This window comes from Capsicum annuum, chromosome 6 (genome assembly GCF_002878395.1).
Source record: "Capsicum annuum cultivar UCD-10X-F1 chromosome 6, UCD10Xv1.1, whole genome shotgun sequence".
Taxonomy (NCBI): domain Eukaryota; kingdom Viridiplantae; phylum Streptophyta; class Magnoliopsida; order Solanales; family Solanaceae; genus Capsicum; species Capsicum annuum.
In genome coordinates, this window is record NC_061116.1 from 145405182 (window position 1) to 145471300 (window position 66119).

A 66119-nucleotide genomic window follows, 5' to 3' on the forward strand; every position below is an offset into this window, starting at 1 on the left:
CACATATAACCATGGCTAATGCACGTAATTAAGTACGGGGTGTTACAGATAAGTTATCTTAAGTTGTACAACCAAACAAACAATTATGTTGCATTAAAATTTTATCCCGGGATTATCTATTCTTATCCCTCACACCAAACGATCCCTAAAGGTACTAAATTTTTGATGAAAATAGCCATTTTTCATTAATGTATAGTTGCTCTTACTTTTTAACAACAGTACAAATTTTCTTTGACAGGACTGTGAAACTTCATTAAAACATAAGAAAAACAAATTGTAAAACATTGGTAAAGAAGCATCATTCCTGTCGACCCCACCTTGACTGGCTATTTCATCTTGAGATGCCCCTGAGCCCATATAATCATGATCCAAATCCTGTCATTGAACACAGAAATAGTCCAGCAATCAAGATATATGCAAGTTTGAGAGTTTGGGACCAATGCAGTGAATGGTGGTGGGTCTGGTTGTTCCGGGGACAGCTTTCTGTGAACAAATTACCGCGGTGATGAGATTATGGACCTAAATATTCTTGCATTTATTGCTACTGCTTAATTGGAGGTTTCAGCATCCTGTGTGCAAAAGCACTGCCCTATATAATTCAGATTCAGTGCTTTAACGACTGTACAAGAGACCATATGGTGGCTTATTTGTCGTAACATAACCCCCTATCAAGGAAAGAACATAAAGGGGACATTCTTTCACCTCTCTCTAGTCCAGCTGAGGCCCATTTCAAGTGGAATTGAATGTTGAGGCTTGCATGCTTCTGCTACGGAGCTCCAGCATATGCTGGAGGAACTCCGATGCTTCAATTGGTCTTGATCGTCTTCATTACTTCGAGAACTTTCCTTGTTCGCCCTGACTAGAAAAATATGCTTTCTCCTCATCTCATTTTCCATCCAATTTTCTCTCTCTCGTTCTGTTTGTAGAGCTCACCATAATTGTAAGGTGCTGGGCAAGTGAGCATTTTTTACCATTAATTAGTCCTAATTTTATCAGCTAATAATGGCCGAGGACTTTCTGGCAAGTCAAGCAATTGTTAGAATACACACACACACACACACACACACACATATGTTGCATGCTTGGACAACTCCTCGAGTCTTATATATCTCTATTTTAGTCTACTGGACATATTGTAGTCTATTGTTTTGGTTTAAAAATGTTTTGAGTTGTTGATGCGGTGTTTGCTTGTATGAGAGTAATTGATTTCGTGGTGTTTTCTGTTACGAGTTGTCATTTTAACTTGGGCGGCAAACACTTCTCTAATGTGAGTTTTGAAAACTACGATTTGTAGATGTTGTCAGGTCAGCAATTGGTTTCATGGTGTTTGCTGTTATCCTCTCAACTTGGGCTCTTACCTTTTCCATTGGAGGAGAGCGTCTATTTGGTCATGCTTGGGACAAGCTAGTAATGTACAACATTGCTGAGAAATATGGGTTGACAGGGTGGATCTAGGTACTAATTGCTTTCGTTTGTGGCTGAACCTGCTAGATTACAAGATTTGTATATGTTCTTCCCCTCTTAAGAAATTCTGAAACTGGAATATCTCAGTTAAAGACAGTATGACACTATTAAGCAGTGATGAAACCAGAAAAGAGGTGCACTTTTTGAACTCAGTTGTATGCAAAACCCAAAGTGTGCACTTTGCAGCTTGGAAGTGATAGCAAAAGCACACGCACAGATTAAGATGGAATCATAATATTGTTGATTTAGAGGGAGCATGTGTTGCGTCCTAGCGCGCACACAAGTGTACGTGGTTACCCAAGTAGTAAAGTGGCCTCTAAAAGTCAAGTATCGATCCCACAGTGTCTTGTGTTTAACAACGATCTAATTCTAGTAATACTACGAAGATTAAACCAGTGCAAGAGTTACTAATAACGTTTGAGATTCGAAAATGTAAAGTAATCGTAAATAATGCAATTATATAAAGTATTGGAGACAATAATGGGGAGAAATTCAGGGTCAAGGTACTACGACAATCCTATTTAACTATACAGTTGGTTCAATCAATTATTTTGGTTGTTTATTCACGAGGTTGATAACATAATTAGGGAATGGCCATCCTCTATCCGTCTAACTTAGACCCACAACTACATCGTTGAGCGAGGATGTGAGAACTGAGTTAAATGCATTTATATTTTATCATGTATATGAACAAAATGGGGCTAATTAGTTATGTTCCTATCCTAAAAGCAAATTCTAACTTTAATTCGTGAACGTTTAAGATCTCAGTGCAGACATCCCATGTTTTAATCTATTGTTCCTCCTAATAGGGCTCACAGTAGAAATACAAATTTATCTTAAAGATCATGAATCTGTAGAATAGTAAGCATAAGGATATATGAACAATCAAACAATAATAATAAACATAAACCGATTCAAAAATAAGCTTAAATATTCATGTTCTTGGCCTCAACCTTAAAAGAGGGTTTTTAGCCACTCATGGATTTACAACGAAACACAAGATTGAAATTCATGTATAAAAATCAAAAGTAAACTAAAGAAAATATTAAGAACCCTAAAAAAGCCTCCTCAAGTGTATTTTCAGCCCCAAAGGCCGTCTAAGGTTTTTATAACAAGTCCAAAGTATCCTATTTATAGATGGATAGAAGTTGGCCGTTTTGTGACCATGGAACGTGTCACGCTCTTGAATTGGCACGCCCTTATCGCGGATGCTCACTGAAATTTGACATTTTGGTTTGTGTCTTGGGGCGTGGCACACCCGTATCTCGGAGACTATAGGGCGTGGCATGCCCTTGTGCTCTAAATTTTCAGATTTCATCCATGTTGGATCCATTCACTTGGCTTTGAGTTCCTCACTTCGTGGTTGTCTTTCCAACTTAAATTCAGTTTGTCTAGCATCCTATAATTGAGTATAACATCTCGCAATACTTCATATATCATCAAACACCACAAATTAGTGGTTAGACACAATAGAATCCAACAAGATTAACTACAACAACACCTAACTCAAGCTAGTAACACTAGTTTTCTCGTCTAAATTTTAAGTGATTATTTTCATTCCAAACTCATTTTGAACACACCTTAAACATTATAGACAAGTACTTTAACACTTATATGCTCAATTGTATGAATATAAACTCATTACGCTCACGAGAAGTCTTCAAAACTAGGCTAAATACGTAGAGATTATGATACTAAGGTGCATAAATCCACCTAAGAGCATCACCCTACACTTAAAGCCTTGTTCATCCTCGTACAACTCTTTACATTAAGCACCACATATAAGGAAGAATCCAATATTACTACTACAAATAAGACACTGCAGCTAGCACTACAATGACTACATAAAGAACAAGTTCCATATTAAGCATGTCATGTACAATTAAAAGCTCATAACACTACTTCAAACATCTTATCCTTATGAATTGACTCAACCAAGTTGAAAAACTGATACGACCCAAACTAAGGCTTAGTCATGTCGGGTGCCTCAAGTTCAACTGGGGTCGGAGATCACCCCGAATACCCAATTATGTCGGATGAATTTCGACCACATGACAAGATAAAACAATTATTCTCCAAGACAATAATAGATACCATAACCATAACCAACCAAAAATACAATCAAATATCCAACTGGTGTCAGCCCCAATACCAATATCAATGCCAGGGCTGACACTAATACCGATACCGCCCATGTCTATATTAGTCACACAAAGCCTCTAACCGAAAATAAAGAACATCCGGTCGGGACATGCCCCCGATCATAGCCAAAACCAAAGTTCAATAAATAACCAAAAATATGTAGAAAAGTCCATAACATGAAATGAAGTCTTCTGGAGTTTGGAAGCTCACCACTTTAATCCGACACAAGGTTATTCTCGAATCCAAGATCACTGGGCAGGAGGAGTAGTACGGCTGGTTCCTGCATTGCGTAGGGATACAACGTTCAAAGATGGGTTAGCGGGTGAACGCTAATATGTACTCAGGAATAAGGATAAAATAATGTAATTATTTAAAACCTAAGTAAATAACCATATGCAATCACATACATGTATACATATATGTCATGCATGAAAAGGGAACCGGGTTTAGCATGCATTTAAATCTTTAACCTGGGTTGTGTAGCTTGACTATCCTAAAACCACCCACGGGCTATATGGTTCCAGTGTTACCCCCTGAACGGGCCCCAGTGCGTATAGTCACACGAACTGGAGATATCATAGGGGTAGGGGATTCCCGTGTACCCTTGGCCTTCCATGATACATATATAAGATTATAAATTTAGGGGATTCCCTTGTACCCCACAAGTATATGGTCACCATGACCAACCCTCATATCGGTAAACATGAGTTTCTAATGTCCGTCCCTTGGACTCACACTTTTACGGTTAGCTATCACAACCCTCCATTGTTGTCCATTAAAAACCTTTAGCACATAACCAAACCACCAATTTCAAAGTTAATTACCAAGGCATTATGAAGGGGTGTCTCATACCGACTATAGCTTGCAGGTAATGTCATTAGCCAACAGTTAGGGGATTCCTATGTACCCCATAGGATTTCCAATCAATCGAAACCATGGCCACCAAGGCCTTTTCAAATCAATTAAGTCAATTAATTCATTTAGGGTTCCATTACCATATTATGCAATGCTAGGTTTTCAATAAAAATCAAGCTATGTGACAAAAACATTCTCATAAGCATTTTAACAAACATGTTGAGGACATATAGTTTCCAAAACCAAGAACTAATTAACCATTCCCATGAAACCACATATGTTCAAACCATCACTATAACATGAAAAACCATAAATAGAACATAGAAAAACATCATCCAACCATTAGTAACCAAAAACCCAACGTACATTTCAATACCAACACAAACCCACAACAATACCATGAAAATCATTAAGTAAAACATGCTTTTAGTTTGAACTAACAATGAAGGAGGAGTAACATGCCTTCGATACGAAGACAGAGAGATTTGCTCTTGAAAGCCCCTAATTGAATCACCTTGAGAAAACCCGAGCCTTTTTCTTGAACCAAAAGCTTGAGAGAGATTTGAGAGTGTTTAAAGTGTTTCTGATTTAGAATAATAAGGTAAATGAAGTCCCAATAGTGTTTTTAATCGTGGGGTCAAAAGAAGTTAGAGGAAAAATATCCAAAATACCCTCAACTTAAAAGCTGAAAAATGAACGCAGGTGGGTACAGTTTGGGTACCTCACACATACCCCATCATATGAATAGTACCCTTAGCTCTTACCCTTGAAAGTATCTCAAGGGCTTGACACTGTTAATCATACAACTTGCCGTACTCTTCTCGTACCATCTCCATACGACTTGTATAGAGCCTAGTCGTACCCTGGACAGTGAATGACATACCACACACTGATTATCATATGATTTGGGCTACTAAGTCATACCCATATCACACGACTAGTAAACTTGAGTCGTATGACGACCAGAGAGTTCAAAACCCAGGAAATTTCTAAGGGTCAAACTTAGGGTGTTTCACAAACCCATGCATATTACTCAATCAAGAGATCATATAAGTCACCTAACTATCGTCAAATATGCACCTCAACACAAAGAGAGTTACCCATATTCACTCACACAGATGTAATTTATCACAAGAATGGATATATGATCACGCTCACCTATACCATTGTTTTGGTGTAGGATAACCGTTGTCAGTATAGTAACCCAACTTGAGTTGGGGTTGAATCCACGAGAAGTATAGCTAGTATTTGAATCCTATGTATGTTGAAAGCTACTAAGTATTTACCTGCAATGTAAACATAAAGTTAGACATAAATTAAAATTGGGAGGGGGGGGGGGGGGGTTATGGTTTAGAAGGTTGTTTAAACAAAATTTACTTGAACTATCAATTTAGAGCAACAATTGTAGATAAAATTCCAATAAGAGAATAGTCTTGGGATTATGCTTTCCTAGGGACAAGTAGTGTATGGGTACATGAAAGTCACATTTAAATTCTAGTCAATGAATATATGGGTAGGCTAGGTTAGGGGTTTTGGTGTTAGTCTTTCAACTAAACACCAAAAATATCACTCATGAATTTTTTCAAATACCTCAAAGGTGTGGCCAACAAATCAACCCAAAATCTCAATTGGGTATCTCTATTTTTAGGAAAATGCCCAAGACATAACAAATTCACCATCCATCCTTATTTCTAAAAGAACATAAAGGAATAATCTAACATCTAATTTATTGTTCACAAATACTTGTCAACCACATCCCTCTTTCACGGATGATGTGGGATTTAGGAAAATTGGGGCTTTCACCCACAAATTTCAATTTAACAATCAAGTATTAGTGAAAACCAACATCATCAACCAAGAATTGAATCTAACAATCAAAACCCACACACATTTGCACCCTATTCAAACATAATCCCAAGATAAATATTTAACTACTCGTAAAAGTAGGGAAAAGAGAATTACCCAAATTGACATTCATTTCCTCCATTGAAAATAAAGCAAGAGTAATCCCAAAATTCCAATCTCAAATTACAACTAAAAATATCTTTTTGGAGATTTAATAACAATTGTTTCTTCTCACTAATTGGAAATTTTCTCTATGAGAGCTTCAAAGTTGGTTGGAAGATACTCAAAATTAAAAGGGTTTTGCCCTTTTTAATCTTGGGATCCTATGTGAAATTATGAATCTATCCCTAAACTATTTTCCACTCCATCATGATCGCGTTCTTTGGATCGCAGTCGCATTACAGTGATTGTGATTATTGGATTGTGATCGCGATAACTGAGGGGCATTCGATCCTTTGATTTTTTGACTGCGATCACAAATCTAAGGCTCACGATCGCGATACCTGAGGGCCACCTGATCTTCAGCTTTTGCTTCTTTTTGCCTCTTTTCTTTCCCTTTCATCTTGGTTTCCAATCATCTTTATCGTAGGACCTACAAGATCACAAAAACCAAAATTAACACATTTCATTGGGAAAATAGGCTCATATACACAATTTTAGCCAAAGTAGTGCATGAATTTGGATGTCTATGAGTGGTAAATTCGCCACTCATGAACACCCCCAACTTAAACCTTTTTTTTTCCTCAAGCAACACTACTTCTCACTCAATGAGATCATGCAATTATACGCCTATTCATACAACCAAATGATCACAATGATTCTGAACTCAATTATCACCAACAATTAGCCTTCAAGCATGGGAAAGGATATTCTCATAACTCCCCTAAAACTAAATCACACTTTCAAGGATGCAAAAGACTTTAAAGAACCACTAAGTAACAATCACTAACTCTCTAAAAGTGACTCTCCATTGATAGAGACTCAACTATATTTCTTTGCCTTATTTTTAGAAGATGACAATTTCACTCGCCTTTATTAGTCTACATGCCTCCTCACGAAAGTAAATCCCAAACACCAAATTTTCTATTATGCAACAAGGGATTAAAATGCAAGCACTCACTCTCATAAAGAATCTCTCAATGCAAACAAGTATCATACCATATGCTTGTCCTTATTTTCAATCGCCACTACATTGGTTACACTTGATTGGAGATCTCAAAGGACTTTTTCAAGCTTGTAATGTAGGCTCGGGGAAAGGTATGATATCATTTGGGAACAAAGTGATTACACCCTCCTTGAACATCTACATCACACTATTCAATCAAATTTTGGACCATGGGCCACTTCATTTGTTTGCAACTTCACATATGTGCCTACCTTTACTACCTTGATCTACCCATTTCTTTGGAAGTATTTTCTTCTCATTTATTTCTTTTTGTGGAATCTATGATTTTTCTTCTTTGGATGATTCCTTTCTTTTTCACCTTTTCCTTTGCTTTTTTTGCTTAGCTTATAGGCATCCACTTACAATACCATGGCCTAAGGTTACCTCTTCCATGACTTACCATTCCCAACTTAGGCTTTTGGCCTCAAGTTGCATTTTCAAGTTTAAGGAGGATAGGGTTCAAAAGAGGGGTAAAATTTAAATAGTGCAAGGCTTGTAATGTGGTTGCCAAAGAAAGGTTAGAAGGCTCAAAATGGGTGACTAGGGATACTATTCTATGTACGGGTAGTCTCTTTAGGCTAAAGTGAGTTCCTATATTTACAAAGAAGTCCTAAGATCCTTTCACCAACCAAGTATAATCACAATTAACCTTGAGAGACTAATGAGGCAAGGTCTAGATAATACAAGTAAGCATAAGAGTTAAACAAATTTGCTCACCGCACATGACATGCAAACTTTTCAAGGAGGGCCAATTGCATTTCCTACTAGAGACTAAAGGAGGTATTTACCTTATACTATAAACTAAGGACTTCAGAGTCACAACAAGAGGTAAATCATTATTACAAAATTGCTTACGTCCATGCCCTTGGTTTTCAAAAAAAATTTTGGACGGAGGGGTGTGTGTGTGTGTGCTTGCTTCGCATTAACACCACACAAAACTTGCTATTGATGGCACCAGACCAAGCTATTATCTCACATTTCAGCTCTCATGAGGGAAACCATATGGTTTCTAAGACTTCACCATAGGTATAAGGATGATCCCAAAACTCCAATGCTATGGGTACTTAGATTTTCCCTGCATTTATGACTCAAAAATAATCATGAAGATTTTCCCTTAAGAATGTCATCACTCAGTCTATCATAGGGAAAGGGTCGTTCGAAATCAATCAAAAGAAACATAAAAATTTCTATGCTTGGGGTGAGACTTTAACAGAGCCCCAACTTAAAGGATTGAAGTGTCCTCACTGCAGCATATAAAAAAATAAGAAGGGTTATATTAAGCTGCAATTCTCAAATTTTTTTGTATTATCGCGATTGCGATAGGATTTGCCACGATCGCAATCGCAGTAACTGAGATCGATTTTCCCCTGTTTTGCTTTGTTTTTCTACACAACTGCCAATTTTCGTACTCTATTTTCCCTTGCTTTTTGGACTTCCAACTTGTGTCAAAACACCTACTAAAACATCAAAAATGCAAAAAGTATGTAATCGATGGGTTGCCTCCCATCAAGTGCCTGAATTAACGTCACGACACCACATTTTTTATCAATATTGAGGATCTTTGAATCACACCATCTCCACCTTGGTTACCTTAGTGCCTCCTATATTGTAGTGTTTTAACCTTTGCCCGTTTACTATAAATCTCTTTTTCTTGTGGTCCTCTAATTCGATAGCACCACTAGGGTAAACACTCAATCACAAAGGGGACCGACCACTTATATGAAGCTTTCTCACAAAAAGCTTCAAACGAGTGTTGTAGAGAAGTACACTACTGCCTATATGAAATTCTCACCTTAGGATCTTAGCATCATGACATTTCTTTATTTTCTCCTTATATAAAATGGAACTTTCATAGGCCTTAAGTCGGAAATCCTCTAACTCGTGAAATATAGTGACTCTTGACTCAGAAGCTTCTTCCCAATTCATATTTAACTTCTTCAATGCCCACAAAGATTTATGCTCAAGCTCAATGGGAAAGTGACATGCCTTATCAAATACCAATTGGTAGGGGGAATACCAATTGGGTTTTTGTAGGCCATCCTATACACCCAAAGTGCCTCATCAAGTTGAGTTGCCCAATTAGTTCGCCATACATTTATGATTTTATCAAGTATAACTTTGATTTCCCGATTAGACACTTTGATTTGGCCACTTGTTTGGGGGTGATATGGGGTAGCAACCTTATACTTCACCCTATATTTGTCAAGAAGAGCCCCAAAAACCCGATTGCAAAAGTGTGAGCCTACATCGCTAATACTGTCACGTGACGTTCCGAACCTTGTAAAAATATATTTCTTCAAGAAGAAAGTGTCGCTTTTTCTCTCGTTGTTCGGAAGTGCCATGGCCTCTTCCTATTTGTAAGCATAATCAACTACCACTATATTATATCTGTTACCAAAGGAGCTCATAAAAAGGCCCATAAAATCAATTCCCCACACATCAAAAAGTTTAACTGCAAGATTGGGTATAAGGGGCATTTCTTGCCTTCTCGAAATGCCACCTTGCATTTGACATTGATGAAATGCTTTTACCCACTTAATAGCATCCCTATGAATGGTGGACCAATAATCACCACATTGAAGAACTTTGGCGGCAGTTCAAATCCCACATGGTTACCACCGAAAGGAGAGGAATGACAAGCTTCAAGAATGCCTTTATTTCAACTTCCATAGGACAATGCCTAATCACGCCATCTGCGTATTCGCAAAATAGGAAGGGCTCATTCCAAAAATACCTTTTTACATCGAACAAGAACCACTTCCTTTGATGATAGCTAAGCTCCCGGAGGAGTACTCCACTCACCATATAATTAGCATAGTCGGCATACCACGATGCAACTTTCCCCCAAATTGACATGACTAGCTTATTGGGAAAGACATCATCAATCTCAATATCACCATGCTTTTCATGATTATTTTCAAGATGTGAAAGATGGTCGGCCATTTGATTTTCGCAACCCTTTCTGTCCTTTACCTCAAAATCAAACTCTTGCAAAAGCAAGATCCTTCTAATCAAGCGTGGCTTAGCATTTTTTTTTCATGAGATATTTAAGGGTGGCATGATTTTGGTGCACCACCGCTTTCGTGCCCAACAAATAGGTGCAAAAATTCTCAAAAGCATAGACCACCACCAATAATTCTTGCTTTGTAACCGTGTACTTTCGTTGAGCATCATTCAAGGTCTTGCTCGCATAATAGATCTTATGAAATAACTTTTCTTTACGTTGACCCAACACCTCCCCTATGCAATTCCGCTTGCATCACACATCACTTCAAATGGAGATGACCAATCCAAAGCCACCATAATGGAAGCCGATATAAGCAAATCCTTGAGGCAATTAAAAGACTTCAAGAATGAATCATCAAAATTGAATTTCTCCTCCTTTTCAAGGAGTTTGCACATTAGATGTGATATTTTGGAGAAATTCCTAATAAATCACCGATAGAACTCGACATGCCTAAGGAAACTTTGAACACCCATTACGAAAGTGGGAGGGGTTAACTTGGCAATTACCTCTAACTTAGCTTGATCAACTTGTATAACCTTCCTCGAGATATTATGGCCCAAAATAATACCTTTTTTGACCATAAAATGACATTTCTCCCAATTGAGGAGAAGGTTGGTTTCCACACATCTCTCAAGTACTTTGCTTAGATGCTCAAGGCATGACTCAAATAAGTTTCCCACTAATGAGAAATATTCCATAAAGACTTCCATTGAATCCTCAATCATATCCGTAAAAATTGATAACATACACCATTAGAATATTGCCGATGTGTTTTACAAACCAAAGGGCATCTGCTTGAATGCGAATGTGCCATAGCGGGAAGTGAATGCTGTCTTCTCTTGATATTTTGAGTAAATACAAATTTGGTTGTACCCCGAATAACTATCTAAAAAGCAATACCAGCCTTGCTCAGCCAACTTATCTAGCATTTGGTCTATAAAGGGCATAGGGAAACGGTCCTTCTCAATCCAAGAATTCATCTTGCAGTAGTCCATGCATACCCTCCACCCCGTGATCGGTCGACTAGGAACAAGGTCATTATTTTCATTCACAACTACCATAATTCCACCTTTCTTTGGAATATATTGCACTAGGCTTACCCACGTGCTCTTGGATATTGGATATATGACTCTACGTTAAGCCATTTTATAATTTCTTTCTTTACCATCTCTTGTATAGGTTGATTTAGCCTCCTTTGATGTTCCATACTTGGTACATGATCTAGTTCTAGCTTGATCTTATAGGAACAAATGTCGGGAGCTATGCCTATGATATCCGCAATTATCGATCCAATAGCTTGAATAAACTTTTTCACTACCAACTTCAAAGCCTCCACTTGGTAGGGCTTGAGATCACTTGAAATGATGATAGACAAAGTGTCACCATCCCCCAAGAATGCATATCAAAGATGGGGCAGCAACAACTTTAATTCAATTTGAGATGGCTCAAGGATGAATGACTTTAAGGGTGGACTCTCACAGTTTTTTAGATCAAGGTCCAACTTTACTAGGTTCTTGGTATAAGATCCAAGTCCCATTAAAGATGTAACCACTCCATCATATGCTTTGACTTCATCACTTTCATAATTGAAACACCTTAGGTTCTGGTCCTTAGAAATTTCTTGGGCTTTGAACTTTCTAGACATCATATGACTCAATCTTACTAGTCGTATGATGTGGATACGACTTAGTAGCCCAAGTCGTATGATAATCATGTGTGTGGTAGGTCATTTTATGTCCAAGTTACGAGTGGACAACATAAGAGTCATATGTATATGATACTAGTGATATAGTCCAAACTATATGTTGTTCAACATCTAGCCTTGACGTTCTTCTTAGGGTACGACTGGGTAGGTACTTGTCGTATAGTGATGGTATGACTTAGACAAAGGGATTCGGATGGTGGATAGTGTGTAATGTCAAACTTTATGTCCTGGGTACGAGTTAGGGGTACTACTCGTATGATGGGGTACGAGTGAGGTGCCCAAACCATATCCACCTGCGACAATTTTTACTGTTTAAGTTGAGGGTATTCTAGACATTTCCCCTCCTAACTTCTTTTGACCCCACCACTTAAAACACTATTGGGACTTTATTTACCCTATTATTCTCAATCAAAAACACTTTAAACACTCTCAAATCTCTCTTAATATCTTGGTTCAAGAAAGAGGCTAGGGTTTCCTCTTGTTAATTCAATTAGGGGATTTCAAGAGCAAATCTCTTTGTCTTCCTTGGTATTGAAGTCATGTTACTCCTCCCTAATTTTTAGTTCAACTAAATTCATGTTTTAGTGAATGGTTTTCATGGTTTAATTGTGGGTATTGTTTGGTTTTGAACTATATGTTGGGGTTTTGGTTGTTAATCGATGAATATTATTTTCCCATGTTTTCCTTATGATTTTCATGTTAAAATTGTGGAATTGAACATATGGTTTCATGGGAATGGTCAATTGGTCCTTGGTTTTGGTTTTGGAAACTATATGCCCTCAACATGTTTGTTAAAATGCCTATAAGAATGGTTTTGTCACATAGTTTGACTTTCATTGAAACATTGCATTTCATAATATGGTTATGGAACTTAAATTGGTTTAAATGGGTTTAAATGCTTTAGAAAGGCCTTGGTGTCCATGATTTTGGTTTAATTGGTAATCATGTGGGGTACATGGGAATCCCCTAAGGATTGAATAATGACATTGCTTGCAAGCTATAGTCGGTATGATGATACCACTATATAATACTTTGGTAATTAACTCTATTTGGTTATATGCTAAAGGTTTTTATTGGGCAATAGTGATGGGTTATGATAGCTAACCATGAGGGTGCGAGTCCAATGAACGGACACTAGAAACTCATATTTGCCGACATAAGGGTTGGTCATGGTCACCATATACTTGTGGGGTACACGAGAATATCCTAAGTTTATTATCATATATATATGTATCATGGAGGCCGAAGGATACACGAGAATCCCCTACTGGGGCCCATTTAGGGGGGTAACATTGGAACCTTGTAGTTCGTGGGTGGTTTTAGGACAGTCAAGCTACACAACCCAGGTTAAAAGTTTTAAATGCATGCTAAACCTGACTCCCTTTCCTGGCATGGATTATATATATATATATGTATGTGATTACATATGGTGATTTACTTGGTTTTAAATGTTGGCATTAGTTTTTCCTTACTCCTGAGTACATGCTAGCATTCACCCGCTAACCTATCTTCGGGCGTTGTATCCCCATCCAATGCAGGAACCAGTTACTACTTCTCCTTCTTAGTGATCTTGGATTGGGGAGCAACTTGTGTTGGATTGAAGAGGTGAACTTCCATCTTTTGAAAGGCTCCATTTCATGTTATGGTTTTCTCTTCATATTTTTGTTATTTCTTAGACTTTGGTTTTGGCTATTGTCCCGGCCATGTCCTAACTGGATGCTATTTTGATTTTAGATAGAGGCTTTGTGAGACTACTTTGGGGTGGAACAGGCGGTGTCGATATTGGTTTCAGCCTTGGCATTGGTATTGGTATTGGGGTTATCACCGTTTTACTGTATTTGATTTATGATTGTTCCTTATTGTTATGTTATAAAATTGAAATTCATTCGATATCTGGTGTAGGGTGGTTATGGTTAGGCATTGGGGGTGGTCTCTGATCCTGGTTGGGCTTGAGGCACTCGACACGACTAGGCCCTGGTTCGGGTTGTGTCAGATTGGTATCAGAGCCCTAGGTTCATGGTCAATTAGGAGTCCACAAAGCCGTGTCGTGTAAAGTCTCTTTTAAGGGTGTGTAGTGCACTATACTCATCTGGGAGAGGCTACAAGGCATTTAGGAATGTTTTCCTTTCTTGTGTTTCATTTTCAAGTTGTAGAGTCTAAGGTCCTAAATTCTTCTCCAATTCCCATTTTTTGCTTTTCAGATCATGCCTCCTCAACATCTGAAGCTCATGGAAACCCTTTTACCCCAACTGAGAAAAATGCTGTTGGGGCCTGTTTTACTAATAGGATCCACACCCGATCTAGGGGTCCAATTCTAGATTGTTCTAGAGTTCCACAGGTTTTCTCTAGTCCATCTTAGATTCCTCAAGATGAAGTGACGAACGCTGAGTTTTATCAATCTATTCACATGTTGGCATATTTGGTAGCTACTAAGTCTGAGCGTGGTGTTCCTGTTATTCCATCTTCTAAGGCCACAAGGGTTGGCCAATTCATGAGGTTGAATACTCTGACCTTTATGAGTGTTAAGGTTAAGGAGGATCCTCAAGGTTTTCTGGATGAGATGGAAAAAATCTTTCGTGTTATGCATGCCATGAATGTAGAGGGCGTGAAGTTTGCCGCCCATCAGCTGAAGGATGTAGCGTACCAATGGTATGAGGAATGGAAACAGTCAAGGGGCGACAATGTTGAGTCATCTCTGTGGGAGGATTTTTCTAATGCTTTCCTGGAATGCTTCTTTCCTTAGGAGTAGAGGGAAACAAAAGCGGAAGAGTTTGTTAATCTGAAGCATGGTAAGATGTCAGTCAAGGAGTATGCCTTGAAGTTTCACCAGTTGTTTTGGTATGCTCCGAAAGTGGTTTCTAGAATAAAGAAGTTCTTTTTCGGGTTGTCTAGCGATTTGATATTAGAGAGTAAGGCTGCTTTGTTGATCAAGGAGATAGATATCTCTAGGTTTGTTATGTACATGCATAAGGTAGAGGAAGAGAAGAAGAAATAGGCTGAAATAGGAAAGAGGCAGGGCAAGAAGTTTAGGTTCTCTGATCAGGGTTGTCCCAAGAAGAAGTGGGGCAATTTTAGGTCATACTCAATGGCTAGTGCTCCCTAACCAGAGCCGTCGGGTAACAGAAGATTCCAAGGTGGAAACAACTTCAGTGCATAGGGTGCCTAATCTCAGACTAGTGGGCCCTAGTCTTCTCCATCATATCCTTCTTGCAGGTTTTGTGGTAGAATGCATTGGGGTTTCTGTGATGACGGGGGATAGGCGCTTCAACTGTAGTCAGCTAGGACATATACTTAGAAATTGTCCTATTGGTAAGGTTGTTTCAGGGGTGAACATGGTTCCAGTTGGGTCATACCCAGTATGGGCATTTTGAGTTTCTGGTTATGTCTTTTGGGTTGACCAATGCCCCGATGACATTCATGGATATGATGAATAGGGTTTTCTGTTAGTTTCTGGACTTGTTCATCATTATGTTCATAGATGATATTCTTGTGTATTCAAAGAGCGAGGTGGATCATGCGAATCACCTCCGTATGGTGTTGTAGACCTTGAAGATGAAGCAGTTGAATGCCAAGTTTTTGAAATATGAATTCTGGTTAAACATTATCACTTTTCTGGGTCATATCATTTCTTGTGAAGGGATCATGGTGGATTTTCAAAAGGTTGCAATGGTTTAGAAGTGGCCTAGACCCACGACTCCAACTGATACTGAGATCTTCTTGGGTTTAGCTAGTTACTACAGGAGATTTGGGTAAATTTTCTCAACTATAGCTTCCTTGTTGACTAAGTTGACTCAAAAGTAGGTAAAATTCTTGTGGTCTGATGCTTGTGAGATTAGTTTTGAGAAGCTGAAGGATAAGCTAACTTTGGCTCTGGTTTTTACCTTACCTGAAAGCACTGCTGGGTTTGTGGTCTATTGTGATGCGTGCAGTATGGGACTTGGGTGTGTTTTAATGCAGGATGTTAAGGTGATAACTTATGCTTCTAGGTAGTTAAAGGTGCATGGGAGGAATTATCTGACTCTTGATTTGGAATTGTTAGTTGTGGTGTTTGCGTTAAAAGTCTGGCGTCACTATTTGTATAGGGTGCATGTGGATATCTTTTTTGATCATAAAAGCTTACAATATGTGTTTACTTAAATAAATCTTAACCTCAAGCAAAGGAGATGGCTTGAGCTCCTCAAGGATTACGACATGAGTCTTCACTACCACCCAGGTAAAGCTAACATGGTTGCTTATGCTTTTAGCAGGTTATCCATAGAGAGTCTAGGTCATGTGGATAAGGAGAAGTTGGAGTTTGTGAAGGACATTCACCGTTTAGATTACCTTGGAATTCGTCTCTTGGACTCTGAGGATGGTGGTGTGTCGGTGCAGGAAGTGGCACAGTCGTCTCTTGGTGATGAGATCAAGGAGAAGTAGATGTTAGATCCTATGTTAATAAGGATCAAGGGTGATATAGGTGGGCAGAAAGTGATGGCTTTTGAGATTAGTGGTGATGGTACTTTGTGGTTCCAAGGGAGGTTATGCATTGGATCTTTGCTGAGGTGCATAAGTCCTGCAATGTTGTTCATCCCGGTTCAACAAAAATGTATCATGACCTTAAGGAGATTTATTAGTGAAAAAATATGAAGAGGGATGTGTCGAATTTTGTGGCCAAGTGTATGGTGTGTCAACAAGTGAAAGTTGAGCACATGAGGTGATAATGCTCTACTTACACGTCAATTTAAGTGCGAAATAGTCGTTGTCAATATATTTACCCAACTTTGGAGTGGGGGTCGAATCCACGAGGAACAATGTGACTAGAAATCAAGTTAATTCAAAATAATAGATACAAGTTAAATTCAAACCAATAGTACAAAAAGATAAAAATGGGGGAGATAGGAGTCTACACTATTGTTTTTTTTTTCAGGGTTTTCTAGTATAAATTCGAGGCTACGAATAATTAGAGTTTGTAAACAATTAAGTACGGATCTTGGGATTATGTATTACTAAGGGAAGTTACATGTGGATGATAATGATTAACTTCAATATTAGTAGATCAAGTATAGGTGGGTTCGGTTATAGGTTTTGATGCTAGTCTTTCAACAAAACACCAAACTTTCACCCAATGATTCTTTCAAATACCTAAAGGGTGTGTTCAACAATTGGTAACCAAATCCCAATCTAGGCATCCCTATTTCTAGGATAATACCAATGGTATAGTTAACTTCACAACCACCCTTATGTCTAAGATGGTGATAGATTAGCAAACTACACACATAATTGTTTACTATTGCTTTGGTTCCCATATCACTCTTTCAAGGATGATGTGGACTCCTAAAGTTTACCTAAAACCCTTCTTTAGAAGATGTCTATGAGCTTTCTAGAGCTTGGAGTTTTCACCCATCAAACCCATGTGGGTATTCGGGGCTTTCACCCATAAATCCCAACCAAGTTAGCATAGCAATGATAAAACCCATCAACATGAACTACCAAATAGAAGCTACCAATAACAAACCACACACTCTTTAATCCCTATTCACACATAACCCCAAGAGGGAGATCTAGCATAAGATAAATAAGCAAAGATATACCCTGTCATGACCCGAACTAGGGCCTGGCCGTGATGGACATCCGACCCATGAAGGCCCGAATGTCCCACTCTATCTGGTAATCGTGTACAATATTCAGATAAAAAAAGAAAAATGTGAAATTATAAATCGAATACGAAACATGGTCATACTCTGAAATTAGTTTAACAATGACAGAAAACTCCAACAATATCCCTAGGAGTTGAGTATAATTCACTCTAGAAGCCCATGATTGATACTTTTAGGGACAAATTTTTTACAATATCCCTCCTTGGGAACATTCATCCCCGAATGTTGACGTGGAACACAGACAAGCATGACTTCAAGCATACTAAGGCATAGAAAGAATAAGGCAAGGATTATACCTTCCATTTCGTCATCCACTGGGTCAAAAAGTTTGGGTAACTAACTCTCATGTCAACTTCGGATTCCCAAGTTACTTCTTCAATTTTTTGGTTTCTCCACAACACTTTAACTGAGGCAATCTCTTTGTTTCTCAATTTTCTAACTTGGCGATCCAAAATTTCTACAGGCTCTTCTTCACAGGATAAGAAGTCTGTCACTTTGATTTCTTCGACAGGAAACACTAAAGAATGGTATCCAATGCACTTCTTCAACATAGATATATGAAATACCGGATGAATAAAACCCAAACTGGCAGGCAATTCTAACTCATAGGCGACTGCACCTACCCTTCTCAAAATCTGATATGGTCCTATATAGCGAGGACTCAGCTTACCTTTCTTCCCAAACCGCATGACTCTCTTCATGGGAAAAACCTTGAGAAACACCCAATCTCCAACCTTAAACTCTAAACCTCTTCTCCTAACATTGACGTAGGACTTCTGATGACTTTAGGCTGTCTGAAGTCGTTCTCTAATGAATTTCACATCCTCCATTGCTTGATGAACAAGATCAGGCCCAACATCTGCGTCTCACCCACTTCATACCACCCTATTGGTGACCTGCATCTTCTTCCATACAATGCCTCAAATGGTGCCATCTTAATACTGGAATGGAAACTGTTATTATACGCGAACTCTATTAGGGGCAAGTTCTTCACCTAAGTTCCTTTAAAATAAATCAAATAGGCCCTCAACATGTCCTCAAGGGTCTGAATAGTGCGCTCAGCTTGCCCATCAGTCTGAGGGTGGAAAGCAGTGCTTAGGTTCACTTGGGTACGTAAGCCTCTCTGAAAAGATCTCCAAAATTGAGAAGAAAACTGTGTACCTCGGTATAATATGATGGACACAGGTGCCCTATGAAAATGAACTTATTCGGCAATGAACAGCTTGGCATAATCCTCTCCCAAGTAGTTAGTCCTGACAGGTAGAAAGTGGGCAGACTTGGTCAGCCTATCTACAATTACCCAAATGGAATCATACTGGTTTCGGGACCTCGAAATCCCTGTAATGAAGTCCATATTAATTATCTCCCACTTCCACTAGGGTAAACCTATCTCTTGGGAAGAACCACCTGGCCTTAAATGCTCCACTTTAACTTATTGGCAATTCAAATAGTTGGAAACAAAGTCAACCATATCATGCTTCATATTATTCCACCAATACATTGATTTCAGATCATGGTACATCTTAGTAGAGCCTGGGTGAATAACATACCTCAAAGTGTAAGCTTCGTCAAGGATTCTTTGCCTCAGACCATCTATATCTGGCACGCACAACCTACCCTGATATCTCAAAATGCCATCACCACCAATCCCAAATGACATCACCTTCTGTTGACCCACATCACTCTTTATCTGCATCAAGATGGGATCTCCGACCTGCTTTTCTTTAACTTCTGCACGAAGGGATGATTTAGCTATCTCATGCACCACCACTCCTCCATCTTCAGAATCTAAGAGTCGCACTCCAAGATTTGTAAGTCGATGAACATCCTTCACCATTTCTCTCTTTCCTTCCTCAATATGAGAGAGGCTACCAATAGACAATCTACTGAGGGCGTTGGCTACCACATTTACCTTACCCAGATGATAGTGCAGGCTCATGTGGAGAGGCCTCTGCCTCCTGGCGGTTGGTCAAAGCATATAGCTGGTTGCCACTATTCCCGGTAGCTGAAGTGGCTCCCTTCTGAGGTGCTGGTGCAGAAGAATTCGCCTGTGACTTGGCTCCCCTAACATTACCTACTATATCAGGGCAATCTCTCTGAAGGTGTCCTACCTGACCGCAATAATAAAAATTTCTCCTCTCGAAGTAACACTTTCCAGGATGATTCTTCCACAGGTGTTAAACGGGGAAAAGATCTGGCGGGTTGTGCCACACTACCCTATGACTGAGTATCTTGAGCTTTGGGTCCCTGACTAATCTGAAAATTCTGAATCGCCTATCAACTAGGGGTCTGGGTGCTGGGGCACTAGCTGCAGACTGCACCTTGCCCCAAAACTTCTTATTTTGCTATTTACCACCCCAGTTACCACTCTGTGGCTGACTGTGGTTCTGATCCACTGTTCTGGCTCTCTTCGCCTGCCTGTCTTTCTTTCTAGATTTAGACATTTTCTTTTTCTTCTCTTCTACCTGTTGCATGTGGACTGACAGTCTAGAAAAGTCCACCTCCCTATTTAGCATCGCCTCTTGACATTCAAGTGCTAGATCATCGAAAAGGCCGGATACAAATTTCCTCATTCGGGCCCTCATATTTCCTATTATTTTTGGTGCATAACGAGCCAGTTGATTAAACTTCAGAGTGTACTCATGGAAACTCATCTTCCCTTGTTTAAGATTTATGAATTCCTCTGCTTTAGCTTCCCTCAACTCTAGAGGAAATAATCTGTCAAGAAAAGCTCCCACGAACTCATCCCAAACTGTGGGCTCAGCACTCTCCCCTTTCGTATCCTCCCAGTCATTGTACCATTGGTTCTCTATATCCTTAAGTTGGTACACTGCTAACTTAACCCCTTCCACCTGATCCACATGCATAACTCTGAAAATCTTCTCCATTTCATCTATGAACTCCTAGGGTCCTCTTTTACTTTAGTGGTATAAAATTTAGGCGGGTTCATTCTCATGAACTGGCACACCCTAGTGGCCTCAGAAGTGACAGATGCAGACCCAATATCTTCTGACATCAAAGTCTGTGTGGCTACCAGCTGTACAAGCATGTGAATGGACTGCCTAAATTCTGCATTCGATATGTCCCTCTAAGAAGACTGGGGATGGTTAACATTTGTCCTCGGAGCTCGAGGAGGACTGGTCGGGACTGGAGGTACTCCCAGAGTAGGAATAAGTTTTAGGGTGTGGGCTCTGTTATGGGTCCACATGCCATGAGTGGGGTGGACTTTATCATCCTGAGTAGTCTGGTTGCTGGAACGACGAGGAGGCATGACTATTTTCTAAAATACAATGGATCACTGATTAGAGGACAGTTCTAATTTAGACTCTAAAGCACGAACTAAATCACAAAGAGGGGGAACACTTTCCTAAACTCCTAGTAGCTTCCTGCTTATAAGTGTGGCACGCTACACACCCATAAACAAGACTCTACTCGACGCGATTTTGTAGATACCCTGGGATTGTGAACCGTGCTCTGATACCAAGTTTGTCACAACCCAAACTAGGTCCTGGCCATGACGGACATCCAACCCATGAAGGCCTAGATGTCCCACTCTATCTGGTAATCGTGCACAACATTCATATAATAAAAGGAAATACGGAATTATAAATCGAATACGAAAACATGGTCATACTCTAAAATTAGTTTAAAAATAAAGGAAAACTCCAACAATATCTAAATAACATTTGACTCAGTCTACGAAATCTCTACTAAATCTCAAAACAATACTATCTGAAGTCTGGGGCAAGTCTCCTAGTAGACCAAAACTGTAGAATGATGAATATCTGTAAGACATTTGGCCTTCCAAAATATAGAACGCTCACCACTGCACAATCTCTTCTGCTGTCTGAATTATCTACTACTTATCTTGACCCCTAGACTGTGACTCAGAACCTTAGAGGCTGGAAGGGAAGAGGGTCAATATAGATGTACCGGTACGTAGAGCTAATCCAAAAAAGTCATTTATAATCAATATATATGGGTACAATTTAAAACAGTTGATAAACATATCATATAGTAAGAAATCACATGGGCATTTTAAAAACTTTGAAACATTTCTTTGAAACCATGACTCACTCTTTGTCTTACTTTTAGCTAGATGGTACACCCTACAATCTGTAATTCCACGGGCTATATGGAATCCACCCTTGACTCGGTGGCCAAGCCCCCAATCCAAGTTTACCGCAAGGATTGGAGTATCTATAAGAGGGACACGTAAGATCACACAGCAGGGTGCCAAAATTCCTAATCAAGTCAACATGTCATGGTAGTGGACAAGATCACAAAGTAGGGCACCTAACCATAGTCCCAATTTGGGACAACATGAATCAAGGTACACAACATCACAATGCATAGTACCATAATCCCATGTCGGCAAATCACGGTTTCTAGCATAGAGTCTTTCAACTCGTACTTTCTTCGGGTAACCATCTAACTCTCTTAAATCAAACTCTAACTCTATCATGGCATACATTTATATGGTATCATCAGACCATTGACTTGCAAGTCACAGTACCACATCAATTCTCCAAGTTTTCATGCCATTTACAACATGCACATATATAAAACTTTCATACATATCAAACACATGCACCATGGTTCTCAACATGTAATAGTTTCAAGAAACTTTATCATTTATGAGTAATATCATGTCAATTGAAAAAACTCATGCTCTCAATGGTTTAACACAAGTATAGTGTGGGGTATAAAACATTATCATGGGGGATTTAAAGAATTCACAATTCATATACATCGCACCTTTTCGAAATTCAGATCACATGTTCAAAATTCAACAATTGAAATATATGCAAGCCAACAACCCTATGATATTTCAATATTTCTTTCAATAACATATCACAAAACATGTTATTGATATTAAAACAAAACTCCATTTGTAAAAATATATGTATACATAAAGATAGTAAGGTCTTGTGTAAATTCTTTTCAAAATTCATGCCCGTGAAATTTGGGACAACCCCATGTACCTCTATTTCAGAAAGTAAATGGATGATTCTTGGAGCCTACGATACGAGGATTCCAAATCTCCAATTATCTTCTAAAACCCACGGTTAAATTTTGAGCTATGAGGATTTTTAGTCTGAAATCCTAATGGAGTTTCTTGAGATTTTGATGAAAATAAAATTACTTTGGTGTTCTTGGGATTAAACCCCGTGTTAGAGATGATAAGGGGTTAGAGAAGTACCATTTTTACCCTTAATGAGATGGAGTAAAAATATAATTGGTGCCCGATTTTATGGGCCACCGCAATGCACCACAATTGCAGTGGCTCATTGGAAATAGCCAATTGGGAAATTGTCTCACTCCGTGATGCACCATGATCGCGGAGTCTCACTGGAAATTGACGAATGCAAAATTGGGATCCTCCGCCACGCGCTAAATACCTGAATGATGATGTTTTATGACTAGCACATAAAATAGCCATAACTCCCTCACCGGGTATCCATTTTGGATGAATCTTATATCTACGAGAATCTTATTCAGTCACCTACATAATGAAAAGTTAAAATTTAAAGAATTCCACAGGGAGTTGAGTATAATTCACTCTAGAATCCTATGCTTGATACTTTTAAGGACAAAATTTAGCTTGGAATCTTTCGAGGAATTACATACCCATAATGTCCATTGAAATAATTTATTAATGCTTAAGTGAATGTACTTCAAACTTTGGAATCCCACAAATCTCCAATGGAAGTGAGTTAGTCCTTCATTTAGCGGTTTCTCCAATGTATTCTTCACCCAAAATTTATACAATATTGTCTTCTCCAAGAATGGAGGCTATGAACTCAAGAACCAAAACCTAACTATTGGGGAAGATGGAATGTTATGAGTATGAATGAATGAGATGCTTAGGGTTTGAGTCCTCTTTTGTCAAATTTGGGATCAACCACGTGCATTTTCAGTTTTTCCCTTGGGTTGAAATCTTTTGCTAAATCGCGATCGCACTAGCTTGGCCGCGACCGCAGCAACTGCGACCGCAATCATCTTACGTGAATGTGGTTGATTGACCATGCTTGAATACCGTGTTTGCGATCATCAGACCGCGACCATGATAACTGAGGCCATTCTACTCTATGTTTTCAGCTGCACTTTTTTGCTTTCTTTTTATCGTTTTCAGCTCCAATCCATATTCTTTGATCTTATCAACTCTATGCCTACAAAGTGTGCATATTAGTGCATTTAATCATAATTATGTCTCATTTATTCATTTAAAGCAAGGTAATATGCATGGAGGTTGAGTGAAAATGAGTGGTAAAATCACCACTCATCATAAGGCCCAAGGGATTATATCAAGAAATTGAGTTGCCAAAGTGGAAGTGGGAAGTGATCAACATATATTGTGCTATCGGTCTTCCTTGGTCTCTGAACTAATTTAATTTGGTTTGGATCATCATGGGTAGGATGACAAAGTTGTCTCACTTTTTTAATAGTAAGGACTAATTTCTCGGCTGAGGATTATGCGAGGTTGTATCTCTATAAGATTATGAAGTTGCATGGGATGCTTGTTTCTATCATCTCTGATTGTGGTACACAGTTTACATCTCACTTTTGATGGTCATTCCAAAAGGTTTAGAGACTAAGGTTAGACTTAGTACTTATTTCCACCCATAGTCGGATGGGCAAGCAGAAAGGACTATTCAAAAAGTGGAGGACATGCAACGTGCTTGTGTGATTGATTATGGTGGTAGTTGGGTTGAGCATTTGCCTCTAGTGGAGTTTGCTTATAATAATAGCTAGCAATCTAGTATTGGGATGGCTCCATTTGAGGCCTTGTACTGTAGGAGGTGTAGGTCTCCTATTAGGTGGTTCGAGGTTGGTGAGGCAGAGATGTTTGGCCCAAATTTGGTTCACCAAGCCATGGAGAAGGTAAAGGTGATTGGGGATAGACTTAAGGTCATCTAAAGTTACCAAAAGTCATATGAAGATGTGAGGCGAAGGGAATTGGAGTTTGAGGTTGGAGATAGGGTGTTCCTAAAGGTGTCTCCTATAAAGGGAGTGATGTGGTTAGGAAAGCTCAGTCCCTGATATGTGGGTCCTTTTATGATTTTGAGAAGGATTGGTAATGTTGCATATGAGTTGGATTTACCTTCTATCTTGAACTCTATTCACCTGGTGTGTTTTGGCGATCTATCGCATGTTGTGCCTATCAAGGATATTGGTATTTTGGATTCCCTATCTTATGAGGAGATCCTGGTTAAGATCTTAGATTGTTAGGTTCATCAGTTGTGGCCCAAGGATGTGGCTTCGGTAAAGTTTCTTTAGAGGAACCATAGGGTTGAAGAACCTACTTAGGAAGTAGAAGAGGATATAAAGTCTAAGTACCATTCTTATTTTCTGCTCTGAAAATTCATGAGAAAGATATGCGTTCTTCATAACGTCCTCATTTTCAAACTTTGTTAAAGAAAAGATTAAATTCCTTATATCTTTGTTTTCTAACTTAGTTAAAGGTCGGTGTTGAGATATTAGGGTGTAATCGTGCTTGTACTACCTTGTTCCTTTATTTAGTGATGAATGTTCCAAGTGGGGGAGAATTGAAATACCCCAGGTTCTGGTCCTTAGAAATTTCCTGGGTTTTGAACTCTCTGGCCATCATACAACTCAAGCTTACTAGTCCTATTATGTAGGTATGACTTAGTAGTGCAAGTCATATGATAATCATGTGTGGTAGGACATTCACTATCCAAGGTTTGAGTGGACATCATAAGAGTCGTATGTACATGATACAAGTGGTATAGTCCAAACCGTATGTTGTTCATCATCTAGCCTTGATGTTCTGCTTAGGGTACGACTAGGTGGGTACTTGTCCTATAGTGATGGTACGACTTAGGAAAGGAGATTCGTATGATGGACAGTATGCGATGTCCAACTTTATGTCCTGGGTATGAGTTAAGGGTACTACTCATATGATAGGGTACAAGTGACATACCCAAACCGTACCCACCTGCGGGAATTTTTACAGTTTAAGTTAGGCTATTCTGGATATTTCTCCTCCTAACTTCTTTTGACACCATGACTCTAAACACTATTGGAACTTTATTTACCCTATTACTTTCAATCAAAAAAACTTTAAACACTCTCAAAATCTCTCTCAAGATTTTGGTTCAAGAAAGAGGCTAGGGTTTTCTCAAGGTGATTAGTTAGGGAGTTTCAAGAGCAAATCTCTCGGTGTTGTTTGGTATCTAAGGCATGTTACTCCTCCCTCATTGTTTGTTCAACTAAATTCATATTTTAATGAATGGTTTTCTTGGTTTAATTGTGGGTATTGTTTGGTTTTGAACTATATGTTGGGGTTTTGGCTGTTAATGGATTAATATTGTTTTCCCATTTTTTCTTATAGTTTTCTTGTTTAAATTGTGGAATTGAAAATGTTATTTCATGGGAATGGTCAATTGGTCCTTAGGTTTTGGGTTTTTAAACTATATGCCCTTAATATGTTTGGTAAACTACCTATAAGAATGGTTTTGTCACATAGTTTGACTTTCATTGAAACTATTGCATTGCATAATATGGTTACGGAACTTAAATTGGTTTAAATGGTTTTAAATGCTTTGAAAGGCCTTGGTGGCCATGGTTTTGGTTTAATTGGTAATTATGTTGGGTACATGGAAATTCTCTAAGGTTTGGCTAGTGAAATTGCTTGTAAGTTATGGTCGGTATGGCGATACCACTACGTAATGCCTTGGTAATTAACTCTGGAATTAGTGGTTTGGTTATGTGCTAAAGGTTTTAATTAGGCAATAATGGCGGGTTTTAATAGCTAATTGTGAAGGCATGTGTCCAATGGATGGACACTGGAAACTCATGTTTGTCAACATGAGGGTTGGTTATGGTGACCATATACTTGTGGGGTACACGGGAATGACTTAAATTTATAATCGTATATATGTATCATGGAGGGTAAAGGGTAAATGGGAATCCCTTACCCCTATAATATTTCTGGTTCGTGTGGCTATACGCACTAGGGCCCATTCAGGGGGTAACACTGGACCCATATAGCCTGTGGGATGTTTTAGGATGATCAAGCTACATAACCTAGATTAAAGGTTTTAAATGCATGCTAAACCTAACTCTCTTTTCCGGCATGGATTATATATATATATATATATATGGATGTGATTGAATATGGTTATTTACTTGGTTTTAAATGTTGGCATTATTTTATCTTTACTCTTGAGTACATGCTAGAGTTAACCCACTAACCCGTCTTTGGGTGCTATATCCCCACGCGATGCAGGAACCGAACATACTACTCCTGCTGTTCAGTGATCTTAGATTTGGGAATAGCTTATATTGGATTGAAGTGGTGAGCTTCCATACTCCGAAAGGCTCCATTTCATGTTATGGTCATCGCTGCATTCTTTTATTTCTTAAACTATGCTTTTGGCTATGGTCAGGGGCATGTCCTGACTGGATGTTGTTTTGATTTCGGATAGAGGCTTTGTGAGACTACTTTGGGTTGGTATGGGCTATGTCGGTATTAGTGTCATCCTTGCCATTGGTGTTGGTATTGGGGCTATCACCGTTTGACTATATTTGCTTATGATTGTTCCATTTTGTTATCTCATAAAATTGAAATTCATCCAACATCAGGTGTAGGGTTGTTATAGTTGGGTATTGGGGGTGGTCTCCGATACCGGTTGGGCTTGAGGCACCTGACATGACTAGGCCCTGGTTTAGGTCATGTCAATAATTCCACAAGACTCCCACCATTGGGCCATTCACCAAACTCACATCGACATAATTCGACACCTTATCATCGATGACATCAATCACCGAAATTTATTGTAATTCCATTGGTTGTTTTATGGACTTGCATACATTGAAAGAAACCTCTTCATCATTTGATGGAATTTTATCTCGCCGCACTCTATATCCATCAATGCTCTCACGGTGGCTAAAAATGGCCTTTCGAGAATAATAGGGATTTCATGGTCTAAAGCATAATCATGGGTCATGAAGTCGGTCGGGAAGATGAACCAGTCGACTTTAACTAGCACATCATGAAGTATCCCAATAGGTTTCTTGATGGTCCGGTTGGCCTTTAGTAATTTCATTGTGGTAGGTTGAGGTTTTCCCATTCCTAGCTTGTGAAATATGGCATATGGCATTAAATTTACACTCGTCCTGAGGTCACATAAGGCCTTTGAAAACTTGAACATTCTAATGGTGCACGGGATTGTGAAAGCACCAAGGTTATTCTTCTTTTCCGCCTGCGTGCTTGACATAATTGCACTGCAATGATGAGTCACTTCTATTGTCTCATCTTCCACAAGCCGCTCTTTGGAGACCAATTCCTTCATAAACTTAGCATACCCTGACATATCTTTCAAGGCTTAAATCAAAGGAATACTGATGGAGAGGTTGGTAAATTTATCAAGAAACTTCTTGAATTTGGCATTTCCCCCCTTTTTTCTTGAGTCGTTGAGGAAAAGGAAAGGAATTGTAGTTGGTGGCATGGAGACAATTTGAGATTCTTTCACCTTTAAATTTTCAAGGATAACTTCATTTGACTTTAACTCATCATCATTCGCCCTTTTTCTCTTCACATTTGTTTACTCATCATTTTCTCTTTCATCAGGATCATCATCAAGCTCCATGACATTACCAATAGGTTTCCCACTTTGTGTGACAATAGCATTTGTTACCATACCATTCGGCATCTCTCCATTTGTTCTTTCAATTAGGTGCGCCGGTATTGTGGTTGAATGAGACTCCCCTGTTTGATGTAACTTGGAGAAGTCGCTCCTCATTTCCTTCACTATCTTGTGGGTTTTCTTGACTCTTATCAAGCCTTTGGCCAAAACATCTTCATTAATGCACCTCTTCATTTTGCATGGAGACATATTGTAATACCCCATACTTTTCCTAGCTTAAAAAGTTTCCCAAGAATGTTAGAAGCTTTCTTTGAAATATGAATCCACTTTTGTACACGTATAATTTTTAAGATTTTCACTTTTTACCATGTGGGGAATCAAATAAGCTTTCCATCGATACAAAATTCGCCAAAATCCGACACCCGGGTGAAGAGTTAGAGCATTTTTAGTGAGACAGTGTATCACCTAAGCCTTCAGTGCGTCGCAGAGATAGCTCAAATGGAAATTGTCAATTTTTAGTGTTGCTCCGTAATAGTAGCGCGTCGCACCAAACTTCCAAGTTGCAAAAAAGGTGGCAACGCGATAGCTCTGCATTGTGCCATCATGTAATTTCCCATTTGTCACTTTCCAGTGACTGGGTGCGATAGTGGCGCGTTGCGCCAAGGATGAAATCGGGAAATTTTCTCTGAAATTAAAGACGCATCCAAGGGTTAAAGGGGTCAATTTCCTACCCCTATTTAAACCTAATAACACATGATTGAGCCATTCTTCACCCAAAATATACTTGTTTCTCTCAAGTTTCTCTCAAGAACAAGCTAGGGTTTCTATTGGGGATTCAAATTCAAGAAGGTTTCACCGTTAATTTTCACGAAATCACGAACTAAGGTATGCGTAGTGTTCATTCATGGACTCCTTTCATCCATGAAGCCCGAGAATCTCTTTTCTAAGTTTTAGTTTATGAATTTCTTTATGAATTTCATGTTGGGTTTGTTTTGTTTATGTTCAGAATAATGAATTAAATTCAAATCCATGTTGGGTGATCAATTTTATATGGAATTGATTTGTATAGATGTATATTCATGTGAACCTATAAATAAAGCCTAGGATGATGAAATTAGAGATGAATCATGATGATTAATTGTTGTATAATGTTATCTACATGTACCAGGCCTACAATATGTTTGATTAAATGCCTAGATGAAGAAAAAGTGCCTAACTAGCATGATACCATGAAATCCCTATGTTTGTACAAGTTTATGTATATAAGATGTTTGATGAAGTGCTTCAATAAATGAATTATGAATTGTGTTGTTGGTCATGTGTTCACGTAAGTCATGCTATGTCAGTTTCTTTCCATCGAGTCCTGGGGGTACTTGTACCCGACAATTTAGTTGTGTGCCTAGAGTCATGTCATGTTTTCACAATACTCTAAGTCAAGCTATAATCTATAGAACTCAGTCAGTCATGTGAACCAGGAAAACTTAGGAAATCTTAGAAATCTCAATAATTTTAGTAGCTCAGTAATCTCAGTAACTTCAGTATTGTCAGTCAGTCCTCAGAACTCAGTACATTCCGTCAGTCAACGGAATTCAGTAAATTCAGTTTAGCTCTGCTAGACAATACCACTAGTATCAGTTTAGTTCAGTTAATCATCGCAGTTCATTTAATCAGTTTAGTGTCTTTCAGATGGGAGTAGAATTCAGCACCGAGCGAGCCTAGGGATGGGGACTCACTCGCTAGATGGGACTGAGATCCCTAGAAGCAATCCCTAAGTTCCAGAACAACATAGCCAGCGTAGGTACGAGATGGAACCCGTTAGATAGGACTGATATACTGAGGGATCACTCATTAACATATTTAAATGTATAGGAATGATCCCATAGGTCACCCGCTGGATTAGGACTGACTCCACAACAGTTGTCTTTGCCAGTGGTGCGGTACTGACACCCTTCCAGCTGGGGTTACTGGTTGGACCCCAGTTAGCTTAGTATGGGGCATGTCGGTTAGATAAATACATCCCACAGTTTTAGTTACAAAATTAGGACTGTCAGATACAGTCAATTCAGCTCAGTAGTATAGATTTAAGTCTGTCAGATATAATCACTCCTTATCATTATATATAGACTTCGGGATCATCCACTAGACAGGACTGATCTCAACTATGGTCAATTAGTAACGATATCATCAGATTTAGAGATCACCCTCTAGATAGGACTGATCTCAGATTTAGTTACTCAAATACAGTATGGAACTCAGCTAGTTCTATCAGATTTAGGACTGCATCTCTGTCAGATATAATCACTCCTTATCATTATATATAGACTTCGGGATCATCTATCAGACAGTACTGACGCATTTGTGCTATGGTGTCTTATACCATAGGTTTAGAAGCACAAGCTCCCGAGAACCAGAAGCATCCCAGTTCAGCGATTCGAGTTAGCAGTGAGTCTTCATTCTTCAAAGACATGATGATCATATTACTATTTCAGTTTTTAGTTTATTTCAGTAGTTGGAGTTAGTTGGGTACATGTCCCATCAACTCCTTATTCAGACAGTTCAGACGCTTTCAGACTACAGTATGTTCAGACAATTATCTTAGTTGTTTTTGTATTGTTATAGCATATTTTTCAGTTTTGTACTAGTATTGAACCTTATGGCCTTTCAGTTTATGTTTTCACATTTATGATATTATTACTATTATTTAGTGCTCAGTTTACAGATATCAGTCATGGGTTAGTTTGTGGTCCTTTGGGGTCATGGGCACCGAGTAGCATTTTGGGTACCAGATTTGGGGCATTACAAACTTTGTATTAGAGGCTAAGGTTCAATAGTGTCCTAGCAAGTCTAAAAAGCCGCATCTAGTAGAGTCTTGTACATGTGTGTGTTGTGCACCCATTTATGTGTAGGAGGCTATGAGATATTTTATGAACAGTTTCACTTCTTTAAGTATTCATGTCGTGTTAGTGAGCATAATCTCACGTCAATATCTCAGTCTAATCCGTTTCTCCCTTTCTTCTACTGAACATGCCTTATAAAAAAAGAAATAAAAATCAGTCAGCCTCTCAGCCCAAAGAACCTTTGGGCAATCATGTTTCTCATGTGGAGTTCAGGACCACATTCACTACTCTTGCTCAGTTAGTTGCTACTCATAATAAATGACCAGCTGTTATTCTGGCCAACCCAATGGCCAATTCAGCTGCAGCCAGGATTCGGGAAATCACCCAAATGAACCATCCATCCTTTTTAGGGTCTAAGTCAGATGAGGACCCTTAGGAATTCCTAGATCAGGTTTATAAGGTGACTAACATCATGGGGGTGACTACTGTTGAGAGTGCTGAGCTAGCTACATATCAGTTGCAGGATATGGCTCGTACTTAGTTCAAGCAGTGGAAGTCAAAAAGGGTAGATGATGCAGGGCCTATAGAAATTGATGGATTTTTCACAGCTTTCTTAGAGAGGTTCTTTCCCCTAGAGCTGAGAGAAGCTACGGTATTAGAATTAATCAACCTCAAGCTGGGCACCATGATGGTGAAAGAGTATTCTCTTAGGTTTATCAATTAGCCAGATATGCCCCTCATGTGGTTGCAGACAGTAGGGACAAGATAAGTAAGTTTATGTCAGAGGTGAATGATAGCGTGGTTAATGAGTGTAGATCTTCCATGCTGTATAGTGATATGACTTTAGCCAGACTTATGACCCATGCTCAGCAGATTGAAGAGCAAAAAAATAAGATAAAGGAAAAGCAAAATAAGAAGGTGAGGACAGGTAGTTTCAGCTTTGCTCAGCCTAAGTCAAGGGGTCGTAGCCATTCTCAGTATAGTCATGCGCTTTCAGTCCCAGCTCTATCTTTAGCTAGTGCACTAGTACCCAAGTTTGGGAATGACAGTCGTGATGGGTCGCCAGGATCTGAGGCCCAGGGTAGTGAGAACAGGAGTCTTACCTATCCTCTTTATAAAGCGTATGGTCGGAATCACCTAGGTGTATGTAGAGCAGGAAGTGAGGTATGTTATGGATGTGGTAAGCCAGGCCACAAGCTGCGAGAATGCAGAGTAAGGGATCAGAAGGGACAAGATTTATGCCAGCAGGGCGTCACTTCCAGTAACACTAGTGGTCAGAGTTAGAACAGGTTTTATGCTCTTCAGACTCACCATGATCAGAAAATTCCCGCGGCATAGATTTGGGTACGTTATAAGTCCTTCATACTCATGATATGCACTATTAGACCACTTGCTCTCATTTTAGCTTAAGATTTTTAGCATGAGTTATTCAATCGTGAATCAGTTTGTGGATGCCCAGCATCATCCCAGTATCTCAGTAGGGTGAGCATTCTTAGAGGGACATAGTGTCCGAAGGGGGAGATACCCCATTATTTTCTCAACGTTCTGATGTCTTATATAAAGTTTCTCTTCGAATAAAGAATCCAATTTAGAGTAGAGGGTATTCATAAGTTGACCCTCAAAGTTTGAACCTCAGATTTGGGCTAAGTATTTAGAGGCTCAGTTCCGTTCATGATGTTCAGTTCGATGTCACGTATCAGACCAAACTCAGTTAGGTTCTTGTGTTTCTGCTCATGCATGTTTAGTAAGACAATCTCGGATTCATTAGCATTTCTGGTTAAGATAACAGTTCTCCTTACTCTTACTCAGTTTCATGTTCAGTGTTCATCACAAACTTGGTACTAAGTACCCTTGCATATTCGGCCATGCATTCATATATCAGTTCAGGCATGTAATTATGCATTAGACATGCATTCTCACTGTGAGAAATTCAGTTCATCAGAATATTCAGTCATGTAATCATAAGTCAATTATCAGTCATGCATCAAATATGCATGAATTCACCTTATTAGTCATGCATCAGATATGCATGTTCAGTATGTTATATTCAGCCATCATTCATATCAGTCATGAAATCATGTTCCAGCCAGTCATGTTCAGTATGTACGTCAGTTTGTATTCTTTCCCTCTCACTCAGTCTCACTCGAGGATAAATGTTCTCCAGGGGGAGATATTGTAATACCCCATACTTTTCCTAGCTTGAAAAGTTTCCCAAGAATGTTAGAATCTTTCTTTACAAGATGAATCCACTTTTGTACATATGGTATTTTCAAGTTTTTCACTTTCTATCATGTGGGGAATCGAATAAGCTTTCCACCGATACCAAATTCGCCCAAATCCGACGCCCAAGTGAAGAGTTAGAGCCTTTTTAGTGGGACAGTGTATCACTTGAGCCTTCAGCGCATCGCGGAGATAGCTCAAATGACAATTGTCAATTTCCTGTGTTGCTCCGCGATAGTGGGGAGTCACGCCAAACTTCTAGGCTGTAGACAAGGTAGAAATGCGATAGCTCCATATCGCGCCACCGTGCAATTTCCCATTTGTCACTTTCTAGTGACTTGGCGCGATAGTGGCGCGTCGCGCCAAGGATGAAAATCAGGAAATTTTATCAAAAATTAAGGACGCATCCAAGGGTTAAAAGGGTCAATTTCCTACCCCTGTTTAAACCCAATAACACGTTATTTAGCCATTCTTCACCCAAAATATACTTGTTTCTCTCAAGTTTCTCTCAAGTTTCTCTCAAGAACAAGCTAGGGTTTCTCTTGGGGATTCAAATTCAAGAAGGTTTCACCATCAATCTTCCTGAAATCATGAACTAAGGTATGCATAGTGTTCATTCATGGACTCCTTTTGTCCATGAAGCCCAAGAATATAATTTCTAAGTTTAAGTTTATAGATTTATTTATGAATTTCATGTTGGGTTTGTTTTGTTTATGTTGAGAATGATCAATTGAATTCAAATCCATGTTGGGTGATCAATTTTATATGGAATTGATTTGTATAGATGTATATTCATGTTTACCTATAAATAAACCCTAGGATGATGAAATTAGAGATGAATCATGATGATTAATTATTGTATAATGTTATCTACATGTACCAGGCCTACAATATGTTTGATTAAATGCCTAGATGAAGAAAAAGTGCCTAACTAGCATGATACCATGAAATCCCTATGTTTGTACAAGTTTATGTATATAAGATGTTTGATGAAGTGCTTCAATATATGAATTATGAATTGTGTTATTAGTCAAGTGTTCACGTAAGTCATGCTATGTCAGTTTCTTTCCATCGAGTCCTGGGGGTACTTGTACTCGACAATTTAACTGTGTGCCTAGAGCCATGTGATGCTTTCACGATACTCTAAGTCAAGCTATAATCCATAGAACTCAGTCAGTCATGTAACCCAGGAAAACTCAGGAAATCTAAAAAATCTCAATAATTTTAGTAGCTCAGTAATCTCAGTAACTTTAGTATTCTTAGTCAGTCCTCAGAACTCAGTACATTTCGTCAGTCAACGGAACCCAGTAAATTCAGTTTAGCTTCGCTAGACAATGCCACTAGTATCAGTTCAGTTCAGTTAACTAGCTAAGTTCATTTGATCAGTTCAGTGCCTTTCAGATGGGAGTTGGATTCAACACCGAGCTAGCCTAGGGATAGGGACTCACCTGCTAGATAGGACTGAAATCCCTAGAAGTAATCCCTAAATTCCAAAACAACATAGCAGCGTAGGTACAAGATGGCACCCGTTAGATAGGACTGACATACTCAGGGATCACCCGTTTGTGCATTTAAATGTATAGGACTGATCCCAGGGGTCACCCACAGGATTAGGACTAACTCCTTAGTAGTTATCTTTACTAGTGGCGCGGTATTGAAACCCATCCAGCTGGGGTTACAGGTTGGACCCCAGTTAGCTTAGTATGGGGCATGTTGGTTAGATAAATACATCTCACTGTTTCAGTTATAGAATTAGGACTGTCAGATACAGTCAATTCAGCTCAGTTGTATAGACTCAGGTTTGTCAGATACAGTAACTCCTTATCATTATAAATAGACTTCGGAACCACCCACTAGACAGGACTGATCTCAACTATGGTCAATCAGTAATGGTATCATCAGATTTAGAGATCACCCTCTAGATAGGACTGATCTCAAATTCAGTTACTCCGATACAGTACGAAACTCAGCTAGTTCCATCAGATTTAGGATAGTTAGATAAAGTCAATCCTGTTATCACTTATATCAGTTATCAGAACCTATGTTATTAGCATTCAGCTTCAGGACTGTCAGATATAGTCAACCAGACCAATTTTTTATAATCAGAACTGTCAGACATGGTTATCCATGTATCAGTAACATAGTATCAGTCCCTCAGTATTCAGTAATATAGTATCAGTTTCTCACTCATCATTTACTCAGATGTCAATGTCAGTAGACTCAGTAGTCAGAACTCCGTATCCGATCCTATCATGATCTCAGTTATAGTTACGTATGCATACATGTATTCTCTCGTTCATGTTAGTCAGTTAGTATTGTTCATGCATATGAACCTATTGCATTTAGCCTTCCTCACTTGCATACCAGTACATTCAAAGTACTGACGTATTTGTGCTATGGAGTCTTATTCCATAGGTTTAGAAGCACAAGCTCCCGAGAACCAGTAGCATCCCAGTTCAGCGATCAGAGTTAGCAGTGAGTCCTCATTCTTCGAGGACATGATGATCACATTACTATTTCAGTTTTCAATTTATTTCAGTAGTTGGAGTTAGTTGGTGACATGTCCCATCAACTCCTTATTAAGATAGTTTAGAGGCTTTCAGACTACATTATGTTCAGATAATTATCTCTGTTGTTTTGGTATTGTAATAGCATATTTTTCAGTTATGTACTAGTATTGAACCTTATGGCCTTTCAGTTTATGTTTTTGCATTTACGATATTATTACTATTATTCAGTGCTCAGTTTACAGATATCAGTCATGGGTTAGCTTGTGGTCCTTTCGGGTCATGGGCACCATGTAGCATTCTGGGTACCAGATTTGGGGTGTTACACATATCCCAGTTCTCATTGTTCCGACCTTGATTCCCACCTTGCCTTTGCGATGCAACATGGAAACACTCTGAATAATTGGCAATAATTTCTTATTGTTATCAAGTATATCCTCTTCCGCATGTTGACACACCCTAGTATTCTTTGCATCTATAACATTGACTCTTTCAATGGAGGTTCCCATCATATGTTTAGTAAGAATTTCAAGGTGTGACATCACCTTGATCATATTTGCATCTCTTTTCTCCGCTTATTTTATTTTATCTTGACACACAAAGGATGGGGAGGGATCCTCTATGACCATATCAGTATCCTTCATGTGCCAACCCCTTGCTAGACTAGCCACTTGATCCAACACACTTAATGCAACTCCATAAGGCAATTTAATAGGGGATCCACCGATGCATTGTCCACTATGGATTTGTTGACTTGGTTCAACGCCCTATAGAATATTTTTAGAAGCATATTCTCTGGTACCTCATAGTTAGGGCATTTCATAAGCTTGTCCTTAAATCTTCTCCATGTATCATACAAAGGCTGCTTATTGTATTGATGGAAATTTTTTATTTTGTCACACAATTTCAACATCTTTAAAGAGGGAAGTATCAATCCAAGAAAGCATCTATAAGATTAACCCATGATGTGATGGACCCGACGAATAGAGATCTCAACCACAACATCACATCGCTCGTTAGAGAAAATGGGAAAAGCCTCAACCGAATAGATTCTTGTGTAATATGAGCAATATCAAATGGTGAGAATATTTCCACATAGTTTCTCAAATGGAGATTGGCATCTTCATACGGTTGAAACCCAAACAAACCCTTCATATGAAGCAATTGGAGCATCACAATTGTGATAAAAAATACTCCATTTTCCTTGGTAGGGGGGATATGGATGGCACTAACATGCTCTTTATCACCAAGATAATCCATAACTTCAACATATTCACATGATGGGTCGTTGAGGATCCCTACAACAATAAAAGTGAAACAAGATACTATAGGTGAAACCAAACTTACAAAGAACACCACACAAGCAAAAACTAAGTTTCACTTCCTTACAATGGTGCCATTTTGATCACGCTCTCCTATACCATTCTTTTGGTGTAGGAAGATCGTTGTCAGTACAATAACCCAACTTGATTGGGGTCGAATCCACAAGGAGTATAACTAGTATTCGAATCCTATGTATGTTTAAAGATACTAAGTATTTACTCGCAATGTAAACATAAAGTAAGACAAAAATTAAAATTGGGGGTTATGGTTTGAAAGGTTGTTTAAAATTTTTTTACTTGAACTACCAATTTAGAGAAACAATTGTAGATATAATTCCAATAGGATAATTGTCTTATGATTATGCTTTCCTAGAGGAAAATAGTGTATTGGTACGTGAGAATTACATTCAAATTCTATTCAATGAATATATAGGTAGGCTAGGTTAGGGGTTTTGATGTTATTCTTTGAACTAAACACCAAAAATATCATCCATGGATTCTTTCAAATATCTTAAGGGTGTGGCCAACAAATCAACCCAAAACCTCAATTAGGCATCCTTATTTCTAGGAAGATGCCCAAGACATAGCAAATTCACCATCCATCCTTATTTCTATGACAATGTAAAGTAATTTGCTAACATCTAATTTATTGTTCACAAATACTTGTCACCCACATCCCTCCTTCAAGGATGATGTGGGATTTAGGAAAATTGGGGCTTTCACCCACAAATTTCATTTTAACAATCAATTATTAGTGAAAACCAACATTATCAACCAAGAATTGAATCTAACAATCAAAACCCATACACAAATGCGCCCTATTCAAACATAATCCCAAGATAAATATTTAGCTACTCATGAATGTAAGGGAAATAGAATTACCCAAATTGACATTCATTTTCTCCATTGAAAATAAAGCAAGAGTAATCTTAAAATTCCAATCTTAAATTACAACTTAAAATATCTTTTTGGAGATTTAATAACAACTGTTTCTTCTCACTAATTGGAAATTTTCTCTCCATGGGAGCTTCAAAGTTGGTTGGAAGATACTCAAAAGTGAAATGGTTTTGCCCTTTTTAATCTTAGGATCCTAAATGAAATTATGAATCTTCCCCTAAAACGTTCTCCACTCCATCATGATTGCATTCTTTGGATCGCGATCACATTACCGCTATCGCGACTATTGGGTTACGATCGAGATAGCTGAGCGGAATCGGGTCCTCTAATTGCTTGACCACGATCACAACTCTGAGCCTCACAATTGTGGTACCTGAGGGCTGCCTGATCTTCAGCTTTTTCTCCTTTTTGCCTCTTTTCTTTCCCTTTCAGCTTGGTTTCCAATCATCTTTATCATAGGATCTGCTAGATCACAAAAATTGAAAATTAGCATATTTCACTACGAAATTAGGCTCATGTAAACAATTTTACCGAAAGTAGTGCCTGAATTTGGATGTCTATGAGTGGTAAATTTGCCACTCATCAGTATACAAATAAAGTTTTGCTCACTCTCAGAAAGAATTCTCATGTCACATAAGATGAACTATAAGCTTTCCCTTAGTGTATTACTCCACTAATATCATAATGTCAAAGTTCAAGATAATATAGAACTTTACGGATTGTAATGTAGGCGAAGCGGTGGTAGGAACTATTCTATCCAGTAATAGTGACTATCTTCCCTAAGAACTTTAATACATCACATTGTACATCAAACTCTTTACTAACCAATGAAACTTTCACCACCTTTACCTTTACACCTCTCTATTGTTTTACTCAATCTCTTTAAACTGGTTCATATATATTAAGAACGGAGTATTTTTTATCAACATATGGTTCTAGTTTTCACAATTTTTTATTTTCACAACATCACTCCTATCCACAACACATCAACTTTTTCAACACCACTAGCTACTACTTTTGGGCTTTACTTTCACCTCTTTCCTTCTTAAATTTCACACACCTTAACCATATTAATTTTCCAGCTAAAGAGCTTAGGATCTTTGGATCAAATTATGGTCAATCAAGGAATAAGAATAGGCTACATACAAGGCTACCAAAGAAATAGGCCTAGGATCAATGAGGTTTAACTAAGATTGTGCCATAAGATAGATTAAAAAGCCATGAAACATTGCTATCAAAGAAATGCCTATATCATCTCCCAAACTCAGCACTCTTCATTTCACTTTGCATACATACCAGACAAGTTCTAAATACAATAAGAAATATACAAAAAAGCCCTATATCACACATGACACCTGCTCAAGTCAAGTAGAATCCCTATAGACTCAAAATAAAGTAACAACATGAATTTAATATTAAGCCAACATCGCATAAGAGTCATAAACATAAGTCTAGGTGTCTCCAAGTTGTCATTTAACATATTCCCCATGCTATTTTCACATTCAAAATCACTTGCATTATGTAATCACACATAGAAACTAACAAGAACATATCACTTATTCCTAATACAAAAATTTTAAAATTTACTCCTAAAAAATAAAATGGGATAGTGGTTTCAAAAGGAGCCCTTCAAAAATGAACCAAAAATAAAAATAAAGGGGCGGGTGAAGTGTGCCCCTATTAGACTGATACCATAAAACTAAAAATAAAAAAGAGAATCTTTTTGTAATTTTCAAATTTAGTCAAAAACTAGGAAATAACCAAAAAAAAACATTGTTGCAGTACTTCACCCTAACCAATCTAAAGATTTCCACCCCCACTTAAAAACACACTTTGTCCCTAAATTATAATTCAAAATCAAGGATAGAAATACTCCCTGAGGCCTCTAGGCCCAGCTAATAGCATCTTTGTCATCAATGAGGTCCGGTGGATCCCACACCCAGTCTTTTTCATGCTTCTTAGCTTAGAACTCTGGAACTCAGACCTCCCATCAACTCATGACTTAACAAGAACAAAACTACGGTGATATAAAAAGAAAAATACAAAAAACAAATACCTACCTTAACTTTGGTTGCCTCCCAAAGTAGAGCCTAATTTAATGTCACAGAATGACTCATATTATTACTCTTTATTTGTATTTCTTTATATTCTTTCTGTTACTTAGAGGCTATCTTCTCACTCTTTTCTGACCTCTTAAGTGTGTACTCTTAAGGTCTGCATCTTTTTTAAAAATATCCATTCCAGTCTTTTCTCAACTTCTCAACTTTAGGCTTAAGTAGTGGCTCGGGCAATTTTATGTGGTAGTCTAGAGAGGTCATTGGTGGTTTGCACTCCACCACCTGTAATACCCAAGATTATAGAATCTGAAAATTTCTGCATTTTGAGTTCACTGTCCAGGTCACAACTTGGGTGATGAGTGATGAAGACTCCTCAAGAGTCATAGGGTGTCGATCGTAGCCTGACCAGTAAGTTATCCAAGATTTCCCTATGTTTTTATTGAGGTAACAACTTGGACCTCACGAGTCATATAGTGTGGTTAAGAGTCATGATGAGGGACTTATGACCATAATAGCTTGGTCTCCTAGAGTTTCTATTCTGACTACATTGAGACTTGATGAGTTATGGTAAGACCCTATGAGTCATTAGGTGGGACTCGTGCTCTTAGTAGTAAAGGGTCCATCGGTTCTGTTATGACCACGATTATAAATATATGAGTCGTATGGTATGTTCAGAAGTCATAGAGTGTGACTCATAACCTAACCAGTGAATATTCCCCGAGTCACTGTCTAGACCTTGAGTGGTGATGATAAGTCGTAAGGTGACCCTATGAGTCGTAAGGTCCTCTATAACGATTGGCATCAATTTTTGTGTGATTTTAATAGGGACACTTTGGTCATTTGCCTCATTCACCAAATACAACCTATGACCTAAACTACCCTAAGAGGCCACATAAATCCCTATTACTCATATCAATACACTCCTCTCTTCTCTTAAATTCCTTATTTAAAGATAAAACTAGGGTTTCAAGAGTTGGTCAACTAGGGATCAAGTGTGGTTTATTTTCCAAAATTATTGGTGATTAAAGCATGTATCTCTCTCCCTAAACTTGTGTTTTTATTATGGTATGAATTGGTTTGTTGTTCACTTGGTTTTGAATGATGGGTTAGGGGTTTTGAAGACTATTGTGTAGATTATTATTCCCATGATTTATACGAAATTGATTATGCTTTGATGATGAATCTGAAACTCATTGGGTGCATGGGTGTGGTAATAGAATGGGGTCGTGAATTCCCCCAAATAATTGGATTTTGGTATTGAAATTGATGAGAACCTCAACACACTTGCATAATTGATTTTGGAATGTGGATAATAATTGGGCATTGCCTACTATTTTGAACTAATGACTTACGTAAATGGATAAATTATCTTTTGAAAGGTCTTAGTAACCATAGGAGTCTTATTGGCTGATGGGTTGGAGTCCCAATTGGCTAGTGGGTTACAGTCCCATTAGCTAGTTATGTTGACATTCGTTTGCAAGCTATAGTCTGATATGACGATACCACTTGACATGTCCTTAATGCATGACTCCATGAATTAATGAATGGGTTATGTCCTAAATGTTTTAATTGGGCTTAAAGGGGGTTGTGTAGTTCATCATGAAAGTGGTGGTCCCTAGTGGACTAATACTTGAAACCATATTTACTAGCATGAAGGTCTATATAACTGAGTGTTTAAGTCACCCTTGATATATGACCGAGAGGTTTGAGTCCCCTGTGCACATATTCTATTGTTATTCTATGGTTTATACAACTACACGCACTTAGGCCCATCAGGGGGTGAGAGCTGGGGGCCATATAGTTCATGGGTACTATTATGACGACACAACCCTGGCTAACGTTTTAACTTTCACACTAATCCTTGTTTTCTATACTGACTGTTATATATATATAAATATATCTATATATATGTATATATATATGTATATATGTATGCATGTATGTATATATGTATATATGTATATATGTATATATGTATATATGTATATATGTATGTATGTATATACATGTATGTGGACATAAGTACTAAAACTATTTTTCGATTATTTTGAAATGGCATTCTTTTATCCCCTTATCCTTGACTTACATTCTACAGTTCACCCCGCTAACCATCCTAGTATGCTACATTATTTCATAATGTATGGTGCGAGGACACTTTTGCTTCTTTGCACAATATTAGGTGATTTGGGTCGGTTCGTGATTCTTCTTGAATTGGTGAGCTTTCATTCTCTAGAAGTCCTATCATTTTAAAGTTTCTTTGTTTCCTTCATTCTAGATAGTCTTATGGATTTCTTTTGGATATTATCGGGGGCATGACCAAACTTAGGTTTTTCATCCGATGTTAGAGGCTTTGTGGATTACTGTAGATTGGGATAGTTGTTGGATTCATAGTTCCCTTTTCTATAGTTGTTGCTTATCTTACATATATCTTCTTGGATTGTTTTCTCTATTATATTATATTATATTATATTATATTATATTATATTATATTATATTATATTATGTTATGTTATATTATATTATATTATATTATATTATTTTTTGGTTGACTAGGCCAAAGGGGTGGTATCCGGTCCTCAGCGGACTTGAGATACCCGTTATGGTTAGGCCCTATTTTGGGTCGTGACAAACTTGGTATTAAAACGTAGTTTCAGTGTCCATGGTTGTCCACAAATCTATGCTGAGAAGAGTCATTTTTAATGGGTGTGTAGTGTTCCACTTATAAAAGGGAGGCTACAATGCATTTAGGAATGTTTTGCTTTTCTTGTGTTCTATTTTGAGCCATCGAGTCTAGGGTCTTGTTATTTCTCTAACTCCTCTTTTACTTGTGTTTCAGATCATGCCTCAAAGATAATCTGACGTTTTTATAAACTCTTTCGACACTTTTTCCCCACCTAAGAGAAATGTGGAGGGACTCGCCTCACCTATAGTGTGTAAACCCGATCTAGGGTCCCTACTTCTGATTGTGCTACTCCACCTGGGGTTCTACCGGTCCCCACTGATTTTTCTCTAATTGATCACACTCATACTCAGTCACCACAGAGCGTTATCTCGAATGTTGAGTTCCATCTTACTATTCATATATTGACTTAGTTAGTGACATCTTAGTCACATCAGTCTGGTCTTATTGGTGTTGCGGTGAATTTTGAGGTTGCTCAAGTTGGGTAATTTATGAGGTCGAATCCCCCAACCTTTACTGGCTTAAAGGTTTAGGAGGACCCTTAAGGGTTTGTTGATAAGTTGGAAAAGATCTTCAGAGTTATGTATGCTACTGTTATAGAGGGTGTAGAGTTTTCTATAATCAATTAAAGGATGTGTCATATTAGTGGTATGAGGATTGTGAGCAGTCTAGAGGTGATGACGTTGAGTCATCATTATGGGATGAGTTTTTGCTGCCTTTCTTGATCGTTTCTTTCCTCAGGTGTTATGGGAAGAAAAGGCTGAAGAGTTTGTAAATTTGAGGCAGGGCAAGATGAATGTGAAGGAGTATGACTTGAAGTTTCATCAGTTGTCTTGAATTTCATCAGTTGTCTTTCTATGCTTTGTAGTTAGTGTCTAGCATGAGGGCTAAGATGAGGAACTTTGATTTTAGGTTGTCCCATGAATTGGTTCTGGAGTACAAGATTGCCTTGTTGAACAAGGACATGGATATTTCTAGGTTGGTGGTGTATATGCAGCAAGTTAAAGAAGAGAAAAAGAAGAAAACATATATAAGAGAGAGGCAAAGTAAGAAGTTTAGGTATTTAGAGAAACATAGAGTCCAGCAGAATGATAATATGGATAGTAGACAGTAGAGTAAGAAGAAAAATTAGGAAAGTTCTAACTCTTATTCGACGGCTAATGCTCCTTATCCAAAGTCATTCAGTGATCGTTGTCTCTTGACTAGTGTTGGTCTAGGGCACATGGTGCCTAGCCTCATGACAGTGGATCCCAGTCAATCCCATCTTATCCTTCTTGTCATTTCTATGGGTAGATTCATCGTGTTTAATATGAGGAGGGGAGGAATCATTAGATTAGTTATGGTCAACTTATTCACGTACAATGGGAGTGTCCTTAAAGGGTTGCTTCTAGGGATAAGAAGGTTCCGATTGCCACATCATCATCTCCTACACCAAAAGGTACTACTTCTAGCTTCGATACTGGTTGGAATCATCTTTATGCTTTTGCTACTCGTCAGGAATCTGAGGCATCTCTTAATGTTGTCACTGGTATGTTACAACTCTTCTCTCAAAATATGTATTGTCTACTTGATCCAGGGTCTACCCTTTCTTATGTGACCCCTTATGTGGCTGTTCATTTTGGTTTTGGTCCTAAAAGCATTTTGGATCTCTTTTTTGTTTCTACTTCAGTAGGCGATTCTGTCATGGCTAGAAGTATCTATAGGGATTGTGTGGTATCTATTTGTGGTAGGGAGACCTTGGTTGATATGATAGAGTTGGATATGGTAGATGGATATGGCAGACTTTGATGTTATTTTAGGGATAGATTTGCTCTATTCATGCTATGTGTCTCTTGATTGTAGGACCCGAAGGGTCAATTTTTAATTCCCAAAGGAATTAGTAATTGAGTGGGAAGAAAGTTCCCTAGTGCCTCAGGGAATATTTATTTCATATCTTAGAGCCTGGAAATTGATTTTCAAAGAGTGTTTATACCATCTAGTTTGGGTTAAAGATTCTAATTCTAAAAGTCCTTTGTTGCAGTCTGTCTCTGTGGTTTGTTAATTTCCTGAAGTTTTTCCCGATGATCTTCCTGGTATTTCTCCCAATAAAGAAATAGACTTTGGGATTGATCTTATACTGAATAACCATTCTCTCTTCATCCTACCTTATAAAATGGCTCCGACTGAGTTGAAAGAATTTAAGGAGCAACTGAAAGATCTTCTTGATAAGGGTTTTATTTGCCTCAGTGTTTCCTCGTGGGGTGCTCCTGTGTTTTTCGTGCGTAAGAAGGATGGTTCCTTTCGGATGTGTATAGATTATCATTAGCTGAATAAGGTTACTGTGATGAATTTGTACGCTTTTTCTAGAATTGATAATCATTTTGACCAGCTCCAGGGTGCTAGATGTTTCTCTAAGATTGATCTTTGATTGGGTTATCATCAGTTGAAGATTAGGGAGACAAATATCCCTAAGACTACTTTTTGTACCTGGTATGGTCACTATAAGTTTTTGCTGATGTCATTCGAGTTGACTAATGCCCCGACCGCATTTAGAGACTTGATGAACCAAGTATTCAAATAGTTCTTGGATTTGTTAGCCAATGTGTTTATTGATGATATATTGGTATATTCTAAAAGTGAGGAGTATCATACCAATCACTTTCGTATATTATTGCAGATCCTTAAGGATCAGCGGTTGTATGCTAAATTCTCTAAGTGTAAGTTTTTGTTAAATGTTGTGACCTTTCTTGGTCATGTTTTGTCTAGTGAGGGGTTCAAGATGGATCCACAGAAGGTGGAGGCAGTGAAAAAGTGGCCTAGACCCATAATTCCAACTGATATTCAGAGCTTCTTAGGTTTAGTTGGGTAATATAGGAGGCTTGTGGAGATTTTCTCTTTGATTATTGTCGTGTTGACTACGTTGATTCAAAAGAAGGTGAAGTTCTTGTTGTCCAATGCTTGTGATGTTAGTTTTAAGAAGTTGAAGGATAAGTTGACTTATACTTTGATTTTGACCCTACCTGAGGATACTGATGGTTTTGTTGTTTATTGTGATACATCTCAGTGGGATTGGGTTGTATCTTGATGCAGCGTGGTAGGGTGATGGCCTATGCTTCTAGGCTGCTGAAAGTTCATGAAAGAAATTATTCGACTCATGTTTTGGAATTGTTGGTTGTAGTTACAACTCTGAAGATTTGGCGCCATTATTTGTATGGGGTTTATGTTAATATCTTTTTTGATCATAAGAGCTTGCAGTATGTGTTCATTCAGAAGGGGTTGAATCCTACGCAAAGGAGATGGCTTGAACTACTCAAGGAATATTATATGAGTCTTCATTACTACCTAGGTAAAGCCAATGTGGTTGTTGATGCTCTTAGCAGGTTATCTATGGGTAGCTTGTTTCAGGGGGATGAGGAAAAGTGAGATTTAGTAAAGGATATTCACCAGTTGGCTAATCTTGGAGTTCATCTTTTAGATTCCGAAGATGGAGATGCGATTGTTCAAGAGGTGGTGAAGTCATATTTTGGTGATGAAGTGAAGGAGAAGCAAGCTATAGAAATGATGTGGGTCACCAAAAGGTTATGGCTTTTGAGATTGGTGGTGATAGTATCTTAAGGTATCAAGGTAGTTTGTGTGTTTTGGTAATTGATGGGCTGCAAGAAAGAATTTTAACTGAGGTTTATGAGTTAAGGTATACTACAAAGATGTACCATGATTTGAAGGAAATTTATTAGTGGAATAACATAAAGAGAGATATGGCCAGTTTTGTGGCTAAGTACATGGTTTGTCAACAAGTGAAGGTGGAGCATTTGAATCTTGGAGGTATGTCCCAAGAGATTGCGTTTCCTATGTGGAAGTAGGAAATGATTAATATGGATTTCATTACCAGTATTTTGTGGTATCGAAAGACATTTGATTCGATCTGGGTCATCGTGGATAGGATGACTAAGTCTGCTCACTTCTTACCAATGAGGACTAGTTATTCCGCAGAGGATTATGCTAAGTTGTTTATTGAGAAAGTGGTAAGATTGCATGGTGTGATGGTGTCCATTATTTTGGATTGAGGTATGTAGTTCTTGTATCACTTTTGGCATTCATTTCAAAGAGGTTGGAGGACTAGGGTGAACCTTAGCGTCGCTTTGCACCCTCAGACGGATAGACGGGTAGAGAGGACGACCTTGGAGGATATGCTAAGGGATTGCATGATTGATTTTGGTGGTAGTTGAGTTTACCATTTGTTTCTCATCGAGTTTGCGTATAATAATAGTTATCATTTTATCATTCAGATGGCTCAATTCGAGGCTCTTTACAATAGGAGGTGTATATCTACTATTGGATGGTTTGAGGTTGGTAAGTGTAAGACCCCACAAAATTTCTAGCTTAATTCAGTCCTTTAATCTTGTTAAGGGGTCCCAGACTTAGAAAATTCTAGCTAAGTATTCAGACTTAGTTTTTTTAGGCCTTAAAAAGTTAGCAATCTCATTTTGCGTCCTTAAAATCCTTAAAATATCTATATTTTAGTTAATTCATGATCAGGAAGGTCAATAGGTGTTCCCGAACAAGTTTTAGATTTTTTGGACTTCGTTTGAAGCTCTTTTAGAATCCCAAAATAGTGTACCAATGCGATCTTGGCGCGCTGCGTGGCCTATCGCGTTGGTTTATATTTTTCCAAGCTACCAACGTCAAACTCCAGTGAGTCGGCGTGATCTAGGCGTGATGTGTTGGATATCGCGTCGGTGCCATTTACACGCTGCATCGACCTGCACGTCAGCAATCCAGTTTTCACTCATTTAAAACCCGCATCTCAAGGGATATTTGAGCCTTTTTCCCATACCCTTCATTCCCCATAACACAGAATTTAGCCCATTAGAGGCATAATACAATCATTATTCATAAAATCTTCAAGAACAAAACCCTAGGGCGATCAATCCCAGAATCAAATTCAAGAGATTTAACCATTTATTTCCAGGAATTCTTCAACAAGGTATGTGAAGTGTTCATCCAAGGGTCCCTTCCACCCTTGGAGTTCAAGGAGCTTTTTTCAAAAACATGAATTGTGATTTCCATGTGTTAGGTTTGAATGTAGTCATGTGGATGTTGTGGAACGTGTTCCAAGTTGAAATCTTTGTATGTTTCTTGATATTATGATAGCATATTCGTTGAATTTTTATTCTCTTATATGGAAACCCTTGAATTATGAAGTCATGATGTATTAGTATTGTTGATCATACCCAAGTATAAATCTACGCCTACCATGTGTTTGATAAAATGCTAAATTGAGACTATGGTTCTTTAGTGTTCCTTTGGTGGTCTAAACGATGGACTTATGCTATACCCACATGTTCACAATGTCTTCTATATTAAAGATATACCTTGTATATGTTTGAAGGAATGCTCATGAGATTGGTTTAATGAAATTATGATATGTTAGGATGCATTCCTATTCATGTGCAAGTTCATGACTTTCAAGTGATTGATGAAATGCCTCGTAGATCCTATTGTGAGTTGTTGACTATTGTCAAGTATTCAAAAATTATCATGTCTTATTATTTTCATGCTATCGAGTCCTGGGGGTATTTAATACCTGATAATTTAGCTGTGTACCTAGAGCCAGTGTCAGTTACAGAACAGTCTCAATCATGTCATGATCAGTAGTACTCTAGTTCAGTTACAGAACTCAGGAAAACTCAGTAAACTCAGCTCAATTCAGTAAATCAGTACAATCAGTAACAAATTAGTCCAGCCTAGTATGAACTGGGAAATCAGTTCAATGTCTATTCAGTTGGGAGTAGGATTCAGCACCGAGTAAACCCAAGGATGGGGACTCACCTGCCAGCAGAGGGTGTGATTCTTAGAAGCAGTCCTTGCATTCCAGAACTATGTAGCCAGCGTAGGTTGAGACATCAAAACCTTCTAGTTGAGGGTTGATGAGGTTGCTTAACCTGACAGTTGAGGGTCCTACCATTTTTATTTGAGAATCTGCCAGATGCGGGTATCTCTTTAGTTTCTTTACCTATGGCACGGTACTGACACCCTTCTAACTGGGGTTATAGGTTAGACCCCTAGTCTATTTAGAAAAGGGGCATGTCGATTAGATAATTACCTCCAATAGTCTCAGTCTCAATCTTCAGTAAAGAACTCAGATAGTTCTATAGATTTCACGACTGTCAGATACAGTCACTTAGCTTAGTACGAAACTTAGGTAGTTACATCAGAAATAGGACTGTCTAACACAGTCACTCAGTAAACAGTATATAAGTTATCAGTAATCCATGTTATCAGTAAACTCAGTATTCAGAATCCTTATGACTTCAGTTACAGTTATGTATTCACGCATGTATTCTCACGTAGTTATGTTCATATTATTCAGTCAGTTATAGTCTATGCATATTAACCCTTGCATTCAGCCTTACCTCACTTTACGTACCAGTATATTCATACGTACTGCTGCATACTTTTCTTTGTTCTATGGTGTTTTATACTATAGGTTCAGACGTACAGGCCCCAGAGTATTCTTAGCGGTTTAGAAATTCAGCTAGCAGCAGTAGACTAGCAGTGAGTCCTCATTATTCAAGAATATTATTTCATTTCATTACCTCATTATATTTATCATTTCAATAGATGGAGTTAGTTAGGGGATTGCCCCTATCAACTCCTTATTCAGACAGTTCAGTTTAGAGGCTTTTCAGACTAGATGTTTAGACAGTATTTAGTATTTCAGATTCTGATGTTCTATTAAACTTTATCATATTTTTTTTATTAGTATTACAATTTTGAACCTTATGGCATTTCATCCCATTATTCCACATTATACAGCATTATTACTCAGTTATTGCAGCAAGTACCAGTCATGTGTTAGCTTGTGGTCCTTTAGGATTATGAGCACTGTGTAGCGGACTCGAAGCTTTAGAAACTTGGTATCAGAGCCTAAGGTTCAACAGTATCCTAGGAAGTCTGAAAGCCGCATCTAGTAGAGTCTTGTACATGGGTGTGTAGAGAGCCACACTTATGGACAGGAGGCTACGAGATGTTTTTGGAATAATTTCTTTTTTTTTTAATATTCATGTTGTCCGAATGAGCATGAGCTCCATATAAACTCTCTTTTTATTACAAGTTTCTCTTCCATCTATATAAAATGCTTCCAAAGAGGACTCAGGGAAGATGAACGGGAGATCAGTCAGCCCCTCATCACTTTTAGCCAAATCCTTTGGGTGAACATGGTTCCCACGCTGAGTTTAGAGCGACTTTCACCACCCTAGCTCATTCAGTTACTTCTTAGAATGAACATCCAGCTGTTATTTCGGCCAACCCAGTGGCCAATACTGCAGTAGCCAGGATTTGGGACTTCACCCGAATGAACCCTCCATCATTTATCGGGTCTAAGTCAGATGAGGACCCTCAGGAGTATCTTGATCAGGTGAAAGAGATTACTGATATTATGGGGGTGATAGTTAGCGAGAGTGCTGATCTAGCTGCATATCAGTTGCAGGATATGGTTCACAGTTGGTTCAAATAGTGGAAAGCAAAGAGGGTCGTAGGTGTAAGGCCTATTGAATAGGAGGAGTTTGCCACTGCTTTTCTAGATAGATTTTTTCCCCTAGAGCTGAGAGAAGCTAAGGTGTTATAGTTTATTAATCTGAAGCAGGGAAATATGACAGTGAAAGAGTATTCTCACAAGTTTACTCAATTATCTAGATACGCTCCTCATATGGCTGCAGTTAGCAGATCCTGAATGAGTATGTTTGTGTCTGGGGTGAATGATAATTTGGTCAAAGAATGCAGGACCGCAATGTTGATTAGTGAGATGGACTTAGCTAGGCTGATGATCCATGATCAGCAGATAGAAGAGCAGAAGAATAAGGAGAGAAAGAAGCAGAACAAGAGAGCTAGAATAGCTAGTTTCAACTTTGCTTAGCCTAAATCAGAGGGTGGGAATCGTTCTCAGTTTTACCCAAAATCTTCAGTTCTAGCTCCATCCTCAGCTAGTGCTCCAGTGCCAAAATTTAGAGACAGTAATAGAGATAGGGCGCTAGGCTCTAAATCTCAGGGTAGTGTTAGCAGTGCTCGAACCAATCCTCTTTGGCAGACTTGTGGTAAGAACCATCAAGGTGTATTCAGGGCTGGCAATGATGTGTGCTTCGAATGTGACAAGCCAGGCCACAGAGTCAGAGATTGTCCCTAATCAGGTTCTCAGGGTCAGCAAAACCATTCTCCAGCACAGTTCGGTCGCCCAAATCAGCAGGGTGCCTCATCTAGTACCACCAGTGGGCAACATCCAAATAGACTTTATGCTCTTCAGTCCCGACAGGATCATAAAAGTTCTCCTGACGTGGTCACTAGTACGTTACAAGTTTATCACTTACATATTTACACTTTGCTAGATCCAGGATCTTCCTTGTCTTTTGTTACACCTTATATAACAGTTGATTTTAAAGTCAGTCCCAAAATTCTAGCAGAGCCTTTCTCAGTCTCTACCCCAGTGGGTAAATCCATCATAGTCCGACGGGTATACAGGAACTGTCCGATTATGGTATCTCAGAAAATAACTTCAGCAGACTTAGTCAAATTAGAGATGACTGATTTTGATATCATTCTCGACATGGATTGGCTTCATTCCTTCTATGCCTTAGTTAACTCCAAAAACAGAATTGTCTAGTTCTAGTTCCCAAATGAACCCATCCTAGAGTGGAGGGGTAGTACTTCAGCGTTTAGGGGTCAGCTTGTTTCTTACCTTCGGGTGAGAAAAATAATATCTAAGGGATATGTCTATCACCTTGTGTGAGTCAAGGACTCTAGTTCAGAAACCTCTACTATTGAATCAATATTATTATCATGTGAATTCCCAGATGTATTTCCCAAAGATCTTCCCGAAATTTCGCTCGAAAGGGAAATTGATTTCGAAATTAATCTTCTCCCAGATACTTAGACCATATCTATTTCGCCATATAGAATGGCACCTGCAGAACTTAGAGAAATAAAAGAATAGTTGAAGGATTTCCTAAATAAGGGATTCATCAGGCCAGTGTGTCCCCGTGTGGTGCACTAGTTTTGTTCATGCGTAAGAAAGACAGTTCTCTTAGGATGTCTATTAACTACCGCTAATTACATAAGTCACGGTCAAAAACAAGTATCCTCTTCTCAGAATAGATGACTTGTTTGACCAACTTTAAGGCACTAGTTACTTTTCTAAGATAGACCTCATATCTGGCTATCATCAGCTCAGATTTATAGAATGTGACATCCCAAAGACAGCTTTTAGAACTCGGTATGGTCACTTCAAATTCTTAGTCATATCCTTTGGTCTTACCAATGCCCCAGCAGCTTTCATGGACTTGGTGAACCATGTGTCAAACAGTACTTGGACATGTTCGTCATAGTTTTTATAGATGACATCCTGGTTTACTCCCGTAGTGAATGTGATCACGCAGACCATCTCAAAATAGTATTGCAGACTCTCAAAAATCATCAGTTATTCACCAAATTTAGTAAGTGTAAATTTTGGCTAAGGTCAATAGCATTCCTTGGCCATATTGTTTTCAGTGATAGCATTAGGATGGGTTTATAAAAGACCAAAGCAGTAAGAAACTATCCCAGACCAATCTCTCCATCAGATATCAGGAGTTTCTTGGGTTTGTTTGCTATTATAGGTGATTTGTTAAGGGATTTTCATCTATTGCATCCCATATGTCCAGATTGACTCAGAAGAAAGTCAAATTTCAGTGGTCAAATTCATGCAAAAAGAGTTTTCAGGAGTTGAAGACTCAACTCACCTCAGCCCCAGTTTTGACTCTTCCAGATTATTTAGATGGGTGGTATACTGTGATGCATCCAGAGTAGGTTTGGGTTGTGTCCTCATGTAGCATGACAAGTTCATAGCCTACGCCTCCAGATAGCTTAAACCTCATGATAAGAATTATCCAACTCATGATCTCGAGTTTTCAGCAGTAGTGTTTGCCTTTAAGATTTGGAGGCACTACTTATATGGGGTGCATGTAGATGTGTTCATAGATCACAAAAGTTTTCAGTATGTGTTTTTTCAGAAAGACAAACCTCCATCAAAGAAGGTGATGAGTTATTGAAAGACTATGATATGAGCATTCTGTATCACCTGGGAAAGGCCAATGTAGTGGTTGATGCTCTCAATAGAACGTCTATGGGTAGTGTTGCTAATGTTGAGGACACTAAGAAGAAGTTAGTTCATAAAGTTCATCAACTTACCCGACTAGGTGTCCGGTTATTCAATTCAGCAGAAGGTAGTGTGTGGGTTCAGAACAGTTCAAAATCATCTCTAGTTTCTGAAGTAAAGGAAAAGCAAGATAGAGATCCCAGTTTAGTTAAGTTGAAAAAGTCAGTCAGAGATAATAAGGTGGAGGTTTTCTCCTAAGGGGGAGATGGTGTTTTGCATTTTCAGGGTTGTCTATGTGTGCTAGGTGTAGATGACTTGAGGCAGCAAATTCTTACAGAGGTGTATGGTGCGCGTTACTCTATTCATCCAGGGGACACTAAGATGTACCACAATTTGTGGGAGAGCTATTGGTGGAGTGGGATGAAGAGATACATTGTAGAATTCGTGGCTAAGTACTCAATATGTCAGCATGTTACGATTGAGCATCAGAAGCCAAGTGGGTCCATGCAGGAGTTCAGTATCCCTACTTGGAAGTAGGAAGAAGTAAACATGGACTTTGTGATGGTTTGCCTCGTACTCATCTCCGGTAAGATTCATTTTGGGTTATCGTAGACAGGGTGACCAAATCAGCTCACTTCCTTCCAGTCCATACCTTGTATTCAGCCGAGAATTGTACAAAACTCTATATCAAAGAGTTGGTAAGATTACATGATGTTCCATTGTCCATTGTCTCAGATAGAGGTACCCAATTCAAATTTTATTTCTGGAAGGCATTCCAAAAGGGTCTTGGTACTCGGGTTCACCTCAGTATAACCTTTCATCCCCAGACAAATGGTCAAGTAGAAAGGACCATTCAGACTTTGGAAGATATGCTGCGAACGTGTGTGATAGATTTTAAAGGTAGTTGGGATGACCACTTGCCTTTGATTGAGTTTGCATACAAAAACAACTATCATTCCAGGATTGAAATGGCTTCGTTTGAAGCTATCTATGGTAAGAGGTGCAGATCTCCAATCGCTTGGTTTGAGGTGGGTGAGTCCACAGTTGTAGGGCTTGGCCAGGTATTAGACACTTTAGAGAAAGTTCAATTGATCAGAAAGAGGCTCAAGATAGCTCAGAGCCAACAGAAATCGTACGCTGGTGTACGCAGAAAGGATCTCGAGTTTTAGATTAAAAATTATGTGTATTCGAAAATATCTCCCATTAAGGGAGTGAAGAGGTTCAGAAAGAAGGGAAAGCTCAGTCCCCGATATATCAATCTCTTCCTAATTCTCAGTCGCTTCAACAAAGTAGCTTAAGAGCTCGAATTGCCTTCAGATTTATCTTCAGTCCATGTCTCCTTGCTAAAGAAGTGCATAGGTGACCCAACAATTATAGTCCCTATAGAGGGAATAGATGTTCAGAACAACCTCTCTTTCAAAGAGATTCCAGTCGAAATCCTTGACTATCAGACTCACAGATTGAGGAACAAAGAAGTCCCTCTAGTCAAAGTTCTTTGGCGGAATCAGTCCGTTGAGGGAGCTACTTGGGAAGCAGAAGTATACATGCAGACCAAGTATCCTCACCTATTTTCCACTAATCCAGACCCAGCCCAAGGTAATGGATTTCCATATGATTATTCAGTTTCATGCTCAGATTTCCATTTCAAACTTGGTATCAATTACCTTTACATATTCAGTTATATATTCATGAGTTAGTTCAGTCATCTATTCATGCATCAGATATGCATGTTTAGTATGAGAAATTCAGCTTATCAGTACTCCCAATCATGTATTCATGAACCAACTCAGTTATGTACTCATGCATCAGATATGCATGTTCAATGTGATAATTCAGTATATCAGTAATATCAGTCCTATAGTCATGTCCCAGATGTTCATGTCTAGTAAGTAGATTCAGCCTACTAGTACTCTCAGTTCAATCAGTATCATTCGAGGATGAATGTTACCAAGGGAGAGATAGTGTAAGAACCCACAAAATTTCTATCTTAATTCAGCCCTTTAAGCTTGTTAAGAGATCCCAGACTTAGAAAATTCTAGCTAAGTATTTAGACTTAGTTTATTTTAGGAGTTTATTTTAGGCCTTCGAAAGTTAGAAATCTCATTTGGCCACCTTAAAGTCCTTTAAATGTCTATATTTTAGTTAATTCATGATCAGGAAGGTCAATAGGTGTTCCCGGACAAGTTTTAGATTTTTTGGACTTTGTTTGAAGCTCCTTTGGAATCCCAAAATAGTGTACCAATACGATCTTAGCGCGCTGTATGGCCTATCACATTGGTTCATATTTTCCCCAGCTACTAGTGTCAAACTCCTGTGAGTCGACGCGATCTTGGCATAATGCATTGGATATTGCATCGGAGCCATTGACGGGTTGTGTCAACCTGCGCGTCGGCAATGCTTTTTAACATAAAAATCAAGCAATGCTTTTTAACATCTCAAATGAGAGAGCACCAACACCAGTCAATCTTAATCGGTATTTTAAAAGGTGGGGTTGTGAGGTGAGACATTTTGCATAGCATGAGGCGAGACATAAGTTCCAAATCACAAGGTATAAGTCTCATGGATCTATGGAGCATATCTTATGTGTCATGACCCAAAAACGAGGGTCATGATAGCGCTTGTCGTGGCGTACCTTGACAAGTAAGTCTATCACCCAAACTGATACGAATAGAGAAAAAGATAGAAATACCCTAAGGTAAGGCTTCTAGAATGAACCCAAACTATATAAATAATTATAACAATGTGGAAAGAACTTATCCAGAATACCAATCATACCCAAAACCGGGTGTCAATAGTAAAAGAACTACTAATACAATCCAAGATTCAAATACATCAAAAAAAAACCACAAAGGAATAATAACTGTCTCCGAATACTAATAAAGACATAACTAGTATAGAAAAATAGAGGTGAACTTCAGACGCATAAATGTCCAACCGCTACTTTGGAAGCTCCAACAATCACCTGAATCAAGTAAGCTGAGGCGCACTCGAGCTAGGACCTGCACTGAAAGGGCGCAGTAGGCATGAGTACGGTCCACTTGTACTTAGTGGGTATCATAGGCCGACCAAGCAAAGTGGTAAATAAAGCATACAAAATATACACTAAGGGCACGTAACATGCAATCAAAAAATATCCCACAACGGTAGCCCACACCGCTTGCACTAACAGTTCTAATATATCTCACATATATTACCAAAAACACACCAAGATATGGAACACAAGTATACATTATGTCATATATAATAGAACAAGAGAGAACATGTAGATACAAGATCATCAAATACAAGTAAAGAAAAGTAAGACAAACACATAGATGACAAGTCAATAAGGCAATATAACACCACATAAACACAATAAAGTAAGTGCAATGTATATGATGATAATGATGATGATGATGATGCACGAGGTTGTCGCACAATATTCGGGATCATAGCACAATCACCGTATACACCTACAAAGCTATAACTTCCCGGCGTAGGACCCATGGGGGGTTCGTTAATCCATATACAATTCATATATCTCATATCTTCTTTCCGACATATCCCTCGGAAAGGGTTTTATAAGGTGTTAGAATATTTTTTTTAAAAAAAGTGTTGCCAGTGTTTCTCAGATACTGTCACGGTGGTACCAATGTTTCATGAATGGGTATGATACGAAGATGTAATGCTCACAACCAATCACAATGAGTATTTCTACAACCAGTCACATGATATATTTCTACACCCAACCACAATGATACGTTCCCATAACCACGTGAGCCAATATCCACTTATTATTTCTATTTCATCCATGAATTTCCACATGTCTCATATGCCAATAAAGTATGAATATAATCACAATACACCAATGGTACCACATTAAACAACACAATACAATTATTCACATGTATTCAAGGCTACCAATATCACATAGGACCTCACACGGTCAAATATATCACATAATATCTCAATTTTGATAATTACATCACATATAGGCCCCCACACGGGCACAACTCATAGATAGATATTTTTCATGATTAGTTCCCACCCTTAACATGCATTTTATACTATCATTTACTACCCAGCTCAGTCTGAAGAGTTAAGCCATAATCCACCTCGAAAGTCGAAATTGATTCGCTACACTTGAATCCGCAACCTTACTTTTCACATAAAATACCGAACTCCACTAAAAATATCAAATATGAAATCTATGCGTCAATACAAAACCAACGGCACTCATATTGACTACTTTTGGTTCGGGGTCAAAACAGACCCCCAAAATGGGTTTCCAAAAAAGAAGGGCAAAATCAAAACTTTACTTCAGAAATATGTTTTCCATATTTTTAGGAACCTACAGCTGAAAACCCAAGTTAAATCAAGTAAAAAACAAGGTTCAAATCGAAGAAAAATCATTTTTGAGCTCTACCGGGTAAAATATTTGAAATCCGTGTTAAAATCAAGAATCGGAGTTGTTTTGAAGGTTAAATCAATGAAAAACTAGTAATTATAAGATAAAAGTACTATTCAAGTGAAAATAAGTGAAATTTGGGTTTAAAATTATGCCCTAAGAGTTTTGGGGTTTTGAGAAATTTATCAAGAAATTACTAAGAAAAGGGATGAATTCTTACCTTAAATCCGTAATAAAACCAAGAAAAAATTGTTAATCTAGCTTTCCAAGCCCTAACAAACTTCACTTTTAATCGCCAAACTATTTAGGGTTTAACTCCCAAGAGACAAGATAAAAAATGAGTAAAATAGATAAAAAAAAAAAAGAATGTTATTTATCAGTGTAGAAATCTGCACTGCTGTCTAAACCAAAAAAGCTATTTTTTTATTAAAACTCAATCCGGAGTTCAACGGACTGTCTGGGATTTGTTCAGAATCCGATTTATGCAAACAAACTATGCAGCCACACTAAATTCGGTGTTCCGAACGCGATGGCGTTACCATATTTTCCAGATAATGTCGTTTTCACAAAATTGACCCCCGAAATCATAATTTTCTAAATTGAGGGTCGAAATGAGATTTAAAAGCTGTAAAATCATACCAAACATGCTAACACAATAAAATTGACATTCCGAATCTGCTGGCAAAGTTGGATTTTCCATTCAAGGTCGTTTCGATCAAATGTGGGTCCCATACCTATATTTTCAATTTTTCAACTTTCTGATCAATAGGTCGAAATGAGCTCGGGTGCACCGAGACCCGAACCAAAGGTCTACCTAGCCTAAAATCGATATTCCATAGCTGGTGGCGCAGTCCGTTCGGTCATCCATCACATGGATCAAAATATATCCACATTAGTCTGAAATAAGGCTCTCGAAGCCATCAAAAACCACAATATGTATAACTGATACGAAAATGCATCAAAAATCATGTCAACCACTCCCACACCCCAAAAATACCATAATGCAACAACGGGGAGGGGTAAAATAGTTAAATCACATAAAATCATAAATTTCACATATTTCATCAAATTTTTAGGTCATTACATCATCCACCACTAAAAATCTAGTTCTTTCTCGAACTAAGGCAAGGAAATACATGAATCAATGAAAAGCTGGGGATAGGAACTACGCATATCAAACTTAATCATCCAAGTAGCCACATCTACAGGTCAAAGTTGCCACTGGACCTGAACCACAAGGATCACTTTAAAGCGCAACTGTCTAACATCCCTAGCCAAAATGGAAACTGGCTCCTCAACAAAGGACAACCGCTTATCTAACTGAACTGACTCCCAACGAATGACATGAGACTCATCAAGAATATATCAATGAAGCATAAAAAAATAAAAACTGGATGAACAACTGATAGATCAAGGAGAAAAGCCAACTCATAAGCCACATCACCAATAGTCCAAAGAATCTCAAATGGATCAATATACCGGGGCTAAGCTTGCCCCTCTTCCCAAGCCTCATCACACCCTTCATGGGTGAAACTCGAAGGAAAACACGATCACCAATACCAAATCTCAAGGAACGAAGTCTATGATCAACATAGCACTTCTGCAAACTCTGAGCCGCTCTAAGTCTTTCCTGAAAGACTCAAACTCTATCCAAAGACTCACGAGGAAAGTACGGACCTCGAGGTCTCACCTCTGAAATATCAAACCCGCCTATAGGAAAGCAACAACACCTACCACACAACGCCTCAAAAGGAGCTATCTCAATACTGGAATGGTAACTATTACTATATACAAATTCTACTAGAGTGAAATGTTGCTCCCACTTGCCATCAAAATCCATCACGCACGTGCAGAGCGTACTCCAAAACTTGGATAGTCCATTCTGACTAGCCATCAGTCTGGGGTTGAAACGTGGTACTGAGATCCACTCGAGTACCCAGCCCATCCTGAAAAAATCTTCCAAAAGTGAGATGTGAACACAAAATGCCAATCTGAAATAATGGACACCGACTCACCATGCAGACGCATAATCTCACGAATGAAGATACGGGCTAACCTCTCAACACTAAATGAGACCTGAATCGGAATAAAATAAGCTGACTTGGCCAAATAATCCACGGTGACCCAAAAACTGTCAGAACCATGAAATGTATGAGGCAAACCAGTCATGAAGTCCATAGTGATGCGTTCCCACTTCCACTTAGTAACGGGTAACCTCTGAAGCAAACCACCAGGTCTTATATGCTCGACCTTTACCAGCTGACAACATAGGCAACGGGCCACAAAATCTGCTATATCTCGCCTCAACCACCCCACCAGTAGTGTTGTCTCAAATCACGATACATCTTAGTCACACCTAGATGAATGGAATATCAGGAACAATGGGCCTCCTCCAAGATCAACCTAATCTAATCACCACTCTCGGCACATAAACTCAGCCCCCAATCCCCAAAACTGCATCTGAATTAAGTGAGTCTTCCTTAGACTCTCCACTCAACATCTTATCTCAAATCAACCTTAACCTAATATCGTTAAACTGATGAGCTCGAATCTACTCCATCAAAGAAGTTCTAGCATCCACAAGTGCGAAAACACGCCCTGATGTCAAAATATCAAGCCTAACCATCAGATTAGCCAAAGACTGAACCTCCAAGGCCAACGACCTATCTTGAGTCAAAAGATGCACCAAGCTAACTATGCTAGCCGACTTCTAGCTCAAGGCATCCACAACCACATTAGCCTTGCCCCGATGGTAGAGAATAGTCAAGTCATAATCCTTAAGCAACTCAAGCCAACAACGCTTCCTTCTAAGAAGATCTCACTGATAAAGAAGTACCGAAGGTTACGATGATCTGAGAAGATCTCACAATGGAATCCATACAAGTAGTGCCTCCAAAACTTCAAGGCAAACACAACTGCGCACAGCTTCAAATCATGGATAGGATAAATCCTCTCATGAGGATTTAATCTTGACGAGACACATACATAATTACCTTGCACTCCTACATCAACACAGCACCTAACCCAATACCTGAAGCATCACAAAAGACAATAAAGCCAAAGCTCTCCTTGGGCAAAGCCAATATAGGAGCTGAAGTTGATAAATCCTTGAGCTTTTGAAAATCCACCTCACAAACATCGGACCACTGAAAAGAAATCTTCTTCTAGGTCAACTTAGTCAATGAAGCTGCAATGAAAGAGAAACCCTCAACAAAATACTAATAATACCGTGTCAAGCTAATAAAACTCAGAATCTCGGTGGGCGAAGTAGGTCTGTCCCAATCACGAACCACTGCAGCCTTAGCTGGATCAACCATAATACCTTTCTTAGTTACCACATGACCCAAGAAAGAAACAGACTCCAACCAAAACTCGCACTTAGAGAACTTATTATACAATTTCTCAACCCTCAATCTCTAAAGCATAGTCTATAAATGCTCCTCATGCTCAATCTCACTCTCGGAATAAATCAAGATATCATCTATAAATATGATCATAAAGGAGTTAAGATACAGTCGAAACACCCAGTTCATCAACTCCATGAACATAGAAGAGGAATTGATCAACCCAAAAGACATGACCAAGAACTCATAATGACCATATCAAGTCTGAAAAGCTATTTTTGGAATATCCAAAGCCCTAACCCTCAATTGGTGATAACCGAACTGTAATTCAATCTTTAAAAACACCATAGCACCCTGAAGCTAATCAAACAAATCATCAATGTGAGAAAGAGGATACTTAATTCTTAACCGCCACCCTGTTCAACTGCTGATAATCATTACACATCCGCATAGACCCATTCCTTTTCTTCACAAACAAGACAGGCGTACCCAAGGTGAAACACTAGGTCGAATAAATCCTTTATCTAACAACTCCTGCAATTGGTCTTTTAGTTTTTTCAACTCTGCTGGGGCCATCCTATAAGGAGAAATAGAAATGGGCTCAGTGCCAAGCTCAACATCAATACTGAAATCAATATCTCAATCCGAAGGCATACTAGGCAAGTCCGTAGGGAACATCTCCATAAACTCACAGACAGAATCCAAGGAAGGAGGCGAAATAACACTTATGTCATGAATATAAGCCAACTAAGATAAATATCCCCTTTTAACCAATTTACGAGCCTGAACATAAGATATAATCCTTTTAGGACCGGAATTAAGTGTACTCTTTCCAAGCTATCCTTGTCGCACCAACTAAAGCTAAAGTCACAATCTTAGCAAAAAATCTAAGACAACAAGATAAGGAGCCAACCAATCCATACCCAAAAATAACATCAAAATCGACCATATCTAGCACAAATAAGCCTACCAAAGTCTCACGCTCAGCAAAAGTCATAACACAAGATCGATACACTCGATCCACCACTAAAGAATCACCTACCGGGATAGATACACAAATAGGCATGGCAAGAGGCTCACTAACAGAATCAAAACCCAAAGAAAAATATACAGATATATAGGAGAAAGTCAATTTGAGATCAAATAATACAAATGCAGGCCTAAAATAAACAGGAACAATAAATGTAATAGTAATATCAGAAGCCTCTGCCTCTGTTCTGGTTGGTATAGCATAACACTGACCAAGACCACCAGCTGCCTGGTAGCCCCACGACCACCAACACAGCCTTCACGACCTCTACCTCTCGCACCTTCGGTAAAACCCTACCTTTCTCTAATGAAATAGGAGTAGCTCAAATCACCCGGCGGGTACAGTCCCTAGCCACATTGCCAATCTCATCACATATATAGCAACCTTTACCACCAGTCTTAATAGAAGAAGATACAACTAGGCCCGAACGGCCACCCTGTACTTTTGAACTAGAAGGTCCACCACCCCAACTCTGTAATATAGCCTGCACTGGCCTACCACGGTATCTATGAGAACCTCTAAAATCTCTACCTCGAGAGTTCTGACTCCTAAACTCACCAAAATGACATACCCTCTTGGCACCTCCCTGAGATGCACTAATAATACTGTCTGTCACCTTAAAATAATCCACAATACTCTGAAAAGAACCCTCAACCACAACCATCTAAGATGTAGTCAACTGAAGGGACATAACCAAACCTTTCACAAACTTTTGAATCTTCTCAAGCTTATATCTGGACAGGGAGTGGAAGCATGCCTTATACTTTAAAATTGTCATGGAGCCCTACTCCATATGATCAAAATCGTCCCACATATGATCTCTCAAACTAAAAGGAACAAATCTCTCCAAAAAGGCATTACCAAAATGATCCCATGATAACTCAGGAGCATTAACTAGCCTACAACCAACAAATGATATCCAATAATCTCTCGCTGCATCTCTCAACTGATAAGAGGTATAAGCAACTCCATTCACGTAGAAAGAGTGAAACACAACTCAGAATACAGGGTATGAAAGAATTAGTATGATAAGGAATAAAATGAGGGAAGTTTCCTAAAGATGTCCTATAGCCTCTCGAAGATAGATATGGACGTCTATGTATCGATCCGCGAGACTCTATTTGACATCCCATTCTTACACCGTTGAGACCAATGAAACCTGGCTGCTCTGATACCAATTTTATCACGATAAAAAATGAGGGTCATGATGGCGCTTGTTGCGGCGTACCTTGACAAGTAAGCATATCACCCAAACTGATACGAATAGAGAAAAAGGTAGAAATAACCCAAGGTAAGGCTTCTAGAATGAACCCGAACTATATAAATAATCATAACAATGTGGAAAGAACTTATCCAGAATACTAATCATGCCCAAAACTAGGTGTCAATAGTATAAGAACTACTAATGCAATTCAAGAGTCAAATACAACAAAAAATAACCACAAAGGAATAATAATTATCTTTGAATACTAATAAAGACATAACTAGTATAGAAAGATAAAGGTGAACTTCGGACATATGAATGTCCAACTGCTACCTTGGAAGCTCCAACAATCGACAAAATCAAGTAAGCTGAGGCGCACTCGAGCTAGGACCTGCACCAAAAGGGCGCAGTAGGCATGAGTACGGTCCACTTGTACTCAGTATGTATCATAGGCCGACCAAGCAAAGTGGTAAATAAAGCATACAAAATATACACTAAGGGTACGTCTCCTGCCAAAAAAAAATATCCCACAATGGTAGCCCACACCGCTTGCACTAACAGTTCTAATATATCTCACATATATTACAAAAACACACCAAGATATGGAACACAAGTATACATTATGTCATATATAATAGAACAAGAGAGAACATGTAGATACAAGATCATAAAATACAAGTAAAGGAAAGTAAGACAAACACATAGATTACAAGTCAATAAGGCAATACAACACCATATAAACATAATAAAGTAAGTGCAATGTATATGATGATAATGATGATGATGCACGTGGTTTCGCACAACCTCCGGGATCATCGCACAATCCCCATATACACCCACGGAGCTAAAGATTTTCTGATATAGGACCCATGGGGGGTTCGTCAACCCATATACAATCTACATATCTCATATCTCATTTTTGGCATATCCCTCAGAAAGGGTTTTATAAGGTGTTACAATGTTTTTTTTTTAAGTATTGCCAGTGTTTCTCAAATATTGTCACGGTGGTACCAATATTTCATGAATGAGTATGATATGAAGATGTAATGCTCACAACCAATCAAAAAGAGTATTTCAACAACTAATCACATGATATATCTCCACACCCAACCACAATGATACATTCCTATAACCACGTGAGCCAATATCTACTTATTATTTTCGTTTCATTTATGAATTTTCACATGTCTCATATGTCAATAAAGTATGAATATAATCACAATACACCAATGGTACCACATTAAACAGCACAATACAATTATTCACATGTATTCAAGGCTATCAATATCACATAGGACCCCACACGGTCAAACATATCACATAATATCTCAATTTCGACAATTACAACACATAGATATCTATTTTTCATGATTAGTTCTCACCCTTAACATGCATTTGGTACCATCATTTACTACCCAACCCAGTCTGAAGAGTTAAGCCATAACCTACCTCGAAAGCCGAAATCGGTCCGCTACACTTGAACCCACGATCTTAATTTTCACGAACAATTCCGAATTCCACTAAAAATATCAAATATGAAATCTACGCATCAAGACAAAACCAACGACACCCATATTGACTACTTTTGGTTCGGGGTCAAAATAGACCCCCAAAATGAATTTTCAAAAAAGAAGGGCAAAATCGAAATTTTACTTCAAATATGTTCCCCATATTTTTAGGAACCTACAGCTGAAAACTCAAGTTAAATCAAGTGAAAAATAAGGTTCAAATCGAAGAAAAAATATTTTTGAGCTTTATCGGGTAAAATATTTAAAATCTGGGTTAAAATCAAGAATCAAAGTTGTTTTGAAGGTTATATCGATGAAAAACTAGTAATTATAAGATAAAAGTACTATCAAGTGAAAATAAGTGAAATTTGGGTTTAAAATCATGTCCTAAGATTTTTGAGATTTTGAGAAATTTATCTAGAAATTACTAAGAAGAGGGATGAATTCTTACCTTAAATCCGTAATAAAACCAAGAAAAAAATGTTAATCTAGCTTTCCAAGCTCTCACAAACTTCACTTTTAATCTCCCAACTATATAGGGTTTTAACTTCCAAGAGACAAGATAAAAAATGAGCAAAATAGGTCAAAAAATATTATTTAATAGTGCAGAAATCTGCACTGCTGTCTAAAATAAAAAAGCTATTTTTTTAAAAACTCAATCCGGACTTCAACGGGGTGTCCGGGATTTGTTCAGAATCCGATTTATGCAAACGAACTATGCAGCCACACTAAATTCAGCGTTTTGAACATGATGGAGATACCGGATTTTCTAGAAAATGTCGTTTTCATAGAATTGACCACCGAAACCCGAAATCACAATTTTCTAAATCGAGGGTCTTAATGAGATTTAAAAGCTGTAAAATCATACCAAACATGCTAACTCACTAAAATTAACCTTTCGGATCTGCTGGCAAAGTCGGATTTTCCATCCGATGTCATTTCGATCAAATGTGGGTCCCACACCCATATTTCTAATTTTTCAACTTTCCGATCAATAGGTCGAAATGAGTTCGGGTATACCGGGACCCGAACCAAAGGTCTACCTAGCCTAAAATTGATATTTCGGAGCTGCTGGACTTCCATTCGATCATCCATCATACGGATCAAAATATATCCACATTAGTCCGAAATAAGGCTCTCAAAGCCATAAAAAATCACAATATTGCATAAATGATATCAAAATGCATCAAAAATCATGTCAACCACTCCCACACCCCAGAAATACCATAATACAACAACGGGGAGGGGTAAAATAGTCAAATCACAAAAAATCACAAATTTCACATATTTCATCAAATTTTTAGGTCGTTACATTATGTATCTTCAATTTTATAATTTTACTAGCTTAGGTGTTCGCGCTTTGTGCATGTACCTCACTTTGATGAGATCAAACGTTACATTAAATATGATATTAAATAATTAAAATAAATACAATAATTAAAGTCAACATCTTTTAAACATGTAAAGATGAAAAATTTATTTAACTAGTTATATATAGTATTTGTAAATATCTAAGATACAAATAAGGTAGGTTATATCCATTGACAATAATATTATAATTATTTTCTAAGAATTTTTCTTTAATTTCT

The 66119-nt window shown here is 38.4% G+C and overlaps 1 protein-coding gene and 1 long non-coding RNA gene across 4 annotated transcripts in view; both read left to right on the plus strand.

Moving 5' to 3' along the window:
- The window catches only part of LOC107873091 (probable gamma-secretase subunit PEN-2), a 10752-nt gene extending 9140 nt beyond the window's left edge, over positions 1–1612 (plus strand). Inside the window, exon 2 of the mRNA XM_016719817.2 lies at positions 1295–1612. Coding sequence (XP_016575303.1) covers positions 1295–1455 — 161 coding nt within the window. The 3' untranslated portion in view covers positions 1456–1612. The remainder of the gene's footprint in view (positions 1–1294) is intronic.
- A 12104-nt stretch (positions 1613–13716) lies between these two features.
- Positions 13717–31087, plus strand: LOC107874955. Of its 3 annotated transcripts, XR_007057197.1 has the most exons (4): positions 13717–13788; positions 13918–13992; positions 27073–27141; positions 30815–31087. It is a non-coding gene; the product is annotated as an uncharacterized LOC107874955 (long non-coding RNA). The 3 variants fall into 3 exon arrangements; XR_001675659.2 differs by lacking the exon at positions 30815–31087 and having other exon boundaries at positions 27073–27422; XR_001675660.2 differs by lacking the exon at positions 30815–31087 and having other exon boundaries at positions 13918–13986; positions 27073–27422.
- The last annotated feature ends 35032 nt before the right edge of the window (positions 31088–66119 follow it).